The following is a 70,093-nucleotide window of genomic DNA, read 5'->3' on the forward strand; positions in this document are numbered from 1 at the left end:
TGCTAGGACATCCCAGAGACAGTTCCGTGGACAGACATGTCATCAGTCCCTCAGGCCTGAGGGACAGAGTAAACTCATGCCTAAGGAGCTCCATTAATGCTGGAAGCTGACGGGGATTTGCAAGTGGGGGCTAGACTTCAGGCCTGTAAAGGGCTCATCTCACTCTGCAACAAGCCAGCCAAGAGAAGATCCTGGGTGGCCAAGAGTCGGCTGTGACCTACCCAGAAGTGGCTGCCAGGAGCTGGGATGTTCAGAGGACTCTGAGGCCCCCACCCCAGGCTGGTGACATGACGGGACTCAGGGCTTAATATTTAAGTCTTACCTTTAAGCCAATGACTTGGCTTAAGACAGCCAAGTCAGTGATATTTATGCCATTTCTGGGCGGTGCTGAGACTCAAACCCAGGGTCTTCTGCATTGATATGTATTTTTATAGTACTAAGGTCTTCAGATTAATAAAAATGCTGAGCACTGGGCATGGTAACACATGCCTTTAATTCCAGCACTTGAGAGGCAGACACAAGTGGATCTCTGTGAGTTCTCTCTGGTTTACTTAGACAGTGTGAGGTTAGTCAGGAATACATGGTGAAACCCTGCATTAAAAAAACAGAGTAAAGTCCTGGGGAAAATTACAAAATATAAAACAGTATATAGAAAAGAAAGCTCATTTATTCAAATTATATTACAAGTTCATTATACAAATAGAATCTGTATAAATATTTAAAAATATAAGATGCTAAAAATTTCTCTTATAAAAATATAAAAATAAAATCTGTATTTTTATGTATACATATGACATTTAACAGGACGAAAATGTACAGCAGCTGATGTAAGGTGCACTGCCACACCGATGTACATCAGCTGGTCCCATACCCTAGGACCCAGGCTGCTGTGGAGACTTCCCCAAGCCATCTGCCCCTGGGACCAGCAGGGGGCTAGCAACTCCTGGGCCCATCCACGGAGTCCCCAGCAGCCACTGGGAGGGAAACCATCTAACCAGTCTCCAGAGCTGCAGGGGGCTGTCCTGGGCAGGGTGCCTCTCTCCAGTGTTATGAGACGGCACATCACTGCTCTAGCTCATGTTCATTCTGCAGGGTCTTCATTGCCAGCCCCCAGAGGGTCATACTAGAGAAAAACTGTCCCTCAGAGTTCCTGTAAGTCACTGAAGATGCCCGGCTGCCCAGTGGCTCAGTGCAGTGGTTGTCCAGCGTGGCCAAGGAAGGGCGGGTCACAGCCATGCCGTCAGCCTGTGACTGCTCAGCACCTGCTGAGGCGTCCACATCCGAGTAAGCATAGGCATGGGGCTGGTTCTGCAGCTCCTGGGGCTTGGCCAGCTTGGCAGGATCCAGGCCCAGTTTGTCTTGGTCACTCAGGCTAGGAGGGTGGAGCATGGAGCGTAACTTACAGTAGGAGCCAGTGCAGTGACCATCGAATGCTGCCACAGAACTTTCCACTGGGTGCCCAGGGAGTTTGACAGACACGGGCATCAGTGTGACGGACACGTCCTGGGAGAAGGAGTCGGAGCTCTGAGACCTCTCCAGGTCAGAGGTCTCGATGGCCTGGCTCAGCTCATCCAGCGCCGCTGGGCTCCTGGCATCGGCTCGGCCGTGCATCTTCTTGTGCCGACGCAGCACCGCGGAGCGCGTAAAGCACTTGCTGCAGATCTCACAGCTGTAGGGCTTTTCCCCGGTGTGAGTTCGGACGTGCCTGCGCAGGTCTCCTGAGCCCCCAAAGCACTTCCCTGAGGAGAGAACGGGGGACTTTAGAAATGGAAGGATGATCTCAGGGTGGTCCATGGCGCCCTCACTTTGGATGAGGTCCCTTGCAGCTGGAGACTCAGCACAAGTCGTCTAGGGTCTGTCTCAGTGCTAGCCAGCGGCTGCTCCCTCCTCTGCGGAAACCCAGCCCTCCTCAGCAGTGCTACTTCTGTGCTATGTGGCTGCCATCTGAGCCTGCAGTGTCCCTTAATGCCACCAACTGATGATGATGTCTGGGAGGACGTGGAGCTTTTGGAGATGGGGCCCAGCTGGGGAAAGTGAGTCATTAGGCCTGGACCTTTGAAGGAAACCTTCAGCCCACACTATCTTTCCTCCCTGGTTTCCATCAGGAACAGTGGTGGTGGCAGCCTGGTAGGAGTGACCATTACTACAGCATGCAACGTGGCCAGCCTAGGAACATCCCTCTCCTGATGTCGGTGCAGTCAGCGTGTTCCAAAGATGTGCACACACTTGTCCTTCAGCCTGTCTCCCGGGAGAAGCGGGAACTCAGCAGGTGAGTGCAAAGGCTCTATCTAATGTGTCGAGAACTCCCTCAAGGGAAACATCCTCATGCACACTGGACATATTGAGAACTTCCCACTGTACTTATGCCTTTGATTTCAGCTACCTAGGCCTCGTTAAGCAACACGTGCATGTGGGGTAGGGTGCAAGGAAGAATGCCTTTGAACAATCAAACCAGATCGGACTCTCCAAGCAAGAAAACTCTGACTTCCATGTAAACCCGAACCAGCACCCACTAATAGCTCACTGCCTGTGACCCACCCCCACGTCTTACCCAGGTTCAGAATTTTCACATTAATGTTATATCAGGCATCGTCACAGTTTTATGTGTTGTCCTGGTAGTGTGTTTGTGGTAGTCGATGGCTTGGCAGTTCCTGGCTCCTCCTTTACTACTGTTGTGTCCTAGCAGCTTCTGCTCCCGACCATCTCTGGCCAAAATGTAGACGCTTTGCCTTTATTGCACCATTAAGGTAACTCTCACCTGGGATTACTGGGAGGCTGGCACCACCACCTGTATCGTCCCTAGTATGTATAAACTAGTCATATGGAGTTACTATGAAGAGGAGTGAAACCTGACTTCAGTTAGCAGGACAGTGGCGTTCACTAGATCTGTCAAAATAGAGAAGGGAAAGAAATCCTGGCTGCATTCCCAAAATTCTGTGCTGCCAGATGCCAGCTGCAGTCCCAGGCCTCAGCAGAACCTAATCCAGGTGTGCTCTAAGCACCTCCTAAAGTGCTCGGGACAGAGCACTGTAAATTCCAGTCACCTGCTCATCACAGCTCCGTCAGCACTGTCAAGCCGACACACAGAACAGGTACATGCGCACACGCAGTCCTCAAGTGCCTTGGGGGTGCATGACTCTCGCTTCTACGCAGTGGTCGCAAACTACAGATACCATGCTCTTGGTCTTCATCTGTGTGGCAAGGCACCTGAGATAGAAAGCTACCTGCTCTCTACTTCCATCAATGCCCTCGCTGAGGCCTGGCCAGGCCCTTTGCTTTCTAATCGGTGACTCCAAGAAGCATGCCCTTTGCTCCCAAAGTGGGACTGCCAGCTCTTGGTGGTGGGACTTTGCATTGCTTTGTATTTGGAGCATTAAAGTCAGTTCCTGATACCTCAAAGACGCAGTGTCTGGTATGTGGGATCATTCCTGTGAGGAGGCAAAGGAAGGGCCGCTTTCCCTCAGTCTCTGAGAAAACAGTGGCTTTGTCAGACTCACCACAGGCAGGGCAGCTGTAGGGCCGCTCACCCGTGTGCCGCACACGGTGCTTCACCAGCTTCCTCTGCATGTTGAAGGACTTCCCACACTCATCGCAGGTGAACACCTTGTCAGCTGTGTGCGTCTTCTTGTGCTCCTTCAAATTGCTGAAATTGCTGAACCCTAGACAGACCACAGCAGGGGTTAGGCTGACAGCCAGGAGCCTGGAGCAGTGACCCTGCGAACATAGGGAGTCACTCGCTCACTCAGCAATACCTCGGCCGCATGTGTCACACAAGTGTGGCTTCTCTCCAGAGTGAATGATGATGTGGCGCTGAACATCACCAGAGGCCGCAAACCTGCAAGGAATGCAAAGTCCTCTTAGGAGACTGGCAACACTGATAAGACCCTGATAACTGGGACCATTCAGAGGAGACCACCCCACCTGCTTGGTGTGGCCTGCTTTGTGTGTAAAACTGTTTCTAGTGATGCCCGTGTTTTGATTCAAAGGCACTTCCTGCTGGCATCATCACACTCTTCCCAGTTTCCAACAGCACAAGACCAGAAGGCCAACCGGTGAGGCCGTCACAGTTCACTTCCTCTCCCCTTATGTATGTACACTGCAGCATGCGCGTGGAGGTCAGAGACAGCTGGGTGGAAGTTAGTTCTTCTACCATGTGGCTCCCAGGAACTAACTCAGGTCACCAGGCTTGGCTGCAAGCGCCTTTACTCTCTGAGCCAGCTCACTGGCCAGTCTCACAGTTCAGAGGAACGTGAAGCCCTGTGGTGCTAACATCCTGCTCCATGTGGTGTGCCAGCCCAAGGCTCACGTTGGAGAGCACAGGGTGACTCTGCATGGTCTTGGCAATGAAGCCAGCTCTGCTCACCCTAGTGTGAAATACAGACAGTCTGGCCCTCCTTCACCCATCCTAGAAAATGAGCTCGCTCGCTCGCCTCTAGCCCACACTGGAGACCCATACACACCCATCCTCAGACAGAGGGACAGAGATGGGGATAAAGGAGGGACTAGTGTTCATGGAGTCTGACAACTGGTACCTTCCATATGTGTCTCCACACGACAGGAGGCCCTTTCACCCCACCTTCTCATGGGAAACACAGTGAGTGCAGAGATGCTCATGAGCTTGGGCAGGCAACAAGGACCTCTTACCCATGATGTGGAGATCTACACTCTTTCCTGGCTGCCCCCTGTGAAGGTGGGTAGGCTGTTCCAAGGAAGGGAGCCACAGAAAAGATCTTACATGGAACTGCCAAGATCCTAATTTTCAACACTGCAAAAATACACTCAGGAGCCCATGGGGAGTGGAGGCATGTGAGGCAGTTCTGTCTGGGCTGCTGGGCACCTGCCATGACCAGAGAACACCACCCAGAACCCGGCTTTATGTCCAGGTAGTTCCAACAGAGGGAGCTGTGGTCAGCACAGCACTCTTTGCTTTGTTCCATTTTCCAAGGCAGAGGCAGGCATGCTTCCCAAACCCACTGAGGCTTGATTTCCCCTCTGCCACGCTCCTCGAATTTTTAACCTTCCAGCCACTGCAAGGAGGACTTGTGAAGGGCAGAGAATCTGAGCCCCTGACGTTTGTGTTCCCCTCACAGCACTGAGCAGATAGATGGTGGGAGTAACTACACGATGGAATCCAGGCCCGGAGCAATGGGGATGCCTAGGGCTTCTGAGGCTGCTGGGGGAGGCTGCAGTTCTAGCACAGTGGCAGGATGGTGCAGTAAGATGCTCCGGGACTGTTACGGAGCAAGGGGATGGAGGGCTGAGGCTGTGGCCTGTGCACACAGGAGGGATGGACAAGCTCCTCGCTTACCCATGCCCTGTGAAGGAATCACTGCACAGGCGTCAACCCACCAACATGGGCTGATTCCCTGTTGCCATGCCAACACTCAGTTTTCAGGTCAAAGCTCACCTGCCAGTGCTGAGTGTCACTGATTCTGTCCTGAAGCCAGCAGCCCGGCTTGATAACACAGCTTAGGTACGCCCTGTCGCCTTCTCTCTGGATGTCTAGTCACTCAGGCTGCGGGCACTGTTTCCCCTGACTAGACAGTCTCCTCCTTGGGGATGTTTTTAGAATGAACATTTTGACGTAAACTAATCTGTTTCCTGTAAAGCCGACTTCCTTCCTGGGGACCCAACCTAGATTTTCCTGCTCTCCATGAACTTTTCTTCTTCTTCTCTCATGTGCCGCAGAGTGAATGTACTGGTGCTCTGCCATGGTTGTGTGAGCCCTGGTGGCCAGTGACGCGACACTACAAAGACTTGGGCCACCCACAGTCCCTCACTCAAGCCCAGCACTGACCTCTTTCCACAGATTTCACAGATGTATGGCTTCTCCCCAGAGTGCCGGCGTAAGTGAGTCTGGAGGTTGCCTGCCTACAAGAGGACAAGAAACACACCAATAATGAAGAACCAAAGAGTCACCGAAGTTCAAAGGGGAACTGACAGATTTAGCTGATCCCACCACATCCAGTACCGGGCAGACAGGAAGCTGTGTAGAAAGTGAAGGGCAGCCCCCCCCCCCCAAGGAGCCCGCTGTGGCCTCACACTGGTGTCCACTCTGTGATGCCTCCCTTGTAAAAGGCTGGGCTACCCTGGGGAGGAATTTGGGTCCCCAGGCCTAATTTTAAGCAGACCTTGATACAGTTCATTTGGAGCACCCACATGCAGGGTCATATGGAGAATTAAGCAATTGTGGGGCTTATTTCAGTGCTCATGACTTCTTTCTAAAACGAACGAATTTGTTCAAAGGAGCAAAAGATGTTTCCAGAAAGTGTGTCCTCTGGCAGGAAGGTTGGCTCTGCCTGGCCAGCTTTTCATTTCCACCTCTGTGCGTGAGTGCATCTCAGGAGAAGCAGGGCAGCACTGCAGGATCTTTGCATCCCTACCTTGTGAAGCTAGCGGGGCTTTGCGCCTAGACTTCCATACCCTCAATCAGTATGAAATCAGAGAATTACCTAATCAGTGAAAGCAGAGCTGCAGATGCTTCCCATGTTACGAATGTCCCCTGGAAATGTTCTAAATTAGGGCTGAGAGGCAAAGCCTTCCCTCACGACACCCGAACAGCTCAAGCTGTTAGTGTCCTCCTGCCAAAAAAGGCCACAGTGACAAACAAAGATGCCGATGGGCCACACTGCAGTGCACAACAGAGCCAGAAGGGAGAATAAGCGACAGCCAGCCGACAAACTACTCTACCTCTGCGAGCTGCCTTCGACAAAATGTGAAGACAGTTTGGGCTGCAGCCATCTGTGCGTCAAAGCTCAGACACGGAAAGATGCTGTCTGTGGAATCTGATCGGGGAAGCCTCAGTTAGGCACTACATTCAAGACTGAGATCAACACAGCTGAGGGAAAACTGCAACTTTCAACAACCAGAGGGATCTTGGCAGAACGCTGGTAAACAGCCTGCTTTATAGTGACTACTAATAACAAGACCATAGTGAATGTCAACAGCAAAATCCACACGATGAAATTCTAACTAGGTTTTTATATCCACTGGCAATTGGTATTCCTTTTTCTAACTAAAACACTGAGGTTTTGGTGATCAGAACAGTTGCCCAGGGCCATGATTGGGCTGGTTAGTACTGGTCATGTGGGGTGCAAGTCTTCTCTGCTTTTGCAAATCACAAGAAACTGACATGTCCTGAACAGCCAACAAGACAGCCACACTGCCACCTGGGATACCTGTCCTCAGAGAGCTGGATCTCAAATACTAATTGCTTTAGTCAGCAACACCCACATTTCAGAAAACCAATGCCACACACCCACACAACAATCTGAACGGTACCACCTGCTCTACTGCCAGACAGAACCCTCTGTACACTCAAGGTACAGTAAATACGCATTGTGATGAAACCCTGTTGGAGCCATTTACAGCAAGGATAGCATTCCCCCACTCGTAGCAGTATTACTTATTTCAAAGCAAATGTAACCCAATGCTCTTCCAATGTACAGTATGACAAGCAGTAGTTGATGAATGTGGTAATACACGCCTGTAATTCCAGCACTCAGAAGACTACCATGAGTTTGAGGTAAACCAGGGATACTACCAAGTACCAGGGCAGCCAGGACTACATAGGGAGACTGTCTCAAAAAAACCAAAGTAAAACAAACAACAAAGAAAGCAACAGCAACAAAAACCTTAATGTGTCTTTACCATTTCACATGGAAATACATAATAAAAATCAGTATCTTTCCCACACACAGTAGCACATACCAGGGTGACAAACCGTACAAACAGATAAAATAGAACTGATGGAATGCTTTCCACAAAAACCCCACAACCAAGCTGTGGTGCATGTAGGCAGTCTGTACAGATGAGCCAGGAGTCCTGGCCCTGCTGTTTTGGGCATCAATCCATACCTTCTATTTTTAGTAGACTGTAACCATGCTATGGTATCTGAAGTGCACAGAGCACGTCTCAAAAACATCTGCACTTGTGTTTGCAGAAACTGTGCCAAGCAGTGATGATAATGCTATGAACAGAGATCAGAGCTCTGCTCCGAGGCTGCACACAGTTCTGAACTCAAGGCTTATAGAGCTGCACTGCATTTCACAGAGAGTCAGCTGATGAGGCCTTGGGTCACAGACTAGGAGAGCTAATTCACCTGGGTTTTGATGTTGTTCTTCGTTTCCTGAGTCCTGGTCTTACTACGTAGCCCTGGCTAGCTTGGAATTCACTATGTAGACCAGGCTGTCCTTGAACTCACAGAGATATGCCTACCTCTGCCTCCTGAGTGCTGGGATCAAAGGCATGCATGACCACATTTGGCCTAATTCAGGTTTATCTGCTGATTTCAAAGCCTGTGCTAATAAAACTCTGCTGAAGATATTAGAAAAAAAAATCATGTTTCCAGTAACTTTTAAGTTAAGATAAAGTATTTAAGAGAAAAATCACATCAGAAAAAAGAAGTAACATCTGGTCCTATGAGGTGGCTCAGCAGCTAAAGGCACTTGCCTCCAAGCCTGATGTACTGAATTTAACCCCCAGGACCCACATTCATGGTGCGAGGAGAGAACTGACTCCTGAGAGCTGTCTTCTGACCTCCATACACTGTGGTACAAGTGCCCCCAGTAAATAAATACATAAATACGAAGTACTTGTAAAAGTACCATCTGAGTTGAATCACTCTTATAATAAACTTTCTGATGTGGACTCAAACCTCAGTATTCACTCATAAAGAAACTTGGCCTCCCTTTCCTGTAGATGGTAGCTGAGTAAGAAGGGGGGGGAGGTCTCCCAATCTCAAAGGCAGAAGGCATCACAGACATTAGTCATCTAGTTGAGTTCCAAGTCTTTAGGATTTCAGAGAATAGTAAAATTTAAGACACTAAGGATAAACACAGACTTCCCCTGTTAATGTTATGAAATGATGTGACTAGTTCCACCGAAGCCTGGCAATCAATCAACTGAGGCCCAGGTTAGCACTCGGGGACATGGTCAAGGTGTCCTTGCTTCTTGCACTTTCACCAAGGATGAGGTGTGTGGTTGGCCTGCTGTTAGCTCAGCACCCAGGACCCTGCCTCTGAACTTCCCCAGGGGGCTTCCTTGGTGTACTGCATGCAACAAGGAAAGCCACCTCCATCTAGACAGCCCTACCAGAAAACATGGTCTCTCCCCCAAGACTGCCCTCTGCCTCTCAGAATGTGGTACCAGCTGACCAAAGCCTCTCTTCCTGCCTCCCTGGGGGAGAAAGGACAGTAAAAGTAATATAAAAAATAAGCCATGTAAAGATGGAAATCACACAGAGTCTAGATTTTATTGTCTCTGGGATTTTTAATTGCAGAAAGACATTTGATTGTAAAGGCTGCTGAGTTAAGCCAATATGTATATTTTAAAGGTATCCTAACTTCAAAATTTATGTCTAAGGATACATTGCTTTGGAAAAGAGGTTCTGCTTTTGTTTCCACAGAAGATGAGAACTTATGGATTGCTTCCAAGTTAATATGGTTTGATCAAGGAAGATCCCCGAGAGGTATCCAGATGTTCCAACATCCAGAACAGCTTCAAGGCAACTGGCTGGGACAATGCAGCCACACAGACTACTCCAGTTAGGACCTGACCATAATTCTTAATTTTCTCAGGATCCCTATAAGATTGCCAGTACCCCCGACCAGCATGAAGTAGTATGAGAAGCTATGCTCAAATTCCCAAAATTTGTTATAAATGTTTATTTTTATTTAAAGAGGGTTGATTATAAATACAATCTTTTTCTTAAAAAAAAGAGGGGATAATATAGATATGATAGGATAAAAGGGCAGATTATTGAATCTACTTTTAAAGAGCAACAACCTGTTTAAAATGTTTTACATTGCTATGGATTTTAGTTTATTGATACAAATTTAAAGTTAATTTTGTTATACTATATGTATATTTCTACTCTTGTTTAAGGTATTATATTTGTACAGCTCATTTGAAAATGTAATATATAATTAAGAAATATGGATTAATAGTCATCCATAATCACAAACTTATAGTCATGTTAATTAAGTTTTCTAGGTATACATAGATATATTTCAATTAGGTAGGTAATCTTCAAACACTTCAAAGACCTACAGAATACTGCATTTAAAATATTTTAATAAAGCCAGGTGGAAGTGGCGCACGCCTTTAATCCCAGCTCAGGAGGCAGAGCCAGGTGGATCTCTGTGAGTTTTAAGCCAGACTGTTTAATCTCAGACTACAGCGTGAGATCCAGGACAGGCATCAAAACAACACAGAGAAACCCTGTCTCAAACAAACAAACAAAAAAAAAGTTTTAATAACATACGTTTCTTTTTTTTTTTTATGATAATGAGACATGTCTGCTCCTGGCAGCACCAATCTACTTCAGAGAAGATGATGGGCATTGAAGAAACTCCTTATGGAGTTTACTTTCTTTGTGGCAAAAGTTAGCCATTGAGCAAGAAAATGCCCTTGCCTCAACTGCTGACAGTATGCTGTCTAAAATGGACAAGCAGGACACAAAAGAAACGACTGCTGATCCTTGCCAAGACAAGGTAGGAAAGCTCTTTAGAAGATCCTGTTTCACAGATGAGTCTGTCAGATATGCTGGCCTGTGGGCCAAGGATAGATGCTCCAACGTTGCAGAGAAACTTGCAGGGCCGGTCAGACTGCCAGCTGTCTCTGTCATTCTAGATTTTGGAAGTTGCTTTCAATGCTCTTCCTGTTTACTTAGGTAATATTATATCTTTCTGAGGTCTCTGATGTAGTTGAAGACTAAATAGTTATAATTATAATTTTCCTTGATTGTGATAAAAGATAAATATAAAACCTTAGACTCACAAATATAGAATAGATAAAATATTTTCTTTAATTTTGCCAAATACAAATAGACTAGATAGTGTAACTGTAATTCTTACTTGTTTGTTATATATAATCATCCTACTACATTAAAGCTAACACCTTCCTTTTTGATTAGATAGAAAAGGAGAAATGCTGGGGGATGTCTTTCTATATGCTGTGAATATATGATGTTCCCATTGGTTAATAAATAAGCTGATTTGGCCTATGACAAGGCAGCTTAGAGACAGGCAGGAAATCTGAGAGAGAAAAGAAGGAGAAAGGTGGAGTCTGGGGAGAAGGTGGGGGCTGCTGCCAGGAGAAGCAAGAAGTAAAAGTACCAGTAAGCCACGAAGCCACATGGCAATGCATAGGTTAATAGAAATGGGTTAAGATCTAAGAGCTAGCTAGCAAGAAGCCTGAGCCATAGGCCATCCAGTTTGTAAATAATAAGCCTCTGTGTGTTTACTTGGGACCAAGTGGCTGCAGGACACGGGAGGGAGAGATTTGTCCTGACCACAGGGCCGGGCAAAACCAGAGAAACCCTCTGGCTACAACTGTTCACTCCAGTTATTCCCAGATGAATGTATAGCAGAAATGGGGGGTAGAGTGTCATCTCCTAGGTATCTCCATGCAACAGCACCCTGCCCTCCACCCCCAGAGTCCTAGTTGTCTCCAAGTCTCGTCCAAGGGCAGTCAAGTGTTGTCCTTAGGTTGCTCCAAATGCCATGCCTGTTGGGTGGCCATGACTGCTCTCTTCTCTGTCTGCACTGTTCCTGTATGTAGTCTAGCATAGCATGTCCCAAGTCTCCTTGTCCTTGACCATCCACAGTTATTTCTCCCTCTGAAGAATAAGTTCCTCAGAGCCTTACTCATGTCTGTTCCATCCCAGCATGTGGCAGAGCTAAGGGCAGCTTAGAAACATACAACTCTTGCTGAATTAGGTTTTACAACAGTCTTTTCTCAAAATAACTTCTTCACTTCACTATGAAAATAAAATAGCAAGATCCATCTGAAAACCACAGCTACAGACAGCTCTGCATTCATAAAAACCTAACAGATGGATACACCAACCCAGAAGAAAGGGGTATTCCAGACAGCCACCCTGGGTATAATGCAGAGGGAGGGCACAAATCAAGGTCTAAAGCATGGTTCTTAAGCTTGGCTACACAACAAAATCACTATTCAAAAAGATAAGAGACCCACTCAAAGCAGGAACTGGGCATTTCTGAGGGACGGCATAGCAGGAGTGCGGGGTAGGTGGGGGAAGGGAGGCTGATAGAGATCCTGAATGTGCAGCTGTATTCTAGTTACCAAGTGGAGCCCCAGAAGGGCTCTGAACAGGAAGAGGAACTCAGACACTACACATGAAAGGTTCTTAATCCTCCCAACAGCTCCACAAGATAGTGCTGAAAGAATGAGAGCGAGGCCCAGAGAAGTATGGTGACTACTCATTATCAATGGTCATGAACAGTTTTACCTTTACTTTTCTTCATTTTTACTTATCTTGCTGGGTGGGGAGGAGCAGGAAAAAGCCACATGTGAGGACTAGAGGACAATTTGCAGTGGCTGGTTCTTTCCTTTCACTGTGTGGCCCCCGAGCATTGGAATCAGTTTGTCAGGCTGGGCAGCAACACCCTTATTTTCTAAGTATCTTACTGGCCCCAGTGCTAGGCAGCTAGGATGAAAAACAGATCAAGACACTATCTCATCCAAGATCACAGGACGGTAAGTCTGACAGAGGCAGGTTCAAATCCAGACCCTTAAGCTTCAGAGGTCAAGCTTTGCACTCTAGGTACCCAGGTGAAAGGCAGTGAAAGTCTCCCCAGGAATGGTGATAGAGGATGCACACTCAACACCTGTCCAGAGCTAAGGGCTCCTGATGACACTGAGACATGATGCTGTCCCACAGTCATCATTCTGGGAGGACAGGGCCAACCGTGGGAAGACGCAGGGAGTCACCGAGAGTAAGAGTGAACTGAGCAGACTAGCTGGCGCCAGTGCATGGCACGATGGAACTGACGCGCTCAATGGGCTCTGAGTAAACCACGGAGCGTGCGTAACAAAATGGCACTCACTATTCCCATGGACCGTGGGGCTGCTTTCCCAATCCCTGCTGCCACGGTCTCTAGCTCCATGGTAGGACCAGCCCAAAGCAATTCCCTGCCTGAGCAAAATGTCACACAGCACCACTACGGAGCTACTGCACTGAGTAGGGCAGCAATGCTGGCTGTTGCCCCTGCGCAGTCCTGCTCTGGATGCCTGGGACTCTGAACGTGACCATGAACAGAGGGACACTCTATTTCAGAGGGAACAGCAGCTGCTTAGAGCCAGGCTATGATACTGGGCACTTTATGTAGAGGTGTTTGAGTCTGAGCCCAACACAGTACTTGCCACAGCAAGGCACAATAACTGTGAGACAACTCCACCATGTCCAAATGACCTTCCTGGAGGTCAGATCAAAGGCCGCAGTCAAAGCAGGGGATGAAAATGCCTTGGTCTATTCTTGTCCAATATCCTGCCTACAGTCACAGTGAGAGCAACTACTGGTCTTGGACCCGTCCCAGCATGCAGTGCGGCTCCAGGGAAGCTCGGTGTCGGCCGCTGGGAACTTCAAGAGACACCAGGGCAGGACCCATCCTCAGTGCAGAAAAGGAAGAGGTGCTTCGACGGCTCTCACTCACAACAGCAGACCTTCTAATGTGCTAGAAATGTGTGTTCTGACCCAGCCCTAAGTCTTGTGCAACTACCACCACAGGTTTCTCTCCCACGGACAAAAGGGAGTCTCATTGGTAATAAAATAAGCAATGGAGTTCAGGCTTCCAATTATCAACATTAAAAAGAGTATTCCCACCTGAGAGAAGTGTTTCCCACAAATGTTACACTCAAAAGGTTTCTCACCTAAAACAAAGCAAAACACAACAATTTGTCATCAGTACAAGAATTTTCACATTTATTTTTGTTAAAATATTTGATCCCCTGCATCTTTCCTTTCCAAGCTGCCCATTCCATTCTTCTGTGTTTTGTTTTGGAACCAAGTCTCCCTCTGCAGCCCAGGCTGACCTGAAACTCTCAACTATTCCTGCTTCAGCCTCCTGAATGCTGGAATAGCATATGAGAGGCACCACACCAGCCCATGACAGTCTTTATCCCCAAGTGGGCACAGGGCATCTACTTCCAAATACTTATCTCTTACCCCAGGACTCTCCAGAAAGATGATAAAATCAAATCTATTTACCTTCATCTAAAAGTCAAACTGTTCTCCAAATACAAACCTATGGTGAAATAAAAAGACCGCCTAGTTTTTCTTCAGCACAAAACCAAATGGGACATTTCTCTACTTGACCTCTGACTCCAAACAGAGTGGACAGTCTCTTCACACCATGGGGGCTGTGGACCCTGGGGCCCACATGGGTGAGGCACAGGTGGCCTGAGGAGCAGCCCTCTGCACTGGCTCCCTGCCTTAGCTGAGCCTGGGCCTTCACAGCACAGAGAGGTGTGGTCTGCGGTCTTCTCCACGGAGCACAGTAACTAAAGCGCTGCAGTCTGGGGCAGAATAGACTGGAGCCAGAGCTGTCCTGCATGGAGGTCTGCTGGAAGGTATACTTTAAGGTGCTGGCTTTAGTCTGCATGGGCCTTTGAAACCCCCAAGAAATGCCACTTCCCCACTCCCCTCAATTCAAGTGGTTACATTAAGACGCTCTTAAAAGTAACACCACTGTTCTTCTACACACAGGGCCTGTGGCCTTGGCAATTCCAGCTGCAGCTTTCTGGGTCTGCACTAAGCTAGTCTTCAGCCCTGGATGACTGTCACCATGTAAACCTGTGTTTTGCCTTCTTTCTGTAACAGATGGTGGTAAGTTCAGCCCCCAAAAGAGAGATGAGCTGTTTTTATTTTTTAAAAAAGATAGATAACTCATGGATCATAAAAGACCAAGGTTTTAACAATCATACTCCAATAGGTCTTGGAAGCTCTTTTCACTGTTAAAATTAGAGGCTTTACAGAGCTTTTGGTCCTATGGGCTGTGATATCAACATATACACATAAGAAATAAAACAGAAGGCATTCTGAAGACAGAGAAACACAAGTTTCACTGGCTACCAGTAGGACATCATCACACACCATGTGGCCTTCGGCAGCTTCCACAGCACACCTCGAGGAAGGAAGTAGCATCTGCACCATTCTGAAACAGCTCTGGCCTCATAGATCCCTGGCATCCGGGTCACGCTCTGCTACCACCTCAATGCAGCACTTATGTCCAAGGAAGTGTCTCTGCCCTATGACTATCTATCATTCACAGATGTTCTCCAGAATTAGCAATTTAATTTTTCTCCTTAAAGCTCTAACAGTTAAGTTTTTAAAAGAAAAATGAAATAAAACCGATAGCATTCCTCAGGCTGTAGAAAATTAAGCTAACAAAATGATTTAAGTCAAGTTGTTTTCATAGCAAGACTGAGAGTTGTCTTTACCTGGTCTCATTTTGAACCACTAGTAATGAAATAATGACAGTCTTTACATTTTAATACACTAACATCTATAAAGGACTTTTACAAATAGTGAAGGTGTCTCCACTGATGCATTGAAGTGGAAATCACCTGAGCAAACCAGAAGTCCGAAGTGCCAAGAGAAGAGCATGCCAAGGAAGACGGCCGGCAGCATGCCAACAGGGCAATCTGGAAGCATGCTGCTGTGTGTCACTGCTCATGGCTATGCCTTATTTTGGGGGATGGAGGGAGGTGGTTCGAGATAGGGTCGCACTCTGTAGCTCTAGCTTTCCTGGAACTATGTAGACCAGGCTGGCCCCAAACTCACAACAGATCTGCCTGCCTCTGCCTCCTGAGTGCTGGGATTAAAGGTGTGCACCATTACACTCAGCTCACGGTTATACCTTAACTGTTACTAACTCATGATGCACTAATAATTCTATCACAGTTAACCAGGGGAGAGAGAGGTACAAGTATTACACAGTGTATTATACAGATGTGTATAATAACTTTAGAAATTTTTGGGAAGGCAATGCTATGAATTAAGATAATAAACCATTAGAAGTTCAATGTCTAAGGTGGAAGAATTTTCATTTGAAATTATCAGATGCAGAGTGGGGCTGGTGGGGGACACAGCTCAGTGGTAGAGCAGTTGTCCAGCATGTGCAAGGTCAATCCTTGTACCACTAAAACAAAAACAAACAAACAAACAAACAAAATCAAATTGTTAAAGTTGATTCTTATTTAAGAGTTTACCTCCTGCCTCCAAAACCCTAACTTTTCAAATTAAAATTACTTCTGAGAGAAGTTTAAGAATGATTCAGTACAATTTGTTACAGTTCACTATCAGTCTACATTCCACTGAGAAAATAAGCAGAAAACCCTAGAGACAACTAAACACCGTGTGTCTGAGTTAGCGTTGGAAATGTGAGTGCGTCAGAGCACCTGACTGTTGAGCTAGACAGTCGGAACTGCTCATGAAAGGATGCTATCTCTTCACAGCAGCTTGACGACACCTGCACAGAACATACACACAGATCACCAAGAAGCGCAGCGGAGGGCAGCTAGCACCCCGTTACAAACATCAGTGGCTCCACTGAGGAGTCAAGTGTCTTACAGACAAGGCCAGCAGGGGGTGGGGCAGCGCAGCTTCCTTCTCCTGCCTGGGTTCAGGGCAGTGTACCTGTATGGGACCGTTTGTGCAGCTCCAGATTGCTCGGGTGTTTAAAAGGCTTCCCACACAATTCACATGCGTACTGCTTCTGGGACTGGAGGCCCTGGGACGGGTCTTCCCATGTGGCCGGGGCTCCCGGAATCTCCACCTCGTGGCTGCTCTCTGGGCCCAGTTCTTCCCTCCCCTTTTCTGCAGGAGTCGGGCTTCTGGCTCTCTCGGCCCCATCTTCCTTAGCAGCATTTTCCTCCCTCCTGACCAAGCTAGTATCTGGTTCGGGATGTGAAGTGCGCTCAGCCGACTGCTGTGACTTGAGGAAGTTTAGTTTCTTCAGGTGCATGGCCTTCTTCAGCCTCATCTGCTTGGCAGGTGGCTGAGAAAGGGGGTCTGCCTCCGACTCCATGCCAGAGTTCCTGAGGGGTGGAGCCAGGAAGGTGGAAGGCAATTGCTCTGAAGACTCCAGGACACCTGCACGGCCCTCCACGGAAGGCTGTGAGTCTGTTGCAGCAACATCTGTGGGGGTCCCCAGAGTGAGTGGCTCTTCTGTGGCAGGCACCCGGCTGGGGCAGGCGGTCTGCTTGTAGTACTGCTTGCTGTACAAAGTTCTGAGTTTGTAATAGTAGTTGGGCTGTTTGCAGGGCAGCTCTGGGCAGCTGCCACCTGCGGCATCCGGGGCTGGTTTGGAGACTTCTCCTGTGGGACCACTGAAACCTGCTGGTGGAGCATGAGGACTCAGTTCGGGCAGAACTTTAGCAGGCGGGCCTTCCGCAGGGCACTCCTGCAGTGGGTGGGGAGGGCAGTGCTCACTTACCGCACAGGGGCCATCCAGAGTCACACTCTGCAGGGAGAAGGCACCAGCACAGGACAAGCCTGGCAGCTGTGCTGCAGAGGCCGACTTCAGAAACGTGTGGCACAGATTCAGAACGTTCTGTACTTGCAAACACTGCGCTGTGTCCAGCATCACTTGAATGTTGTCCTGATTGAGGTCAAGGTGCGACGTGTACATGAAGTCCAGGATCTGCCCTATGCCACTCACGTTTTTAACATCCAGGTGAAAAACGTCATTCTTCTGGCTGGAAGAATTCTGAAAAAGGCTCCTGACAAAAGAAAGAAGGTCAGTTATTTTCACATTCTGCTAACATTTTCTTTTAAAGTTCATACATATACAAAATATCTATGAATGCTAAGATGTTGTCACAATATTTTTTTTTCTTTGTTGTTTTGTTTTTAGAGACAGGGTTTCTCTGTGTAGACCAGGCTAGTCTTGAACTCAAAGATCTGCCTGCCTCTACCTCCTGAGTGCTGGTATTAGAGGTGTATGCCACCACCACCTGGCTATCACAAGTTTAATATTTTTATTTTTAAAGTTTTTTCACTTTTATTCCTTTTTTTTTTTTAGTTTTTTGGGTTAGTGTGTATGTTCAAGTGTATACACATGTGTGTGTATGCACATGTGGAGGCCAGAGGTCAACCTTGGATGCTGTTCCTCAGGCACCATCACTCTGTTTTAAGAGAATGGAGTCTCTAACTGGCCCAGAGCTTGCAAAGAAGGCTATGCTGGCTGTCCAGTGAACCTCAGGGATTCACCTGTCTCTGTCTCCCTAGCTCTGAAATTATAAGAATACACCACCATGCCTGGACTTTTCATGTGGGTTCTGGGATCAAATTCAGATCCTCATGCAAACACTCTATGGAACATGATCTACACTGCTTGAAATATAATTAACCACATGCACCAATTAGACAGAGTACAGAAAAAAAAAAAAAAAGGACATTACGTATTTCTGTTTTATATCTTTAGTCTGACACATACATTCCACACCATATAACATACAAATAAGCATTTATACACCTATATGCCTGAAACACTTCTAAAGATAAAGATAAAGGTAATAACCAACCCTCAGTATGTACTCACTATGTAACCTATAATTTGGCTGCTAAGGTATTTTGTTTTGGTTAGGTTTTTGCTTTGTTGAAACAGGTTCTTACTATGTAGACTAGGCTGGCCTAGAACTCAGAGACTCACCTGCCTCTACTTCCCCAGTGCTTGGTGTGCCACCATGCCCTTCTGGCTGCTAACTTTTGCAGAGACTCAATGGTCCATAAACCAACAGAAAGAAATGCACCTTGACTTAGAGAAGAAAAAGGCCCATGAGGCCCGGGCTCATGGTTCCAGCTGGGTGGAGTGCATAAGGGAGGGAATGGTGTGGACCACAACTTCAGAAGATGACTCAGGTAAACTGTCTCACAAACCCGCTGCAGACCCTTTGTCCAGTCACCTGTTTCCCCAACAGCCTTTGCTTTTTATGCTAGCTACAACAGCTGACATAGGACACCTGCAAGAGCTAAGTGTCCTGGAAGACAGAAGACACCCAGGATAGCAGAGCCCGGGGGTCTGGGACTCAATTACCTTCCCGAACGGAGTCCTTAGAGTGTGTCACAGTAACACAGTCCTGACAGTGCACACAAGAGCCAAGGCTTAATGCCACGATGCAGGGTTATCAGGGCAAGAGGAGGTCCCTTTCCACACACTGCTGACCCGAGCAGGTAAATGTGCACCAAAGAGGAGCATGGTGTCTAAAGAGAGACTTGCTAACCAGAATTGACATCTAAAGAACAGGTACGAAGGTTAGTGACATGGAACACAACTGCTTGGTGTTAGTCAGTATATATAAGTAAATCACACAAGGCCAAAATAATGGCGGGGAAAACTAAGTTGAAGCTGAACTAAGGATTTTCTTACAACGTTCAAATGAGAGACAAAAACTGAACCGCTTTAATTTAGGGAGGAATTTAATTTAGGGAGGTAGAGAGGTAGGAAGGGGCCCACGGAGGGGGAACGCATGCAGAACTCTTTCCCTCTGCTGATTTCCCTCTCTCTCCAGACAGAAGCATCCCTGAGCCCTGGCTGGGCTGGAACTCTCTGTCCTCTTGCTATGGCCTCCATGGGCTGGGACGGCAGATGTGCACAAGACAGCCAGTATTCTCCACTCTAATTCCTTATCGCAGCAAAATTCCTACCGCAGATTCAATTCCTCTATCAGTTTATTCAGAAAAAGTGAAAAAAAAAAAAAGAGTGAATACTGAAATTAATTCTCTTCAGTCATCCCCAATATACTCTAGAGTCTCTTCCTTTCAGGTTACTCTAAACACAAAGTGATAGTATTTAAAGAAATAAGAAAACCCATAAATTCTTATTTTGTTTAGACTCCAAAGAGAAAGACAGAAAAATCCCCGAGGAAAGTGAACTGTGGCCACAGTACTTTCCTGACAGGTTCCCCAGTGTGAGGTACTCACCTGAAGTACTGGCTGAAGGCTGCCAGTACGTTCTTGTGTGCTTTGAAGCAGACTCCTCTCACCACCAGCATGCAGTCACAAAGCAGGCCTTGGATCCGCTGCTCTCGCAGTTGCTGGAGGAGGTGGCAGCTGTGAATAGCAACAGGGTCCATACTAGACCATGAGACCTACAGCAGAGAATGTAGGTAAGAGCCTCTCAAGAACACCATTGGGACAAAAGGGGTCCCAAAAGCACAAACTGCTCTTGGCTTTCATCGTGGCGCATCAAAGTCACAGCTTAAAGCACACACCTACCCACTGAACTTCAGCACCTAGCTCAGAGCTGTTCAGCCCACCTCTCTGCAATATGGAAATGTCTGTCTCCTCTTACTGATCCATTATGGAAGCCATTAGCTATGTGAAACCCAAAGCACATGAGTCTGCTAACCTAGAAGGCGGCTGTGATAAGAGTGTATGCATTTCTTTTATGGCCAGCTATGAATATGCCAAATTAAAAATAAAAAAATACATAGACACAAACAAGAATAAAGGGGGAAAAAGCCAACCAGCTAAGATCAAACCCATACTTATTAAACACTTTGTGATACTTAATCTTGACCTTCAACTTGATGGGACTGAGAATCTTGGAGATGCAGCCCTGTTGGTGTCTAGGGCACTTCCAGAAAGGCTTAAATAAGCAGAGAAGACCCATCCTGAATGTGGGTGACACCAACCTATAGGCTGGGGTCCCAGGCTGAATAAAAGAGAGAAAGCAGCCAAGCAGTAGCATGCATCTCCCTGCTCCCTGACTACAGAGGTAATGTGACCAACTGCTTCTCGCTCCTGCCACCAAGCCTTCCCTCCATGACGGACTGCATCCTCAGACTATGAGCCAAAATAAACCCTTCCTTAAGTGGCTAGTGTCAGCTATTTTGTTATAGCAACAATACACGCCTATACATAGGTCAGTGAATTCAAAGATCGAGGAGATCAGGAACCTATCTGGGGAGGTAAGATACAAGTTAAAGTAACTACCATCACCAGACAGAGAGCAAAGCAGTATCACAGAGCACCACATCCGTTTAGATGTGCCTCTGTGCCTCTCACAGACATAGAGGAAGCAAGAGAATGGGATATGCCGGTTACTGGGGTCTGTGACCAGCTGGTGTGGGGACCTCCAGGGCAGGAACTTGCCGGGCTTCAGAGTATGGCTGCATAGTAGATGGCATGCCAGAGAGGCAGAGGACAGACGACACTGAGCTTCATGCCTTTTGACAACTGACTCTGATTGGAAAGGAGACAGAAAATCTGGTATTCCCCATCTACCTACTGAGTGACTACTATGTACTATATTCTAGGGCAATAACAGTGAGTAGAGCACAGCAGGTGTCCTGGAAGCTTCAGTTCTAGTGAGGGCAGTATACAGCTAATGGAACAATTACAGCTAGACATGGGGGCACACAGCTGAAATCAGGTGCAGCCTCTGGCATCCAGACACAGTGGGAGGAACAGGAGGACACTGAGGATCCAAATGGCAATCTGGTACACTAAACTGTAGAGGACAAAATGGCCTTGTGCCCACAGTTAAGCACTGGAGAAGCCAGGAAAGTTAAACACACAGCTTACCTCTTCAATGAAATGAGGTGCTTAGTTGTTTTCCTGGAATTCTAGGGGGAAATGTTGTTTACAACCTAGTAACCCGTTGCTGCCTGTTGAACCAGGCCCTGACCATATCTTCCAGAATTTATGTTTTACTTATCCCAGACCCTTTCCCTTAAAACTTTGAGCATTACTTCTATTCGGGGGAGCAACCTAGCTGGCAGAAGCAATGGTCTTTGTGAGATAAAGACCTGGCCCACATCCGCTTCACTGGTCACCGTAGCTCTGACACCTGTAAGTATCTGGGGCTTTATAGGTGCTCAGCCTGTGGTTTGGGGATGGAGTGACCGCATGAAACTAGAGGACTGTAGGGTTCCTTCTAATTCAGCAAGCTAAAATCTAAGAATATGACAGTAGAAAGATCAATGTGAAAGACATCAAACAATAAAAATACTAGGGGGAAAAAGGCAAGGAGAAACAGAAGAAAAAGCTTGGATGATGTGAATGAAGAGGGACTTCTCAAGGGAAAAGGAGCCTTAATGGAATTTAACCCAGAGGCTCCCACAGCAAGAGTCCTTCTGCTTAGTGAGGTGATTCTGCCAAGTAGTTAACACCAGCAGATGATTTGTGGGACATTTTCTGTGGGGCTGTTTATATCAAGCTTTAGAAGAGGTCTTCAGGAGTTGCTAACTATTGTGCTTATCTTTATTTCTTTTTCTGTATGTATGTGCACATATGCATGCATGTTTTGTGTATACATGGGTGCATATGTGTGGAGGCCAGAAGCCAACCTGAGGCATTGTTCCTCAGGGCCGGCTGTCCACTTTCATTTTTTTTTTTTTTAAAGATTTAGTCATTTATTTTATGAATGAGTGCTCAATCTGCATGTACATCTTTATGCCATAAGAGAGCATCAGATCCCACTAGAGATGGCTGTGAGCCACCATGTGGTTGCTGGGAATTGAGCTCAGGACCTCTAGAAGAGCAGCCTGTGCTCTTAACTAATGAGTCATCTCTCCAGCCCCCACTTTCGTTTTTGAGACACGGTCTCTTACTCAGAAGAGAGGTTCACTGATCCCAGGGACCCACCTATTTCCACCTCCCCAATACTGGGATTACAAGTGCATGTCACCAAAATGGCCTCTTTATGTATTCCATCGCATTCTCCAGATCCTCAGAACTTGATTACCTGTAGAGATCAGACCTTCAATAAGGCAAGTGGGTTAAAAAGAGCCCATTAAGATGAGCCCTGTTCCAACCTGAAAGATGTCCTGACATAAGCAGATGTGAGTACAAGCAGAAATGCTAGTGGTGTAGTGGCACAGAGGAAAGATCATGTGAGGCTACAGCAAGAGGGTGACCACCTGTAAGCCAGGCCGGCCCTCTACAGCAAGCAGACTTGATGACACCACATCCGTGACCCTGCATCCTCCATAACTGTGAGAAAGTAAATCTCTCCCGCCTGAACTACCTCAGCTGCTGTATCCTGCTTTGGCAGCCACAATAAACAGAGGGAAACCTCCCTGTCACCGACAAATGCCCACCCGAGGGTTGTCTCTCAGAATACTGTTCATAGCCTGTCTGACTTTCGTTCGCTCTTTTAAGCAACAAACAGTGAGCACCATCATATACCAGATGCTGTCTTAGGGGCTGCGAACAGCTAATGTTTAGTGAGCGCTCACGCAACTGCAGATACCGGCTCAGCACCTGACCTGCACCGAGTCATCATTAATCCTACACGGTCCCGTGGAGCAGGCGCTGCAGTAACAGCATTCTACAGATAAGACGCCAAGGCACAGATGGCCCCGTGGTGAAGGAGGCGGCGCGCGGCTATGAGGCCAGCTCATGCGCGCCTCTCCTCTCTTGGGGCGACGCAGGCACCAAGAGCCGCGCAGACCGCAGCAAGGGTGACAGCAAGAAGGAGGCCCGGCTCCCAAGTCCGGAGCCTAGCTTTGTGCTCGGCCAGGCGCGCCACACCGCGCTGTCAAGCAGGCCCGCGCGCATCCCAACCGCGCTGACTCGCAGCCCGCGCGAGGCCAGAGTCCCGGGTCGCCTTACCACCGGAGGCCGCTCCCGCCGGGCAGCCTTCTCGTCACTTGTCCCTGTCAAGAGCCTCGGCATCAAGTGCAAGACTGCAACTACCACGGAACCATTCCGACAACGCCCCCTTTGCAGCTCATCGGCGGCTTCCGGCGCCGTCACTTCCGTCCGGGGCGTGGCCGCGACGCGCATGCGCATTGGCGCGCGCCGGCCGGGCGTGAGTTCGACGCGGGCGAGCTGGGAGAGCCAGTGGCCGCGCTGCGCTGGGCTGCGGCGGCTCCACGTGCTCCCGGCAGCCGGTTGAGACCGTTGGCAGAGTCTGCTGAGAGGTAAGGGCGGCGGCTTGGAGCCCGGGGCCTGGAAGGAGGGCAATGGCGGCGTGGCCGCCTTCCTTGCGGACCCGCTCGCGGGCAAAGGCTGGAGTCCTGAGCTCCGAGAGAAATTGCGTCCCGGTTTTTAGTCCGAGAGGCTGTCGGGGCCGGCCAGATGGCATGGTTGGTCCCCACAGCACAGGGCTGCAGATCTGCTGCCTGATGGGGAGAAGGTTCTTCTTCCTGAGGAGGGCCCTGAGGGCTCCGATAGCACAGAGGACCAAAGACCTAAGAAGGGCGCGCGAATCCCCAAATCTCCAACTAGCTACAAGCTACTTAACTCTGTTGTGCTTGGCTCCACGTCTGTACAGAAGGGATGCTAGAGAACCTGACTTGGGGTGTGTGTGACGATTACAGGGGTAGAGAGCTTGACATATAGTAGTTGCTCAGAAAATGTCAGGATTTTCCTGCAGCAACTAACGCCTAGGAGAGAGAGGTGAGAGGGGTGTGTGTTGCCTGCAAGCCTAACTTCTAGCCATTGAGGGCCTAGGACACGGGTTTGCTCAAATTGTGCCAGACTCCTGGTGTGTCTACCATAGTACCTGACACATGTAGTTATTCAGGTGAGGCTGTAGTGGGGAGGCTCGAACCGCAAGGCAGAAGCATAGCTTGGATTCTTTGAGCTTCGGTGGAAACAGGTACCTGACTCATGGTCTTCCCCCAGGTCCCAGGAAGGTAGAGAGATGTATGTTTGTCTTTTTTGGTCTTGCACTGGACTTGTGATTTCTGGGAGTTCTCCTGGAAGGGGCTTATGTCTAGTATAGTGCGTTGAGTTCCTATTCTTTTTGTTTGTTTGTTTTTTGAGACAGGGTTTCTCTGTGTAACAGCCCTGGATGTCTTGGAACTTGCTTTGTAGCCCAGGCTGGTCTCGAACTCACAGAGATCCTCCTCCCTCTGCCTCCCAAGTGCTGGGATTAAAGACGTGCACCACCACCGCCCGGCTGAGTCCCTATTTCATAGATAGGGAGAATTTGAAGTTTAAAGGGAGCAGTGTCTTGCTCACTGGATCTTGTGCTACACGGATTTGCCAGCCTGGCCTTTAAGATGTGCTGTTTTTAGGGCAAATCTAGTCAGTGTGTGGGCATAAGTTTAAAAGTATGCTAAGAATGGGGAGGTAATCCGGTCTGTAAAATGCTTGCCACGCAAGCATGAGGAACTGAATCCTCTTGCCCAGAACCCAGGTTAAAAAGCAAGGCATGGGCCGGGCAGTGGTGGCGCACGCCTTTAATCCCAGCACTTAGGAGGCAGAGGCAGGGAGATCTCTGTGAGTTCAAGGCCAGCCTGGTCTACAGAGCAAGTTCCAGGACAGGCTCCAAAGCTACACAGAGAAACCCTGTCTCAGAAAAAAGAGGGGGGTGTGGTGGGGTGGGCAACTCCTGAAGTTGACCTCTGGCTTTGCCAGGTACCTCTTGGTCACAGCATTTATTTAGCACAGCACTGGAAACCTCACAGGACATTGCTGGCTTCACTTACCCAGGGTTCCGTTGGTAGTTTGTAGCCTCCACACTTGTGATGCTGTTAGGCCTGGACTAAGACTAATATCCTGCTGGACGGTCAGTTGAGCTGGCTTTTGTGATGTGAGCCTTAGCATTCCTTGTAGTATGTGCTGCATACGCCTCATAAACGGAAGATATTTTCCCCAGATTGGATGTGCTGCACAGCCAAGGTGACCCTTGGGGCTGGGTTGTCCTCCCTGGATCATGAATAAGCTCCTTACAGATCTTATCTCATTAGCCTAGCAGGTGGACACACTGTTTCCCCTTTCATATCAGGTGGATAGAAAAGCAGTCGAGTGTGGCTCCAGACTGATGTTTCAGTTGGACATATGACCTGATTCCAGCCTTCCCCAGAGTTGGTGTTCACGCTGTGCCCTGACCGTAGGGACCTGTTCTGTATAGGTGCTGTAAGCATACTTTTTGGCACACCACTTTTGTCACTTCCTCTATCTTGTTTCCAGTGCTCTTTGGGGCCTTTCATTCTGGTCTTTCCCAACCAACAGACCCATGGCTCTCAGGGTTTGCTGCTCGATCCTCCCTTGGCCAGAAACAGCAGTCCTCGGTGGCGGAGGTTGGAGGGGTGTTTTCTTCGTCAGCCTCATTGTGGAAGTGCTTTCTGGTGTGTGTGTGTGTGTGTGTGTGTGTGTGTGTGTGTGTGTGTGTGTGTGTCCTTTAGCTAATTGCAGCAGCTGCTCCCTGTGCTGTGGTGGCAGTCCATCTCTTAGTATCTAATCAGCGACTTTTGTCTTGTTCTTACATAAATGTGTAAGAGTGTCCAGTCTAGGTGACACCTGAGGTCGGCTCTTGTTCCCGAGTTTTCTCACCTATGCAGCAGAACTGCTGCCTTTGCTGTCTGGCAAACAAACAAACAAAAACAACAAAAAAAAACCCTCCATCTATCTGCCTTGTGCACAGTGATGGTAAGCATCTCAGAAGCCAGGCTGTGGGAAACATTAAACATGGTCCCAGCTCCCTGAGCAGTGACTGTCACATGTCTTTACAAAAACCAGGCCAGACAACATTACTTGCGTGGCCTAGAGTGGTCCTGTCTGGTTCATTTGACCGTTGGTGCCAGGCTGTAGCTGTCCACATGCCTTCCCTTGCTGATCAGCTCTGTTGGAAAGCCAAGGAGGGAGGCACATTGGTGTCCAGGACCTGCAGTTTGTACCTAGTGAATAAGATGCACCAGTGTCTCAACAGTGCCCCACAAGGCAGGGGGACTTTGTTCACCTGGGTGTACATTTCCATTCAGGGCTCAATGGAAGAAAATAGTCCTTCCTGTTCTTGCTTTGGCATGACCTCACTAGCACTGGTGTGGGTGGGGGTTGGAATGGGTGGTTCATGCTTGAGAATTCACTGTAAACCAAGTGCAGCTTGTTGGTGCTGAGGAGTTCTTACAAGAAACCGAGAAGCAAGTCCTGTGTGTTCACTTGCTCCTCAGCTTCATTTTACACTGAGGGAGGAGGGTTCTGGGTTCAGCAGCTCTCAGTATTTGGACTTAACAAAGCCCATTTTAGTAAGAACAGCACTGTTCTCTTCGAGTCCAGTGATTAAAAGGCTATGTAAGCATGGAAAGTTACCGTGGCATTTGTAGCACTTTAAAAGCCTGTTTGCAGAGTACAGTAGCATGCATGCAGCATGAACTGGCTCTGTGTGTGTGTGTGTGTGTGTGTGTGTGTGTGTGTGTGTGTGTGTGTGTGCGCGCAGATGCCCTCTGTGCTGGGTGCACTTAGGGAGGCTGGCACACCTGGGTTTGGGAGGACTTTTCTTCCTGCCTGATGCGCATAAGCCCTAATGGAAAGTGTTCGTTTGTCCCTGTCCACTGAGGCCAAGAGGATGTCTTCAGTTTATTTGTGACTCCATCACCGTGCATGTGGGAATCATTTTTAGTCTTCATTGGAATTGTTCTTTAGCTTCTCCGCCTGCTGAGCTCCAATGCTTACTGCCTTGCTTTGTTGCTGCTGCAGTCGCAGTAACAATCTGCACTGCACACCTGCACTGTGGCGCTCGTCACCTCTTTGATTTTGTACATTTTATGTAGGGGGAGGGGTGCTTAAGATCATTAGTGAAAGCTTTATCTGTGCTGCCAATGCCAATCTGTCAGGTTTAAATCCTTTTACGGTGTCCTGGGCAAGTTCCTTACTCCCTGTGTCTCTGAGTAAGCTTGTTGCGAAGGCTCAGTACATTAGCTCCTGAGCATAGTTCCTGGCCTGTGCTGAACACTGAGGGTTTTTCTGACACTGGTAATAGGGTACTTCTCCAAGATTATGGGTAAGCTCTGAGCCTGCTCTTTTTACTGTGGAATTCATGTATTGGGAGGAGTTTCAGCTTATTATAATTACCTTTATCTTGTTTTGGTTTTTAGGGCAAGAGTTCAAACCTGTCTCAGATAGAATATTTAACCATTTAACCAAAAATGGTATTTTTTACATGCAATGCATGCGGTGAATCAGTGAAGAAAGTACAGGTGGAAAAGCACGTATCTGTCTGCAGAAACTGTGAATGTCTTTCCTGCATCGACTGTGGGAAAGATTTCTGGTAAGTTCTGATCATTCCTGAAGATCCGAGTATAGAAGTCCAGACCCCACCAGACTTGGGAAAATAGAGGGGTGAAATGAGGACAGAGACCAAGAAAGAGGCCTCTGGTCTGCTGACTAAACTTGGCGTGACTCTTCAGGGAGCGCCATTTCATTTTCAGGACTTGTTGAAGTGAAGACCAAAGGGCTGACAGGGTCCTCTTGGTTAGAGAATCTGGGGCAAGCAAGGTGGCTCAGTGGGGTTTAAAGTGCCCGCCCTACAAGCTTGACCACCTGAGTTCCATTCTCAGGACCCAAGGTGGAAGAGATAAATGACTCCCCCGTATTGTCCTCTGGGTACTCGGTGTCACTTAGTATGCATACAGTTTTGGGAGCACATAGTTTATAGCTCAATGGCAGATATCTTGTCTGGTATGTATGAGGCCCTAGATTCAGTTCCCAGCACCATCAAGTTTAAAAAAAAAAAGTCTTTAGAGAAAATGTGATCACTCAGCTTCCTGGCTGGCATTTTGCTTCCACTAGCCAATGCAAGGAAGTGAGCACTCAGAATAAGGGACTTAGTGGGCGTGTATGGGGGAGGGGGTGGTACTTTGTTATGGTTCTGTCAGCTCCCATTGCTTTGAAGAAGGCATCAAATAAGCAGAATAATGAGGGTAAGAATTAGGCTGTGTGCGCAGATGGCCGGGTGTGGAAAGTCACAAACGGTAAGCAGTGTGCTGTCTTTGGGTGCCACTTGCACATTGTCAGCCTAGTGATGAGACTTGGGTCTCTCTGCAGGGGCGATGACTACAAAAGCCACGTGAAGTGCATCAGTGAAGGTCAGAAGTACGGAGGCAAAGACTACGAAGCCAAGACGCACAAAGGTGACGCAAAGCAGCAGGCGTGGATTCAGGTAAGGGTCTCTCTCCAGCCTGTCACTTCCCACGCCTGCTTCCTTCTGGGGGTTCGGTGAGAGGTGTCACTTGTGCAGACAAGCCCCAGTGACAGCATGCCTTCGGGTGGAGCAGAAGTGTCAGAACACTTGAGAAAGATAAAACTGTGCTCTGTTTATCTTTGGCTGATGTGTGTACAGATGGCGCTCACAGTATCCGAGGGTTCCTGCTAACTTTCTTTTGGCTGTAAACTGAGACTGAAGCGTGTAGAGGTGCCCTCCCTGTGGTAGAGACCTTACAGTTTAAGCTGTGTCAGCCTGTCACTTCTGAACAAAGTAAACGATTTAACAAGTGTAAGGAATTTTCTAGTTAAATAAAGTGAAAATATGTACCCAAGTGCTGAGCTCCAACTTGAAAGAAGGCGAGATCGCTGGACAGATGTCACCTTTGTGGAGACTGCATTTTCTTGAAAATCAAATTACTAGTTCCCCTATTGAATGGCAGAGTGTGAGTGTGAACTTGGGGTGTTGGCTTCTCTGAAGGTGCGTCTCCTAACATGACCTCATGAAGGGCTTAGAGCAGCTGCAGAAACCTTTAAGATGTGTATAGTGCCGTCAGGATGGCTCAGCCAGGATACAGGTGCTGGCCACCAAGTCCGCTAGCCTGAATTTAATCCTCAGGACTCACATAGTAGGAGAGAAGTGATGGATACAAGTTGTCCTCTGACCTCCACACAGCCCCTTTCCCCATTGAGCCATCCTGCTGACCCTTAATGCTGTCTATCTGGTGTCATGTGTAAGAAATCATTACCAGATTAGTTATCTAGAAAGTTTTTTTCCTAAGATTTTATAAGTTTAGATCTTTGATCCATTTGGGGTTATGTTTATGTAACATAGGTAAGAGTCCAATTTCCGTGTGAGGATCCACTATTTCTAGAAGGGGGTCCATTCTTCCATGGACTGGTCTTGACATCCTTGTCAAAAACCCTTTGACTATATCCTCGGGGGCTTATTCCTGCTTTTTCCAGCGGTCTTTGTGGCAGTACCACACTCTTTGGATCATTGTGTTTTTGTAGTGAGTTTTGAATTAAAAAAAAAAAAAACAAAAAAACCTTTTATTTTTCAAGATTATTTTTGTCCTTTGGAGTCCCTCGGGGTTCCATGTGAATTAGAGCACACATACAGCTGGACTTTGCCAGGACTTTCAGGTTGGCATCTTAATGTGGTCTCAGTCCATGAGATTAATGCCCTCTTTGGTTCTTGTAACAGTGTGTTTAGTTCATAATTCTCTTTGGTTGTGGCTTTTCTAATTAGTCTGTTCCTTATGTTATATTGGAAATGGAATCTCCTACTGTTCACAGTTGAGTTGTTTTTGTTGGTGTATAAAAATGCAGCTTGCCTTTTAAGAACTGATTGTGTATTCTGCAGCTCTGCTGAACGAGGTGTTAGTTCTGACTGGTTGCCTCCTTCAAATACTGCCTGTGGATATTTGACCTGATTTTGTCCCTTCTGTTAGAAAGGCTTTGGCTTCTTTTTCTTGCCCAATAACATTGGCCAGGATTTCAGTGCTGTGTGGAACTGGGGAATTTTTGTCATTACACATAGATGTAAATACAGAATCTTGGTTTCGAAGGTAAGAGCCCCTTGGCCATGCCAATATGTCAGTTGTTTATTTTCTTCTTTTTCTAATAGAAAATTAATGAATTAATAAAGAAACCCAATGTCAGCCCTAAGGTTCGAGAACTTTTGCAGCAAATCAGTGCTTTTGACAATGTTCCCAGAAAAAAGGCAAAGTTTCAGGTATGGATTTAAATGATGTTCCCAAACCCGGGTGTGGCCCATCAGTGACCTGTCAGAGGGGACAGTGGCTTTCTCTTTGTGTCTGCAGAACTGGATGAGGAACAGCCTGAAAGTGCACAGCGACTCTGTTCTGGAGCAGGTGTGGAACATCTTCTCCGAAGCGTCCAGCAGTGTGAGTCCACTCCACTTTGCAGTTGCGGTATGACAGGCAGCTGGGAATAACGGAATGGTGTGCTGTGTTGGAGGTTGAGAGGGCATTTCCACAGAGCCTCTGCTCTCTCCTTGATGGGCAGCAATGAGCTGGGAGCACCTGGTGTGCAGAGGCAGCCATTCGGCCTGTATGCGTTGCAGTGGACCAATCTTTGGAATGATTGGCACAGCCCAGGGCTGTGTGAATGGGAGTGGTCTGGGATTTGATGTCTGGCTGATCTGATTCTGGACTCAGCTGTGCTCTGTGTGTTTGATCATGGTCACATTATTTAGCCTCAGATCCTCAGTTTCCTAATCTAAAACATCCGTGCTGTCATACACTTTTTATTTATTCCTTACTTATTGCAGACCTCAAATGTCTAGGAGTGACTTGGTTCTGTGAAAGAAATTTATAAACAGGCTAAGGGCATCCCATCTTGCAGCCAGAGTGTGGGGCCCCAGACTCTGCATGTTAATGGTGTTCCTGTGGGTATTTATAAATAGTGGATGGTCAGTCAGCCTGAGCCTGCTTCTGCTACAGGGAGAGCATTTGCACCATTAACCACCTATTGGTGAAAGTGATTGGGCAGAGAGCCCCCGGGTGTGGACCATGGGAATGGGACTTGGCTTGCTATTCTTCACCGAAGTTGTTGGTTCCATTGTCCATTTCCAGCTACCCACGTACATCCTGTTTGGGCGCTTTGCTTGGTGGTTTGTAAACAGGAGGATGCTCTGACGAGTCAGTGCTTGCTGCACAGGCATGACGACCTGACTTTGGGTCCCCGGTGTTCACGTACAAGCTTGGCATGGCGGTACTTGTCTGTAATCCTGGCGATGAGGAGGCAGAGAGGTGGATCCCAAGGACTTGTTAGCCAATCTGTCTAGCCTAAAGAAACAGCTTCAGGCTCTGTGAGAGACCCTGACTCAAAACATAGGGTGGAAAGTGGCTTTAAAAGATACCTGATGTTGACTTCTGGCTTCCACACATACACACACAAGCCAGTGTTCCTGTATCTGTGCACACACAAAAAGGGAAAGTTAGTTTGAGCGGCAAAGTGAGATCAAAAGGAAACTCACCATTATGGTATATCTTGCACTTGTCTCACAAGCACACAGAATGGACCATTGAAATCTTAAAACCGTTTATCATTTAATGGACATGAATGTGACATATAATTTTAAAAGGTTGTTTGTTATTTTCACAACAAATTCAAAGATTTGAAATTGCTTAGTTCAGATGTGGGATTTTGACTTTTTTCTAGTTCTCTGGAATTCATAAACTTTTGAAAAAATTGAAGAAAATGAGCAGTCAACTCCTGCTGTGTTCCGATAGCTAAGCAGTGGCTGGTTCCAGCAGCCACCCCCCTCTGCCCAGTGACTGTCTACAGAACCAAAGGGCCTCTGGCTTGCTGTAGCCGTGGCTTAGGCATGTCCTCTCACTGCAGGTGTAGCAGGAGTGGGGGTTTCTATTTCTGGTGTACAGCTTCTCCCGTGAGTTAGCAGCGGTGCCATGGCCACAGCCATCATCAGGTGATGCCCTGCCTCAGTGGAGCTAGTGTGGTGGAAACAGCAGTGGATGAGGGGTTACATAGAAGCCAAGTCTTAGCGCTGTGAAGGGCAAAAAGCATGGGCAGAGAGGAAAGGGGGTGAAGAAAAGGCGAAAGAGTTGGGCAAGGCATCGCTCCGGAGCAGGAACTTCTGTGTGTTCCATCCTGCGGCCGTGCGCTGGTTTGACCCCAGCTGGAGACTGGGGCTAAGCTCAGTGGAAGGGGAGTGGAAGGCGCTGGCACTCTGGTCCCGTGTTCCAGTTTGAGTATTGAATGTCCCCAAAGGCCCACGTGTTAAAGGCTCATCCTCAGCTTCTGGCACTATTGGGAGGTGTGGAGCTTTTAGCAAGGACCCAAGTGGGTCCTGGTCAGAGGAAGTTAGGACATTGAGGACATGCCTTTGAAGGGGGTGTTGAGATCTCAGCCTCTTCCTTGTTCTCGTTGCTTTCTGATTCATGACATGAGTGGTTTACACTGCCGTGCCCTTGCCTGAGACCCAAAGCTTTTCAGTCTTGGATAGGAACCTTCAGAATCATCAGCTGAGATAAATGTTTTCTAAGCTAGTCACCTCAGATGTTCATTATCTCAGTGGGGAGCTGGCTAATACATTTTAATAACTTAGCAGAAGAAGACAGTCATAGGAAAAGGGTGAAGGATGTCTCCCATTCCTCCTCCTGGGTCTGTTTCTGTATTCTCGTTAAGTCTCTTTTCCCCAGGAGCCTTGTCAGCTTCTGAGAAATCCTCAGCAGTTAGTTGGTCTGCTTCCCGGTGCAGTCCTCCCAGGCACTGAGTTAGTGCAGCAAGTGAAGGCCGGTTTGCCTTCAGTTTGGCATTGCAGAGAGGACTGACTGGGTAACTTATCCCATGTCATTTGAAAGTGGCTGAGGAGTGGAACTTGCTGTCATGCTTGTGGGTGCCTCAGCCCAGGCTTCAGCACCTGAGGCAGCCACATCCCTCCCTCTGCAGAGGCCCACAGCTCACAGCCGTTCAGTGCCTGTCCTCATACATCTTGAGAGATCAAGGTAGGAATGTAGCAGAAAGGGGACCTGTTCGCAAGGGCCCTGCTGCCCATTCTTCCTGAGTACAGAAGGAGGCAGGAAGTCTGTTTCAGCACAGTGCATGCAATGCCTTGGATTTCTGGGCTACAGTGACTCAGGCCGGGCTCTTTGTGAAGGAAAGAGGCTTGGTTGGCTCACACTTTTGGAGGTTGGAAGTCTAAAATGAGGTGGTTCCATCTGTTCAGCTTCTGGCAGACACAGGTAGTGTGTGATGGGAGCATTTTGGGAAGTGGTGACATGGTTGGCAGGAAGCTAACAAGGTTCAGGGTAGGTTTGGTCTTGACTCACTGAGGGCAGCATCCCTGATAACCCAACCTTCAGTGCCTGCCCCATGAGAGGCACTCAGACCCTAGCAGATTTTACTGCCTATTCTTCCCGCTGGCAGCTGTCCATGTCCATGCTGAGGGTGGCCATCTCATCTGGAGAAGGGTGATGTGCAGTGCCTTTGTTTGTACTCATTCACAGAACGCTTACCTGCATTGTGTCTGCTGCACTACACACAGCCATACTCTGTCTCACAGTGACTCAGCCACAAACGGCAGTTACACGTGCTTTGTCCTACAGATGAAGCAGTAGCTCCTGGGTACCTGCTACCTACAGCTCCCTGACACTGTAGTTGGCTTTTTGGTGTTTGGGTTTTTTGTTGTTGTTGTTGTTTTTTCCACTCTTTTACCCTTTGTTCTTTGGGGGCCTGCCACCCAGCTCCCAAATAAAACACATGGGCATTTATTATTACTTATAAATGCCTGGCCTTAGCTTGGCTTGTTTCTAGTGAGCTTTTCTTAACTTAAATTATCCCATCTACCTTTTGCTTCTGGGCTTTTACCTTTTCTATTTCTGTATATCTCTTCTTTCTTATTCCGTGGCGGACTGTGTGGCTGGCCCCTCATCCCTCCTCCTTTTCTTGCTCCTCTCTTCTCTCTTTCTCCTATTTATTCTCTCTGCCTGCCTGCCCTGCCTATCCTTTCTCCTGCCTTGCTATTGACTGTTCAGCTCTTTATTAGACCATCAGGTGTTTTAGACAGACAAAGTAACACAGCTTTACAGAGTTAAACAAATGTAACGTAAAAGAATGCAACACATCTTTGCATCATTAAACAAATATTCCATAGCATAAGCAAATGTAACACATCTTCAACTAATATTCCACAACATGACACCCCACACCTGGCTGTTGTGTCCTCCTCTAGATGAAGGGCGACAGTGAGCCAGAATCACAGTCTGGCTTCCTTTCACCTTTAATATCATGAGAACAGGTTCCAGAGTGGGCTGGGAGCTGGGGGTGTTGGCTGCTGTTGTTCCTTTTGTACTTGCATTGCTAAATCTTAGCTGTTGGTGTCCCAGTCATAAGCAGTATAGTTTGGACAGTAGGCGTGGCCAGACCACATCCTTAGATAATTCTTGTTTTTGCTTCATCAGGAGCAAGATCAGCAGCCACCCAGCCACGTGGCCAAGCCACCTGCAGAGATCCCCACGAAGATTCCGTCTGTGAAAACAAATGGCACCACGGAAGAACAAGGAGAGGCAAAGAAGAATAAAAGAGAAAGGAAGGAGGAGCGACAGAAGAACAGGAAGAAAGAGAAGAAGGAGCTGAAGTCAGAAAACCACCAGGAAAACCTCAAGGGCCAGAAGCCGAAGAAGCGCAAGAAGGGCCAGGAGGCTGGACATGAGGCTGGTGGGGAGGAGACCACTGAGGCCAACGGCCCACCAGAAAAGAAGAGGGCCCGGGGTGGGCAGGCCTCAGAAGAGGATGCAGATGGAAACGGGGGCCCTGGGGAAGATGCTGATGAGGGGCAGGCCAAGATGGGGGCAGGAAAACAGAAGCGGCGAAAACACTCAGAAGGTGTGTGCTCAGCCCGCCGCACACTGAGTTCTCGGTGGGGCTGTGAGTTGGGGTACAGGGAAATGTGTTAGGCCTCACATTCTGGACCAGGCAGGGAGAAGGGCAGAAGCTGTAGGGGTCCAGCTGACCTCACCTGTCAGCCTTCTCTTGCTCATCTTCAGCAAGCATATAACAGAACCTGCAGACTGAGGTCCGGGGAGGGAACTGGCATGCTGGTGCTGAGCTTTTGTACCCGGAAGCAGCTGAACCTTTTTGCTTCTCTCACAGTTGAGTCCAATTACAAGAAGAAAAAGATGAAGTCTCCAGGACAGCCTGAGGAGGGAGAGGCCGAGGAGGACCATGAGGTTCCAACGAAAGGTACCACTCCCCGCGTTTATCCTATGTGGGTAGGGAAAAGATGATCCTGCCAGAGGCAGGCAGGCACTTCCCTTCAGGGTCACGCCCGTCAGAAGCACAGCTAAGAATTTTAAAGCGAACCCAGTGCTCCAGGCCTACGGGTTGGTACCACGGTGCCTCTGTCCTCTCTTAAGGAAAAAGGAGAGTCTGAGTAGAAAACAGAAATGTTGGCCAGTGTTTCGTTACTGTAACAAACAAATATCTGAGATGATCAAACTATAAAATCAGTAATTTTGACTCATGGTCACTAGTCCTATGATTTAGGGTCTGTGGTAGGGCCTTGCTGCTCAAAAGGCCGAAAAGGGAAAAAAAAGAGACTCAGATCCCACAGCCTCTTGAAGGTCAGTTCTGCAATGACCCAAAGACTCACTAGGGTCCCACATAGTCAGGGTTCCAAGCTGGGCTCCAGTCTTTAGGGGGCACTCCGGATCCAAACCACAGCGATATATTGTCTTTAGTTGGCAGGGAGCCCAGTGTGGGTTTCCCAGGCTTGTTCCCTTCCCGCCTTCCCTGTCTGCCCCGTCTGCCTTGTCTAGCTTCTCCTCCTGTAGAGATGTCTTGAGGTCTAGGCAGTTGTTAGCCGTCCCCTCTCTGCCTCTGGGTCTGTTCCTAGTATTTCCTTGCGTGAAGCTCCATGGCCACCTCCCAACCCCATTAAGCTCTCCATATATGTACTGTCAGAATCCAAGACCACGGGCTCCTCTTAAAAGTTCTGTGAAGTGGCAAACCCGTACCCTCTGTATAGACTCCCACCCTCTCCTGCCAGCAGAAATGAGCCAGATGGGAGATGGAGCCATGGGAGGAGCTTAACCAGATCTCTCGAAGCCTTTCTCTGACTGTAGACTGAAGGCTTTTACGGATTAAGTTGTTTCTTTTCTTACTGGCCTTTTGTCCCTTTTCTGGTTGGATTTGGGGTTTTTGTTCTCTCACTATTATAATTTTGAGACTTCTTTATATATCGTATATGTATGTATTATATCTATATATTTGTTTTGTTTTATTTTTGAGACAGTTTCTCTGTGTAGCCCTGGCTGTCCTGGAACTCATTCTGTAGACCAGGCTGGCCTTGAACTCACAGGGATCTGCCTGCTTCTGCCTCTTAAAGGCGTGTGCCACCATACCCAGCTCCCCCTGCCCTGCCCCCACCTCCAATTAAGGCTTGAAAGGAATGGGACCTTGTCTGTGCTAAGCAAACAGTCCATCACTGAGCTTCATCCATGACCTCTCCTATTATTTTGGGACAAAAGTATCACCAAAGTTGTCCAGGCAGGCCTTGACCTTACTCTGTACCCCAGGCTAGCTGGCCTTGAATTTGTGATCCTCCTGCCTAGCCCCCCTAGTTGGGATTACAGGCCTGTGTCCACAGCCTACTTCCTACTTACCTGGCTTTCTCTCCAGACCTTAAGGTGGTGGGTATTCCTGCTGCCAGGTAGAGCAAGGAAGTCAAAGTCCCCTCCTTCTTTTCACTGCCAAAGCGGGTTCCCCCTTGTGGCCTCTCCCACCACCATGGATAAAAGTTCAGATTTTTTTGTTCATTTATGACACTGTCTCTGTCCCTGCCACGGCCTTCAGAAGGCAGGATTCTGGCCCCCAACTCAACCTTGGCCAGCAGTGGTCAATGGTTAAACACAGGCTGTGGCACTAGCCTAGGGTTAATGATTGTGCTGTCAGTGTTGGTGATAGGCCAGGCCTCCCCTTTCTCTGCTCCTTTGCTGAATCTGTGGGTGTGGACTGGACTGGCTTGTACCTGATGGCCTTCTAGGTCACTGGCTTTCTTGACTCCACATCTAGACTATGGAGCAGACAGAGCCTGCCCCATGGCAGGCCCTGAGACAATGCCAGTCTGTCTCTCACCACCTTTCCATGTTGTCTTAGGTTTGCTGAGTCTGGCATTCAGCTATGGGCCTAGCAGGAAAAGCAAGAGCAGGCTTAGGTGCTTAGCTGTATCTAATGCACCCCACTGTCTCTGTGGATGCCCAGCTCAATGTTGCTGTTGATCCTTTCTCCCAGGAGGTTGTCCCTACCATGATGCTTGAGGGACCATCTCTCCACACTGAGTACATAGTTGGTCCCTAGAGGTCCCCATTACTGGTGAAGAGTTTGGGTGTCTTGTTCATTGGAGAGTCATGTTATTTCCCAGGAAGCACACAACTGTGAAAACATTTTTTTCTTTGCCCTTCGGGTGACAAGACAAAAAAGGCCTTATGCATCATTCTTTGCATTGCAGGTAAATTCAACTGGAAGGGGACCATTAAAGCCGTTCTGAAGCAGGCTCCAGACAATGAGATCTCAGTCAAAAAGTTAAAGAAAAAGGTACATCCTGAAACAAAAATAAGGCATGGAACAGCTGGGGAGGGGTTATTTCTAAAAGTATATGTGTGTTGTTTAACCTGAAACACTGAGACAGACAGACAGACATTCAGAGCTGCTCACGTGTGCAACTAGAACAAGCCCATCCATCCTGCAGCCACGCCATGGTGGCTCTCTGACTGTCTAAAGACTGCATGCAGTGGCCTACAGTTGACTGTACTGGAAATGACAAGAAGTGATTTTTCCAGGCACTTTGCTCTCTCTGATGTAAATGATTGCTGGTGCTTTTTCCAAAAAAAGTTTTATTGTGTTATTTACTAGTTTGTGTGTGTGTGTGTGTGTTATTTGTGTGTGTGCGCATAAATGTGGAGGTCAGAGTACAGCTTGTAGGAATATGTTTTCTCCTTTCACCATTTTGGGCCCTGGGGATTGAACTAAGTCATCAGGCTTGCAAGGCAAGTCCCTTCCATTGAGCCATCTTGCCAGCCCCTCCTTCTTTTTGATTCTGTAGTGCTGTGTGACATGCAGTTGTGTATGCACCTGGGCAGCTGCTGGGTCTCCACAAGCAGGGCAGGCTTGTGTGACCAGCTTCTGGGTTTCTTTTATCTTGTAATGTTGACCTACATCTGGACCTTTTTCCATATACTTCATGCCCAAAGAAGCCTTGATAGGTAGATTTGCCAAGCACATCTACGACATGGCCTCCCCACCTGACATCTGTTTCTTTTTGTAAAGGTTATAGCTCAGTACCATGCAGTGACGAGCGACCATCACATGTCAGAGGAAGAGCTTCTGGCCATCTTCAACAAGAAAATTAGCAAGAACCCCACTTTTAAGGTGCTGAAGGACAGAGTCAAGCTTCTGAAGTGAGCGCTCCATTGCTTCACACACTACTGACTGCTTCCCTCTACTGTTTGTAAAATGTGTAATGAACTGTAACAGCCTGAATTTTGCTTTCTGAAACTGTATTTTTAAGTTAAGGAAAAAATATATTTTTGTTAAAACTTTTATGAAAAATAAAATATATTCTTCTCGAATTCTGTATCAATAGTAAAAAATTCATGTACTTGAAGAAAATTGCCAGAGTCCAGCTCCGGATGAGGGCAGGGTCTGAAGATGGGTGGATGCAAGAGCCTCGACAGGAGGAATCAGACACGGGACATTTCTTAGTTTCGTTTTAGGAGAGATGGTCAGAGGAAGCACATCTCAGTGTGGCTTGTCCTACTCTGACAACCTGTATCTCTCACAGGCTTTATTTATACAGAATTTAGTGAGCAGGGATACATTATGATGTTTCAAAACAGATCTTAACATTTTTGGTTTTGGACATGTATTTCACTTCCTTTTGCTCATCTTTTTGTCATCATTAATAAACTATGACAGAACAGAGTTATCATTTCCAGTCATTTTCCCCTCAAGTTTTGACATCATTAATAAACAGTTATCATTCTTATTCATTAACTTCATAACCCAATTTTAAGAATCTAGAAGCATATGACAGCTGGTTCTTTGGCTGGTAGCTTTGGTTGCTTCAAGGATACTAGACCAAAACAAAATCTTCAAGTCACCCTGGGCCTATTGCCATGTCCCAAGTAGTGTATTATTAACTCTTAGTGATCAGAGTGCCCAGGAAAAGTCCTCAGGCCAAAGCTACTGCAGTTATTATTCAAATTCTGGCACAATATAATGTTCACATATCTTTACAGAATTTGCCTATATGTCTGATCCTGCTATTCTGTTGTTCTTTAGTCATATGACATTACCATGACTCTGTATATACTAACTTTTCTAAGAAAAGGAGGTCTTGACATCTCATTCTTTTTATCATCTTTCCACTCCATACTTTGCTCATCATTATGTCTCTGTGTAGGGCAGAGGTATATGCCATGTAATTGTCTGAGTATACAGTGGGAAGAGGCTTGTAATCTGAACTGTGGCCAACTCCTCTAGCCCACCAAATCTTTTTTTAAGTTTACTTTGTTTTGAATATCTTGTTCCTGTGTAAGTACAGGGACAGATGTTTCAAGAATGTCTCATAGCTTCATGAGGAGACTTGGCTTCTTTATGTGTCACAACCTCCAAGGCATAAGGAAGACCTTCAAGTAGATAAGGATATCTCCCTAAAAGAACGGGGAATAGGATGTTCAGGACTGTCTTGGGAAAGCTTAGAAGCAACATTCCTGGGAGAAGGCATAAATGATTCATAAGGAATTTTCCATCAATCCAGTATCCCCAAATTGTACAAATATTAAAGTCTCTCAAGTATGCAACAGGTGGAGATGAAAACCAAAGGTGGCATGGCAGCCATCATGCAGCTCAGCTCTGCTGGATCTTGGTCGTTCCTTTTTTTTTTTTTTTTTTTTTTTTTTTTTTTTTGGTTTTTTTGAGACAGGGTTTCTCTGTGAAGCTTTGCACCTTTCCTGGAACTCACTTTGAAGACCAGACTGGCCTCGAACTCAGAGATCTGCCTGGCTCTGCCTCCCGAGTGCTAGGAGTGCTGGGATTAAAGGTGTGCACCACAACTGCCCAGCAACAAAGAACTGCTCTGTTTTTTTGTTTTTTGTTTTTGTTGTTGTTGTTGTTGTTTTTGGAGCTGAGGACCGAACCCAGGGCCTTGTGCTTGGTAAGCAAGCGCTCTACCACTGAGCTAAATCTTCAACCCTGGATCTTTGTCAAGCAGCTGTGTTGGCTTTATGACTTCTGCCATTCCATTTAGATATGGCTGTGCCAGAAAATACTGCTAGAAACTTTAGAACAAAATGTGATGACAAGTAAAGATGGATTTCTCCATTTGATGAGGTGGGGAGATGTTGGTTGGGCACGTCCATCTGTTTGCCTCCAGCCAGAAACACTGCCTGATAGAGCTGCGTTGTGGATCCCTAAATGGTGGTGATGAGCCTTGCTTAGCCAGAGATGACAATCTGTAGAGGAGGCATCTCTGTGACAGGCTAACCCAGGCAGCCCCCTTGTCAGGAAGGCATTGGGAAGTGTGGCCTGTAAACACAAGAACGCCTGTCTACATCTCATGCTCTTCGGCAGTGCCTGCTCCAGTCCTGGCACTGTGTCCTGGTGACTATGCTGGTGGAGCCCTGTGCCACCTCCTACTGAGAGCTGGCGCTTTGCCCACCAATCCCTTAAGCCTTCAGCGAGAATTACCCCTCTGGCCAGTGTCATTATCCACTCATCCTTGGGGTGAACGCAAGATGGAGACAGACAAGGGCTGTCAGGATCAGGTGTGTGTCCAAAGGAGATGCTAAAGCAGAGGGACGACATGGGCTTGTGGTTGGGGACATGCCACTGTGTGGGGATGAATCAAATGGCTTTGTGTCCTGGCTTGCCCCTTACCAGTAACTCTTGCTGGACCTCACCCCTCTCATCTGGACAGTGTAGAGTTTTCCTGTGTCCTGCCTGGCCCGCGGTCAGGACAAATCTCTCTCACCTGCCAGTCCCAAGCAAACACACAGAGGCTTATATTAATTAAAACTGCTCGGCCATTAGCTAAGGCCTACCACTGACTAGCTCCTACACTTAAACTCAGCCCATTTCTGTTAATCTATATGTTGCCATGTGTTCAGTGGCTTTACCTATGTGCCATTACATGCTGCTCCCTGGATGGAGGGCCGGCATCTCCTCACTCAGCCTCCTTCTTCCCAGAATTCTCCTTGTCTGCTTATCCTGCCTATACTTCTTGCCTGGCTACTGGCCAATCAGTGTTTAAATCAGTGTACAAATGCATTATTCCACAGCAGGACAGTTTAGATGTAAAGGTCCCTTTAGGGTTGGAATGAATGTGCTAAGTTAGTTGCTTGACCTACAGCGCATTTGATGTCTATTTGATTGTTCTTGGGAACTAACCATTGAGCTGAGAGAATCCTTAGACATTCTAGAAAGCAAAGCATACCTAATGAGGGACAAAAGCCTTATTTATCTATGTCTGTCGAGGTCAGCCTGAGACACCTTCTGTTCCAATACCCAGGGAGCAGAAGTGTACCCCAGTGTCCACATGAGACGGGCGTATGCAAAGCAGCTCTAGGGGAGTCAAATAAATAAATAACTAGATGCTACGGTGTTTGACAATGTGCAGTCTCATTCTATCAGCTGTCCACTGTGATGTCTAATGTGACAAAATTAAACTTTATGTTGTGCTCTAGTGGACTTACAGGCAGAACAGCTATCCCAGGGCCCAGAGGAGGTGGAACTCCACAGGGAGGAAGACTCAAGGTTGTTGATGTCAGTTCTGGCAGTTGGCATCATCATGGTCTCAGGCCTACCACTGACCAGCTCTTACACTTAAACTCAGCCCATTTCTGTTATGTCTCTGCTGGTCCTTGCAGCCAATGGAGAAGGGCTAGCCAATGGGGAAGGGCTGGCCATGCAGGTGCCCCTGGGGTCTGGCATTACAGCACATCATCCTGTGGTCCTTGCACAGAAGCTGTCCCAGTTGCCTGCCTGACTTAACACATGCCCCACCTTGCAGCGCAGGGGCTTTACAAACTGGAGCAGCCTTCCTGTCAGGGCTCAAGCCCGCTGTCCCAGTTTAATGAAATGTCAAGTCCAATGCTGCCACCTGCTGTCTGTGCTCAGGCTCATCTTCAGGGCCTGGCACTCAGGTGTCCCCTATCCTAATAAAAATCCGTCTATTTTGACACACTGGACTCAGCTTGATGCCTTGCAATTTGTTGTTTATTTATGTGCATGGGTGTTTTGCCTGCATGCAGATCTGCACCACATGCATGCTTGGTTCCCATGGAAGCTAGAGAAAGGCTTTGGATCCTCTGGAACTGGAACTAGAGATGGTTGTGAGCTGCCAAAGTGTGTGGGTGCTGGGAATTAAACCTGGGTTCTCTGGAGGAGCAGCCAAGTGCTTGATTGTTTTTTTTTTTTCCAAGTCAGGGTTTCTCTGTGTAGCCCAGGCTATCCTAGACTTTCTCTGTAGACTGGGCTGGCCCTAACTCAGAGATCTGCCTGCCTCTGCCTCCCGAGTGCTGGGAGTAGCAGTGCTCTTAACCACTGAGCTGTCTTTCCATTCTGCCTCATGATCTTTATATTCACAGAATCAATCAACTGCATACTGATAATTTTCCATGATGCCGCTTAAGGATTTGATGGCAAATGGGCTTTATCAGCCCCAAGAGATGAATATGTGCGGCTGTTTCATGCTAGTTCATTCTGGGAGCTCTACAGTGTTGAGTACATTGTGAACTCTGGTGAAAAATAGGCTCAAAATGGTGAGTGGGGACCACTGAGGGTCAAGCTGCCTTCGCCTCCACAGCTGGACTGCAATATCCAGGCTCAGGCTAACGCAGAAGGTGAACAGTGGACAGCAGAGGGGCATTTATACGGGGAAAGCTAAGAATTTTTAGATACCTTGCTTTTCTTAACAAGGTTGGTTGAAACCGGAGGAGGCAGCTTTCCCAGAGCCCTGCTTCTCACTCCATTTAAACTCAGCCCCCAGGGTAGTGATTAGAACAAGTTACTGTCTGGATGAAGAGCAACTTCTCAGATTTATATACTTTATCAATTTTTTTGTAAAATATCGGGGACTAAGGAGGGGTCCAGCCCCTCAATACTCCCCTCCCAGGGCCCGGGAAGAATCTACAACCAGCTGATAATTTAATCTTTGATGATAGGGAATGAATCTATGTACACGAAACTCCTTAGTCCATACACTTTATTCTTCTGAGTCAGTTCTCTCTCTACACAGCTTCTATTCTGCTCTCATGCCTAGCTCCTTTCTTGCCTGACTTCTCTCTACATTTATCTGCTGTCTCCTCTAAGTTCTAACTTAATTCTCTCATCTTAGCTCTGCCCCATCTCGGTTCTCATCTATCTAGTTCCTTCCCATCTTAGCTCCTCTCCCGTCTCCTTCTCTCTCATCTTGTTCTTCCCCATCTGGCTCTTCCTCATTTTCCATCTCATTCCTCTAGACCTCTCTTCTAGCCCTTCAATCTAGTTCTTCCCATCTAAGTTCATTCCTCTTCAGTTCTTACCCATCTACTTCTTCCATTCTCTTTTCTCTTCTCTGTCTCATCTTCAAGTTCTCTAGTCAAAATCCTCCTTCTCCCTCTCAGTTCTCTGTCCCCTTAGTTCTCTAGGATATTCAGTTATAAACTGAAGCCATAATGATCCTCTGACAGAGCAAGGTCACCAGGCTTGAATTCTTATGGGGTAATAAAGGCAGGTAAGATTTTTCCTCAGGCAGTGGCCATCAGATGTCTTTCTATTACAACCCAATTGAGTGCTAATGATCGGTTAGTCAAGAAGGGAATTTATGTGCTCAATCTACATTCCTAGAAGTGATTAGGTAAGGAATCAGGAGTCTATTAGTAAGTCTGGAAGGAAGGAGGGTCTCACCCTAAATAGCACAAGAAATAAAGCTATCCTCCTGACCTAGGAGATAGGTGTTGTTTCTCTTGGCCTTGGATGTTTGATAGGTATTTTAGATAAATACAGTTAGGAGTTCTTGGAAGCATACATAGCCTTACAAGAAAATCACTATAGGAACCAGTTAATATGTATACAAAAGCTAAAGTATCACCAAGACTTCTTAATCCATGGCTTGACCTTTGGAGAAGTCCTTGATTTTTCCAAGTAGTAGCTTTTGTGATAGTAGCTGAATTCCATTCCATTCCATTCCTGCAGCTTGCAGCAGTAAAGCTCCTTCATTGTCTTGTAAGCATCTCATCTTTCTTTCAAAACCAAAACGTGGGTTGACCTGGTCCTAAATGCTTTCCTTTGATAATTTCCTAGCCTGGGATTGCCTCTTGGCCAAAATAGATATCCTGGAACACATAATTTTTTTCAAGATATAAATACAAATTCTGTTCAAGATAGTATATGTTAATACATGTTGTTAAGACAATTTTTAAACATTTTTGACACTGGGGGTCAAACCCAGAACCTTCTGCATTCCCCCCCCCTTTCTTTTTTACTATTTCTAAAAATATTTATTCATTTTATGTGTTGAGTGTTTTGAGGTAGTTGTGAGCTGCCCAATGTGAGTACTGAGAATTGAACTCAGGTTCTCTGGAAGAGCATCCAGGGATCCTAACCACTGAGCCATCTCTTCAGCCCCTATATATCTTTTTTTTTAAATGTATTTTATTGTTAATGTGTGAGTGTCTTTCCTACATATACGTCTGTACACCACCTACATGCAATGTCCATTGGAGACCAGAAGAGGGCATCAGATACCCTGGAACTGGAGTTACAGATAGATGGTTGTGAACAGTCATGTGGGTGCTGGGAATTGAACCTTGGTCCTCTAGAAGAGCAGCCAATGCTATTAACGACTGAGCCATCTCTCTAGCCCCATCTTTCTACGGTTTTTTAATTATGTGTATGTGCATGGATACTGTACAGGGATACAGGTGCCTGCTGAGGCCAGATGAGCGTGTCAGACCCTGGAGCTGAGTCACAGGCAGTTGTGAGGCACTGAACATGGGTTCTGAAACATGCTGGGGACTGAATTTCGGTCTCCTGCAGGAGCAGCAGGCACTCTTAAGGACTGAGCCATCTCTCCTACACACACACACACACACACACACACACACACACACACACACAAATATTTTAACAGCTGAATAAAGAGAGTTATAGGAGACCAGTATTGTATTCATTTCCACAGTGACCATGATGAATAGTATCTTGGTAAGCCCATCCTCACTGGTCTTAATGCGTCTTTGTCTCCGAGATGAACATGGACTCCAGCATAGATAATTACATGGTGTTGACTTTTACCTGGACATAGCTGTAACAATAGCAGAACCCATTGTAGCGCCTTCCCTTGCAGACGGAAACTGGAAAGAAATTACTGGCTTCATTAAGCTAAGAGGAAAGGCATGTTCTGAGTGTCTACTATTGCCTTGTGGTTACCGGACCTGAGACTTCAGCCTTTGTCCCTTCTTCCAATTTGCTTTCAAGAAATGGCTGGAATAAGCCTTCTACGGAAGTGCTTGCTGCACCAAGGAGAGCATATTCTACTTCACACTCCTTAGAAAGAGTAGAAAGTGTTACTTTGTAGTGATTTCTGAATTATATATGTCAAGGGGTTGGTGGTGTAGTCAGTCTTTGGAGTTTGGCAAAAGACTTGGTCTGTATGAGAATACTCATTTTCTCCATTTTAGAGCTACTGACTGCTGCATGTGGGGGTCATGACCAAGCCTGCTATCATGTGCCCTGAGCTTCACTTTTCCTAAGTTTAATGCCAAGTCCTTGGATACCCTTTGGAGAAGCCTCTTGTTGTTGAGACCACCCTAAGTCACATGGCAGACTGCAGCATTCCAGATTGCTTACTCTGGGCAGAGCTGGGTGCTAGGTGCTCGGGCATGGAGGTTTCAGGAATGGGAGAAAAGTATCAAGTCTAACTCAGGGAAAAGTCATGTGTGTTATGATGCAGGCCTGCCAGGTCAGGATGGACGGCGCTAGTTTAGTAGACCTCCTGGGATTTCCCCCTTCCCCCTGCTGCCCCCATTAGGCCTTGGCCCAGGGCACAGTCTCAGATCCCTTGCTTCTCCCTGCATGAAGCCCTGCTAATGATAGGTCTGTAGCAGACAGGGACCACACAGCAGTGTGGCCATTGTGTTTGAATGAGCATGTCTGCAGTTTGAAATGACACTCCCGTTTATAGACAAGGGAGAGCCATATCTCAGGACAAGCAGCTTCCAGGCAAATCTACCCAGCCTACCGTTTTATACAAGCCTCCTTTTGAGGTATTTGCATTAAACAGAGCAGCTGCTGGGATCACATGTTGCCCAGCGAGTTTTGCACAGTGCACACACCTGAGTCACGAGCTGTCAAAGGATTTATTTGGCCCTGTCTCCCGAAGTGCACCCTCAGCCTTGTGTACATCCACCTGGATTGGTTTTGCCTGGCCTTGAATTTGATGTGAATGGAATGAGTCAGCAGGCATGCACTGTGTCTGTCTTCTTTCACCCAGCGCTGCATGTGCTCGCTCCCTCCCTGCAGCTCTCTAGCCAGCGGTCCCACTTGCTCTGCTGCCGTCCATCATGAATCCCCTCCGCTGGAGATGAAACTTCTCTTCCCATGCTGTCTCTTTGCGGCCGAGTATGACCAAGAGTTGAGTCCATTCCAGCTCTACCCACTACTGGGCTGTCAGAGCAGCTTTCCTGCTTACGCTCCCACTTCCGGCACAGGAGGGGACTTTGTCCCCAATCTAACATTCCCCAAATTTCTGTCTCTGCCTCTTTCATCAGCATAGTTCTCTCTGAGCTTGAATGTGCGGTCATTAGGGAGGGGAGTCACCAGCACACTGTAAAACCGAGGAAAGGGCATCCATGAGGTTTCAGAGCACAGTAGTCTCGAGGGATGTTCCTAAAGACCACAAGGGGCTGGGGTTGAGAAAGCGCTTGCCTTGCAAGCATGAGGGGCCAAGTTCCACCCCCAGAATCCATTGTTCCTGTCTGCAGGCTATAGACTGGATTTGTTTTCTCTGCCAGCTAAAGATTTAAAAAGCAGGAAAACTCTTTAGCGCCAGGGGATAGAATCAGCCAGTAAAGAAAGGCTGTATTAGAGCTGAGGAAGCACGCAGACACACACACACACACACACACACACACACACACACACACACACACACACACGGCAAGCACACAGAGAAAGACCCTTTGAACTTGAGAAACTGAAGCTGGGACTTTTAAGAATCTTTGAGGGGTCCTCGTTCCCTAAATTGGGGTTAGTCAGTTTGAACAAAAACAGGGAGGATGATAGGCCCACAGCTTTGGCATAAAGTTGTCCTGAGCCTCTGTCTCTGGTCAGGAATATGAAGAAGTCAGCCATCTTGGAAGTTCGCTATCTTTATTTACCTAATCATAATCCTGTACCTATCTGTCTTGCCTATCGAGGATCTGCCTAAATGCCTAGTCCCTCACCATGTTAATGAAAAACAAAAGCTGAACATGGTGATACAGCTTGTAATCTCAGTGCTGGAGAGGCAGAGAGGCAGATCCCCAAGTTCCAGGCCAGTGAAAGCCCTTGTCTCGGAAGGAAGGAAGGAAGGAAGGAAGGAAGGAAGGAAGGAAGGAAGGAAGGAAGGAAGGAAGAAGGGAAGTGGATGGTGACTAGTTAACAACACTCAAGTTTGCCCTTTGGCCTCCAAATATGTGCGTGTGCACCCGACACCCATGCACCGACATGTACACGCCACCACACGAAGGCGTAAGTGACTCCCTTGCCCAAAGAATGGCATTAGCCATGTCGACTCAGTCTTCTTCATTAAAGAACTTCCCATCTCACCCAGGCCCCTTAGCAGGCAGAGTTTCAGCTTCTATTATTGGGGATTGAGCCTGACGTTTGTCATCCCAGTCACAAAACAGGATTTCTGAGGGAACGTGTTCACTGGGGAAGAGAGCCCTGTTTTCTTAGGAGCGCCCGTGTTGTTCTGCTTTCCTTTGTCATGGGAGCCTTGCGAGCTTTAATTTATTCCTTTGATACAAGGGTTTACACAGCCCCTTTGGTGGTTTAAATTGTAATTGCTGAGCAAATACATATGTTTGTGGGAGTTTAAAGGTCAGACATCACTCAGGAGGGCAGGCCTTTGTTGGACCACAGAGTGGCCATTGTGAGCTGCTGAAACTGCTTCCTGCTCCTCTTTACCCTTCCCAGTGACCTCAGGCTGACTTCTGTCTGAGGCCCCCAGTCACCCACAGATTAGATTTCTCCACTGCAGATCAAAGGGAGGTAGGATACAGTTTTAACAGTGTTGCTCTGGGGATTTGCTGGTGAACTTGAATCGGGAGACTGATAGTCCTGTCAGAGGACTGACCGCCCCTCACAGACTCCTTGCATGGGGCAGTGTTAGGCAGCTGAGCCTGAATCCACAGTCTCTTGAAGGATTCAGAAAGCTACTAAGGTCATAAGATTTTTACAGTCTCTCTCTCTCCCCCCCCCCCCCCCGTGTGTGTATGTGTGTGTTTGTGTGTGTACCTGGAAGGAGGCATGTTCATGTTGCACAGTGTGTATACATGTAGACCTGTGTGTGCACACAGAGGTCAGACATCAACCTCACATGTTCCTTAGGAACCACCTGTCTTGTTTTATGAGACAAGGACTCACACTTGAGTGTGGGGCTTACCCCAGCAGTTAGGGTGACCTAGTTGGCCAGCAAGCCTGGGCATCCTTCCTCTGCCTCCCCAGGGCTGAGATCAGTGCATCACTACATCTAGCCTCTTTACAGGGATTCTAGGGATTGAACTTGGGTCCTCACACTTATGCAGAAAGCACTTAGCTGGGCCATCTCCCCAGTCCAGTAGTTCTTATTTTATTCCTTTTAAAGGTTAGAGCATGTGGTGATTTAAATGCAATGTCTCCCATGTTCTCAGACATTGGACTCTTTGGTCCCCAGTTCATGGCACTTGGGGAAGTCTAGGGGGTGTGTGACCTTTCTAGAAGAAGTACACCCCTGGGGACAGGCTTTAGAGTTTAAAGACTTTTGCCCTTCTGAGTTTGCGTCCTCTACTTCCTGTTGAGGGTTTATGATGTGAGCTCTCTGCTTTGGGTTCCAGCCACCGTGTCCACTGCTGGCGTGCTTTTCCACTGTGATGATGCGGAACTCTAGTCCCTGTAGAACCGGAAGCCCAAAATAAACCCTCCCTTCTGAGAGTTGCCCTGGTCATGGTGTTCTATCACAGTAATAGAAAAGCAAACTAAGACAGAATGCAAACTTGTTTTTCTTTAACTGAGACCAAGGGATCTCCTCAAGAGTATGACACTGGCCGTGGGGTGAGGCCCAAAGGGAATGTATTAACCAATTACATATTTACGTTGTTGTGGTGATAAACACCTGAGCAAAACTTATACAAGGAAGGTGGTGGGCAGGACTCATCGTGGTTGCGGAGGGTTTTAGTCCATCATGGCCAGGAAAGCACAGCTAAGCTATTCTCTTCAAAGGCCCTGCCCTAGTGCTCTACTTCTGAACTACTTCCCTGAGCCACCTATTGGGGAGCAAGTGCTTAAACATGCACTTTGTGGGGGACACTCTGGATTCAACCTGTAACAGGGAGGCCCAGAACCCAGTTGACTTCTGTGCCTGGGGACTCATCTCCCAATGTCAACTTGGACCACTTGAGTTTCCTAAACTCGGCGGGAGATTTCCTTTTCAAAACACATTTATGTATTCAACCCTTGTGGGTTTGGGTACACATTAAAAGCAGGTGTCAAGTGTCTCAGGGAATGACACACAGATTCTCACTGCTGTAGAAGCAATCTTGTGTGCATCTCTATTCAGTTATCTGGGGTATCTTGAACCCTTGAGTTAGTGAAACAAATTAATTCCCTCTGACTTACTGATTCTTAACAGTTTGGAGTGATGCTCACTGCTTTTCAGGACTCTAAGGCCCCGACTGGGTTCCAGAAAAGAAATGTTGTGACTGGTATGTAGCACCCACAATAGGCATGAGAAGGCAGTGACCTGTCTGTCACAGTCAGCCCTCAGTATCTGCCATTTCAAAATGAGACTGTGATAGTTTAAATGTAACTGGCCCCCTTATCTCATGGGGAGTGGCACTATTAGGAGATTTGGCTTTGTTGGAGTGGGTATGGCTTTGTTGGAAGAAGTGTGTCACTATGGGGGGTGGGCTTTGAGGTTTCCTATGCTCAGGATACTGCCAGTGTCTCAGTCAACTTCCTATTGCCTGCAAGATGTGGGACTTTCAGCTGTCCCTCCAGCACCACATCTACCTGCATACCGCTATGCTCCCCCACTTTGATGATAATGGATTGAACCTCTGAAACGGTAAGAGAGCCATCTCAATTAAATATTTTCTTTATAAAAGTTGCTGTGGTCATGGTGTCTCTTCACAGTAATAAAAACCCAAAATAAGAGAGAAGTTGGTATCAGGAGTAGAGTGTTGCTGTGATAGGCCTGACCATGTTTTTGGAGGAATTTGGACTTTGGTACTTTGGTTTAGGGGAGCAGTAAAATGCTTTGAGCACTGCTTAATGGGCCATACTAGTAGGAGCATGGATGACAGTGGTGCTGAGTGTGACTTGATGAACTGTCCAGGCTGGATTAAGAGGTTTCAGGGGAGGATTTTAGTATGCTGCCTATAGATCATTCTAACTTGAGCATTCCAAGATTGTGGCATTCATGGGGCCCTTGGAACCAGTGCCCAGTGGATCTCAGTTGTATTCCCATTGTGTCTTCTAATCTGCTGGCCCAGCCCCTGGTGACATGGGGCCGACATTCCACAAGGAAGCATCCAGCCTCTCCATATTTCTTGAAACTTGTGTCCTGAGACACTTTGAGTCCTATAAAGCAGTGTAACCTGGCAGCTGAGAGCTTGAATTCGGGTTTTAGTTGCACCTCTTCACCAGCATGGTGGCTGTGGTACAAAGACCTTTAGGCTCTGACCTACCCTGTGCTCAGTCAGTTGTTACAACCAGATCCCAAAGAAAGCGTTCCCTCAGGTCAGGGGAATGAGTGAAAACTTCTTCACATCTCATGACAGATCACACTGTGCCTCAGTTTCCTCACACGGACAATGAGAATTATAATAGTAGAGACATCACAGGGCTGCTGGAAGGATTCAAAGGTTGATGCATGGGAAATGCATCAGGAGCTACAATGATTGCCATCACCATCCCGTCTCCACGGTTTTCTGCCTCAGCCTTCCAGCACATGCAGCAGCTTCAGCCCTCTAAGGCTGCCCAACTGTCTTCCCACTGCACATTAAATCGACAATGTGCATTCCCTGGCTGCCTTTTCCTGTGGTCTGGATTTTACCTTAGTTACATTCATTGCTGCTCCCTATTATGGAGTATCTTCTGCATGCCAGGCACAGAACCAAGCCCTGTATGTGTATCTAGAAGGTTTTGTATGCCATATCCTAAGAAGGGCAATGCATCCCATGCAACAGATGGGGGGCTGCAGAGAGCTTGAGAGACCTGTCAAGGGGTCATATAACAAGTAGCCGAATCAGAACTGATCAGGACTTTACCCTGCCTCAAATTTTCCTTAGACCTCCCCATCACAGACCTTATTTTCCCTGGTCTTTTCTCAGCACAGAGAGTTTAATTTTTTATCATAAAGATTTTCTAGGTAGATATTCTATGTAGCTCTGGGTGTCCTGGAGCTCTCTATGTAGACCAGGAAAATGGCTTCAAATTTAGAGATCTGCTTGCCTCTCCCTCCTGAATGCTGGGATTAAAGGTGAGTGCCACCCTGTCCTACATGAGTCGCTTTTGCTTGAAAAAAAAAAAAAAAGACCAACCCAGGGATTTCTGGATCACATGACCAGAAAGATCTTTTGATTTTGTTCTTGCCGGGAACTCACGGCCTTGAACATATATCCATTCCCTACCACTTAAAAGTACTTTCATGGGGCCGGGTGGTGGTGGCACACACCTTTAATCCCAGCACTCAGGAGGCAGAGGCAGGTGAATCTCTGTGAGTTCCAGGAAAGGCACAAAGCTACACAGAGAAACCCTGTCTTGAAAAACAAAAACAACAACAAAATACTTTCATGGATGGTAGTCATTCAAAAATACGGAGGTGTGTGTTGCAGTGTGTGTGTGTGTGGTGTATGTACTTGTTAGTGTATTAGTGTGGATATGTGTGTATGTGCTTGTGGGTGGGCATGCAAGAGAGCTGAGTCTAGAGTTAGGTAGCTTTCTTCAATGGCTTTCCACCTTTGCTTAATTAAGTTTCCTTTTAAGTTACATTTTAAAATTACCTTACCAAGTAGTTGCAATCCATAAGAAGTTTTCGTGCCTGCTTAATTTTGTTCACTTTTTATTGTTTGAGACAGGGTTGCTCACTGAACTGGAAGCTCCCTGATTTGGCAAGGCTAGCCAGCCAATGAGCTTCAGGCATCTATCAGCCTCCACACACACCTTGCCCTCACTGCTGGGTTTATAGGCACATACTCCACATCTAGCTTCATGCATGGGTTCAGGATCTGAATACAGGTCTCACCCCTGCATGGCAGGAACTTTATCAATGGAGTCATTTACTCAGCCCCAGGGACTTTTCTTTTACTGAAAGGAAAAATGAGTTCATTCTGTTTGGCCCCATGTATATTAGTGACCAAAACTGGCATCAACAGTCTAATTCGAGGTATATGGGGCACAAACAGTTTCGCCAGGGTATACCTCCATCTCCTCTAGCTTTGCCAGCAGGATGGTGGCTTACGATTCCAATGGGGGAATTTCACCATAGAAACTGTCCTTTCACAGAACCAACACTCCCAGATTAGCCAGAAATCTCCAGGAGCACCTGGAGACACATACAGTTAAAGTTGCCTGCCCAACAGGTGTCTCGGTCCCCTGCCAGGACCCTTGGTCCCCAACCAGGTCCCTGCTTCCTGATGCCTCTTTTCTTGCAGTCTCAGGAATGGTATTCTTCCTGGCCAGGTTAGTCAGCTGAGACCAACACCTGTCACCTACCTGAAACAGACAGCCAGGGGTCGCCCTGTTCTTCTCCACTGGCTGCCTGGCCTTGGGAGTTAATGGGGCTATCATTGAGTTTATTAGTCAAAAAATTTTTTCCAGGGTAGTTAAGTGACTAACTGTTTGGAAGTAATAACCAAGCTCATGGGTGTGCTCAAGTGATATTTACAATGTAGACTGTCTTCTGGGTGTTAGAGTCACGGGCTCTCTGATCTGTGGTGATGGTCTAAGAACCCAGCTATGCCTGAAGCTGCAGTGGCATTGAAGCCCATATACATTCTGTCTTCCTATAAATATGTGAGTATGTTATATTCAATTTATATGTTAGGAAGAGTAAGGTACTAACAATAACTATGAATATAACAGAACAATCATAATGAATGTATTGGAATGAAAGATGTATAAATCTCTCTGTCTCTCTGTGTGCCCCTGTCTGTCTGTCTGCCCCCCCCCTACAGGGTGGCTAATGCATACAACGCAGATATTCCAAACAAAGGGGTGATTCATGTGTCCCGAGCAGGAGAAAGTGGGATGATGCAAAGTCACGCTACTCAGAAGGACAATTTCAAACTTATGAATTATTTAGTCTTGGAACTGTCCATTAATACGGTTGGATTGCTGTTGGCAATGGTAAGTGACATCTCAAAAAGTATGGCCCATGAACTGGCCTTTTCCACTTGGACCCTTCTAGTGAGTAAAGCCCTTCAGAAGCTGTTTGTCACAGCTATACGAATGTGAAACACAGGACAAAAATGCAAGGTATGAAGATGATCGAACTGAAATGTTAAAATAAATCAGCAAAGTAGATCTGATATTCACAAACATCCATGGTGAAAGTAAGCAAGGAGAAAATGCTCCCAAAAGTTACACATTTATGTATAAACAATTAACATGTGAAATATATGTAGACAAAGAAAAGTGTATTAAAATCACAATTTTCTCTAACAATCTACTGGGAAACCCATCAAACTGATCCAGTTTATTGTTGGAGGGAATGCTGAAGATGGTCGGCTTCTTCTGCCCCCTGCTGGTGAGAATGTTTTTTATTGATATCAGAAGATATTGCATGATGTTAATATTTGATCTTTCTATGCCTTGGTAACGCTATAGATTTTGTTGTGAAAAAGGACACGCGTGTGAAGAGATACACATTTCACTCATTTTAAAAATTATTTATTTTTATTTTTTTCTGTGCATTGTTTGTTGTGTCTGTGTGAGGGTGTCAGATCCCCTGGAACTGGAGTTAGAGACAGCTGTGAGCTGCCATGTTGCTGCTGGGAATTGAACCTGGGTCCTCTGGAACAGGAGCCAGTGCTCTTAACCACTGAGCCATCTCTCCAGCCCCTTCATTATTTTATTTATGAGTGAGGGCATTATTTTTCACCATGCTTTCTTCTTAGAAGGAAAGGCTTTGAAATGATATATATTAACACTTCTTGGGCACTTCCCAGGTGACAGGCATCCACTCAGAGCTGTGCATGTGTCAGTTTTCCTGGAGGTTCTCACAGCCTGCTTGTCCATCTACAGGGCAGCTACAGGGCACAACGAAAGAAGAGGGCTTCACCAGTCTGGCCACAGGGTTGTAGGAACAGGAAACCACTTGTGTTAGTTATTCTTTCCCTTGCTGGGGCAGAATGGCTAATAGAAACTTAGGAGAAGGCTATTTTTTGGCTGGTGGTTGCAGTCCATCCTTGCAGGGAAGGCCTGGGGAAGGCCCCAACAGTGAGACTATGCAGCAGGGTTCCATACATCAGGGCAGCAGAAGGAAGCAGGGAATGGGACCAGACCTGAAGTAGGGCAGGGCCACAATCCTCAAAGGTTCTGCCTCCCAGTGATACCATCAGTTACACCTCTCCTCAGCATGGCTGCACAACCTCCCCAGGAACCCAGTGTCCAGACTAATGAGCCTGTAGGGGGAACACTTTTTATCCAAATCACAACACCACTCAAAACAGCATTTGGCAGGAGCTGGCTTGTCTCTCAAGTGTGAGGAGCTGAGTTTGATCACCAGAATTCATGGGAAATACCAGGGTCAGTGGTGAATGGCTGTAATCCCAGCACCAGGGAAAGGGAGACAATGTGATCTATGGGATTCACTGGCCAACTAGCCTAGCTTACTTGGTGAGTTCCAAGCCAATGACAGACCCTGTCTCAAAGAAGTGGCCAGCCTTCCTAAGGATGATATATGAGGTTCCCCTCTGCCCTCCATGAGCACCTGTACATGGATGTGCACCCACCAACATACAAACACATGAACTCATAGAATTAAAATGTGTGTGGTGGGGAATTTAAGAGAAAATGTATAAACTCTCAGCAATGGATAATAACAGTCACACCTACTCCAATAAAGCCACACCCCCTAATCCTTCTAATCCTTCTCAAATAGTGCCACTCCCTGGTGACTAAGCATTCAAATATACAACTCTACAGGACCATTCTTACTCAAACCACCACAGCCAGAAATGATGGCCAGGGAGGTCACCTGCTCCAGAGCTCATACTGAGATTAGCTGTGTGCGTGTGTGTGTGTGTGTGTGTGTGTGTGTGTGTGTGTGTGTGTGGTGTTGTTCACATGTGTGCTGGTGCCTTTGGAGGCACCCAGTAGTTAGAGTTACAGGTGGTTGGTAGTGAGCTGCATGATGTGGGTGCTGGGAATGGAACTTGGGTCTCTGGCAAGAACAGCAAGTACTCTTAACCACTGAACCATCTCCACAGTCTTCTGGGGTTCATATTATTATCTAGGCTAACTGGGACTCAGGAGGATCCACGAGTGGGAATAATGATCTCAGTTAGCCTTTCAGGGCTCCTTTCCTAGATGGGCTCCCCCGTGTTTCCAGTCCACACTGACCTCACAGGTGACCAAAGTAACAGAGAAGATCTTCTCAATAGTTCAGCATCAATTCCCAGGACCGAGAGGTTAGGTCTTGGTCATGCTCCTCTGAGACAGGGCAAGCCTCTTGAAAACTGAGTAGGACCACAGCAGAAAGGAGGAAAGGTGGGGGAGTTGTCTGTTATTAGGCCCAAACTGAAAGCAGGTGATGGAGTCCCTGCTTTGTGTTCAGTATTCACCAGACAATGAGGACATGACTACTACTCCAGCCTAACTGAGAATTTGTCAAGTGAGGAATGAAAATCAAGCTTCATAGTTCTTGGAAGGATGACATGAACAGTGAGGATCTAGAGTTCAACAACAAGGAAATTGATGAAGAAATGAGCAAGTGGCAAGTCAGATCTGGGTGTAGAGAGTAGTAGCCATCACTGTTTGGATGCATAGGCCACAATAGGCATAGAGTAATGCTATCAGAATGGCATTATCTCCACTTGAGTGTATGCAGCTTTATGGATGAATAGACTGGTACATTATCACACTGAAATCACTTAACCAAGAACCCACAGAAATGGAGCAGGATTCAGTGGTCTGTAAACATGTGGACTTAACTAGATGGCTAATGGGGCAAAGGTCAGAGTCAAATTCATTTTCTCCCACAGGTAATCAACATTGAAAATGAAAATTTCTTTGTTGGTTGCAGCCTGTATCACATATCTATAATTAAGGTGTCACAGTGAATACACTGAAGAACTTACTCAGTAAAGAAGATGTCATTAAATACTGGACTGGTTCCAATCAGCTTTTAAGTATCATCAATATGGTGTAAAAGCAGTGCTGTTAAAAAATACCACGGGGGGGGGGGGGACATCCTGGAAGGATTTCAGATCTAAATACAAAGTCTCTGAAAACACCAGAGGGGAAACTTGACCTGACCCAAATATACCACATATGGGAACTTCAGAATGGCTGTGATTCTCCTGGGAATATCCAGTTTCAAGGGAGGCCCAGCAGTGACCCTTCTTCTAGGAGACAAACAGAAGTCTGTAGTTGATGGGACAAACTGACTTTTCTGTTAACAAGACTTCTAACCTTGTACAAGAGAAAGAAAGGGAGAGCAAAGAGGAGCTGAATCTAGTTCTTTAGGATCCTGGAAAGAAAAGAAAACCAGGAAAGAGGACTTATTGTTTAGGAAGGCCATATGATCTGCTCAGCTGTTGCTCTTGGCCTCAAAGGATGCAGAAAGGCTAAAGTCACAACAAAAACAAATCCAGAGAAACTCAACTCTTCTCTTTCTCTTTCTTCACCAATCCCTACAGCATAGAGACAATACTAAAGAGTGCTCACTGACTAATGCAGATTTTCCTTCTGGGGAGCTAGCACTTCTGGTAGTCAGCCCACTTCTCTGGCTTCCTCACACACCCTGGCAGAGCACATCACCTTTCTTCCATACCCCCATAACCCCACATACAGCATTTCTGTAATGGCACCATACTGATACCGTCTCCACCACTACATTCCTACCTCTGTCTTCATCATTTACTACAAGTAGCTGGTCAGAAAAAGATGGCTGCATTTATGAAACACTTCTGGACATTTCTAATAGCACTGTTCTATCTTCTATGTCTCAGGTCACTTTTGAACCAGGGGCACCTCTAGAGCAAGGTCATTTTTTTTTTTTTTCAAGACATGGTTCTTTGTGTAGTTTTGGTGCCTGTCTGGATCTTGCTCTGTAGACCAGGCTGACCTCAAACTCACAGAGATCTGCCTGGCTTTGCCTCCCGAGTACTTGGATTAAAGGCGTGCACCACCACCGCCCGCCCCGGCACAAAGTCAATTCTTACTCATCTCCGTCTCCATAGCCTAACCCCTGCATGACAGTCTTAGTAAACAGCAGGTGCAATAAACGCTTGAATGGTTAAGCACAAAATTTCTCAGCTCATGACTCACTAGGGAAAGAGTTGGAGAATAAACAATAGGATTATTGATAGAGGAAAAAGTCGTGAACCAATGAAATGCAGATCATGGGCACTGGGTGGTAGGGGCAATCGACTGGAAAAGCAGTCTGGTTCCCACAGTCTAGCTAGGGCCATTTTTCACAAGCAGGGAGAAGAGGGCTCACAGGAGCCACAAACCAGTGATCTTCTCTTAAAGCCCGACAAGTCAGATATTGAGGTGGATATAATGACTATTAGGCAGAAAATCAAACAGTCTCAGAGAGGTTCTTTTCTTGCCCAAAGTCACGCAGTTTGTCAGTGTCACCAGACTCAATGGGTCCACCTCTTGGTGAGAGTCAAAAGGAACAGAACACCAAAGTAGTGATGGCAGCGAAATGTATTTGCAACAAACAGGAACATGGGCTTTGCTTCCCAAACTGACTCCCAGAAAGCAGAGCAAGCTGAAGTTTATTTATATGGGGAAATGTAGACTCTGGAGGCAAAAGGTGTCATCACATGCCTGGGTGGGGAGCACCCTCAAGAGTCACAGTCTGACTGCACGCTCTTTCATACTTGCACACTATGCAAATGGAACTTAGGCATCTGTCTCTGAGTTACCAGTGTGCGCTACTCCAAGGAAGCCTGTGAAACGTTATACTTCTGTAAAACAACCTAAGGCATTTGTTAGGAAAAACAAAAAAACAAAAAAAACCCACCTTATCTTTGGGGTTCAGAATGCTGAATGAAACCCTGTCATCATTCTGCTTTCTTCTGGTAAACTGGGGGACAAATTCATTTTAACCTCAGTGGTCGTTTCTCCCTGATCTGGTGGTTCTTTGCTCTTCCTAGAACTGCCCACAACCCATCCTAGACTAGGAAGGCAAATCCTACAGAACAGGAGTAGCCGGGAGACTGAGGTTTGGAAATTCAGGCTTGGACAGAAGGTTATTTTCTGCGTTTAGATGCTGGGAACTGGATGTTCTCCGACCGCTTAGCCAGAGGCAAGGCTAATCTTGGTCGTCCAGAGTTTCCATAGATCGGAATAACCCCGGGATTCGCTGCGCCTGAGACCAAAGATCAGTATTTTAAAGTTCTGGGTCAACTAAAATCGCAAGGGGAATACAGCTCCAATCACGACGCCGGGAGGTTCCGCCCAAGGAGCTGGCGCCGGAAGTGCTGCGTGCCGTCACTTCCGTCGCACTGGCGGGCGCCAAGATGGACGCCCCGTGGGCTCGGGAGCAGCTCCGGAGGCGTTACCTATTTCCTTCCGAAGTGGGGCTGGACTGTGAGGACGACGCCAGACCCGGTGAGGCTCCACGGGCTCCGCGTCCCAGGGCTTACCAAGTAGGGCTGCGAATCTGTGTCCAGGGTCTCCACGGGTCTTGCAACTCTTGCATCCTCCTCTGAGCCGCGCTTCCGCATTCTGTGGCGAGCTGACTTAACACGGGTTTGGCAACACCCTTTAAAACTAAAACCAACCGTAGTTTCGTAGTCTGAAGAATTAACCCAACAACCTACACAGGGACGTGCGCAGAGTGTTTCATTTCAGCTTTGCTTGTAATACAGTACGGATTGCAGTGCCTAGGAGATGCCTAGCTGCTGCCTGTCAGCAGAAAGCTAGCTAAATACGTTTAGATCGGATGTATCTCTGCCATCAGATAGGCTTATAAAACTTATTTATTTTTATTTTTTACTGATTGATTGGTTATTTGAGACAGGGTTTCTCTGTGTAACAGCTCTGGCCGTCCTGGGACTCGCTTTGTAGACCAGGCTGGCCTCGGACTCACTGAGATCCGTCTGCCTCTACCTCCCGAATTGCTGGGATTACAGGCATGCGCCACCATGCCTAGCCAGATAAGCCTTTATATATCCCTGTGGGAGGTTTTCAGAGGGAATCGCAGAACAATGTATGGCATGCCACCATTTGGGTACAAACTACAACTCATGATGTATTTTTCCTTGTAAGGAAGAATTCCAAAGGATGAGAGACCGTTCATTTTAGAGATATTTGACCTGGATGTTGTAAAAAAAAAAAAAACTTTGCTTATCTATTAGCTTTTCAAAATACTGACAACATCGGGCCAAGACATCACAACATATGCATTTTCAAAATACCTTCAAGAACTAACCTCTCTCAGAATAGGTAGTACTATCAGAATCCAGATCTGACGCTAGCTCACTTGGAGACCAGTGGTCCTCATGTGACAATACAGAGAGGGCATGTCAGGATCCCCTCATTTTGATTTGCAGGGAGAGAAATGAATTGCCTATCATCTGTGCAGCAGACCATGCTTTGTTCGGGGGCTAGAGCTCTGGCGTGCCGTTCTGTGTTTGAGCTACCTCAAAAGCTGATGTCTTTAAAACATTTTGGTATAACTTTTATTGTATGTGGCATTCCTTCTTTTTTTTTAAGTGCATGCTCTTGCACTTAATGGTACATGTACTTTTAGAGGCCAGAGATTGACACTGGGCATCTTCCTCTGTCAGTCTCCACTTTTTTTTTTTTTTCAGACCCAGTCTCCCTTGCCCCAGGATCTACCTGTCTCTGGCCCAGCAGTGGGGTGACAGGCATCTATTGCCATGTTCAGTTTTATGTGGGTGCTAGGGATGAACTCAGGTTCTCATGTTTGTGCAGCAAGCACTTTACCCCGTGAACCTTCTCATCCCCATACATTTGACATTTTTCGTAGTTAACATGACTAATTACTTTCCTAGAGGAAATGTGAAATAAATTCCCATACTTCTGGGTGGCATTGTGATATCCAAAAGGTTATGAAGGTGTAAATGTGATTCCAAAGTCATTTAGAAGAAGTAATTAATATATTGGGCATATTTTCTAGTGAGCTCATATTAACTATTTCAGCAAATGTAAATCTACCATTACTGTGCTACTGTTGTTTGCTTGTTTGGTTCTTGACATAGAACTTAGGGACCTCAAGCATGCTAAACATGTATTCTACCACCAGGCCGCATCTCTGCCCCTACATATAAACTTACCTTGATGGTCTTGCTGAAGGAGCTGGCACTATAGTGGGAGGGATTCTAGTTACTGGGAAGTTCTAGGAAATGACTTTATATGGCCTAAAAAACTGGTTAAGTTCATAACTCAAAAATCTCCCCTATTTTGCAGAAACCTCCACAGCTGATGAGATAAAGGAGAAACCTCTTCCAAGACTTAACATTCATTCTGGATTCTGGATTCTGGCATCCATCGTTGTAACCTATTACGTTGATTTCTTTAAAACCTTTAAAGAAAATTTTCACACTAATAGGTAAGAAAATCTTGTTTCGACAGGCATAGGGTGTATACCTTTAATAGCAGCATTTGGGAGGCAGAGGCAGGTTGAGTTCAAGGCTAGCCTGGTCTACAGAGTGAGTTCCCAGACAGCCAGAATAAAAGACAACAAAATGCCGTTTTGCTTCTTGTTTTGCAGGTAACAGTTTGTCAGTTGAATACTCAGAATAGTTAAGAGATGGCTCAGTTGGAAGTGCTTGCTGTTACAAGCAGGTCAACCTGAGTTTGAGCCCTGGAACGTATATGTAAAAAAAAGAAAAAAGCCAGTTTGGTGGTGTCTGCCTGTCATTCCAGTTCTGGGTAGGTGGAGAGAGGATCCCTGGACTTGTTGGTCACTCAGTCCAGCTGAATCAGTGAACTCCAAGTTTGGCGAGAGACTTAAAAACAATGTAGAGAGTGACTGAGAAAGACACCCATTGTTGACCTCTGGCACACACACACACACACACACACACACACACACACCCCAAAATCCATTTAATTGTTAGTCTCTGTCAGGCATGATATTGGAGTCAACTACTGATGATATAGAGAAGACTAGGACAAGTTAGCCAAAGGATGCAGCTTTTCACTTACAGTCAGTTCTGGGGATTGAGTGTATGTAACATCTTAATTGTCTTCTTCCTATCTCACATGATCTTCTCATGTATCCCCGCTTCCCATAACCCCCATAAGTACAATGTTAGCTGATTCTATGTAATTTAAAATTGTCACTTATGCCTCCAGACGACTGGAGAAAAAAGGCCTGAGAACTAGAGGAGGAGTGAGAACTGTGGCCTGAGAAAGGTGTGTTTCAGAGTAGTTAAGAAGGGGGTGATTAGAGGATGTGACTCAGAGTTGCCTTGAAGGTCAGTGGGAGGAGTCTTTGGTCAGAGTCCTGGTGTCAAAAACCTTTCATACCCAGGGGCACAGAGCCCTATCCTTCATCTTAGGAGTTGACTGTGGTGCAGAAGTTGTGGATCCTGTGTGAATAGTTTGGAGCCCATCAGATATGTCAGAAAACTGGGTGATGTTGGTGATGTCACAGCTGGCACATGAAGGCTGTGTTTAGTGCCGAGAGCGGTGACTGGACCTAACAGTAGGGCCATAAAATGGAGACAGGAGTTCAGTCTTGCTGAATTATGGGAAATACAGTCCTCAAAGAAGTCTTGAGGTCATAGACTGCTTGTGGAGGAAACCAAGCAGACAGAAGGAACGAGCTGTTAAGGGTGTGGGGCATGAGGGAGTTCATTTAAATCCTGGGGAAAGGACCACTTGCTCTTCTATGAGGAGGCATTTCTTTAAATACCAGTCCCCTCCCCACCCTCCCATCCTATTCACCATTCCCTGGTGGGTCTTGTGTCTTGCCTAAGTGAGTTGTAGATGAAGAACTGGAACCCAGCACCACTCTTGGGCATCTACTTCCTTCAGGCTTCCTTCAGACTCTTCTGGCTTTCCGTGCTTTCATTTTGCAGAGGTCACACTAACAGGGTGGAGGTTTTCATTGTTGTCTGGAACCTAGAAATAAGTCTGTCTGTGGGATTTAGTGTCAACACAGGCTTTGTCACCACTATCCAAAGCCATGCTCTTCTCTCAGCTCTGTCAGTGACGACATAGCTGACACATTTTAGTCAGCCAGCAAACTTCATCTCTCAGCTGGTTTAGAACCTGCTGGGAGAGAGGAGAGTACCTGAAATGCCACTTTAGCGAGTGCTTTTTCCTTCATTAGAACTGGGGACAAGTCCAGGATGGGTCTGGCATGGAGGCAGGGACGGACGTGTCTGATTCCAGCAGCTCATTTTCTGCTGTAGCAGACCAGGCTGCACTGCTGCTGGGTAGGCGTGTGTGCGGGATGTCGGGAACCACCTGGGAGTGTTGCCTAGGGAGCCTGTGCTGGGAAGGTAGACTTTCCAGGGCTTTAGGTGTGTCCCTTTTTATTAGGCTTTCCTAGAAGTGACTGTTAAAACTGATTGCATACAGATGATGTGTTGGATCAACCACAGCGATAGGTGGGGTTTGGGACCACATGCCCTCCTGTGGCAGAGACAGTATAGACATCAAACACTGAGGCAGGGCTCTGGGGATGAGAGAAAGTTGAAACCATAGGCCTGGCCTCAACACAGTGTGCTCTTAGAGGCAGAAGACATGACCTCAGACCCAAAGACGGAGGCCACAGAAATCTCTGCTGCTTCTCCCAGGGCTGGCAGCACTCTGTTCTTCTTTGTCTCCACAGCTGGTTTCTCTTCGGCGGGGCCCTGCTGTTTGTCAGCCTGTCCATCGCCTTTTACTGCATAGTCTATCTGGAATGGTACCGGGGGATTGAAGAGTACGATGTCAAGTACCCCATGCTGGTGCCCATCACAACCGCAACTTTCATCGCGGCGGGGATTTGGTGAGTGGCTGATGAAAGGTTGAATGCGAATGAAAAGCAGTCCTTCTGTGGTCAGTAATGAGGAATGTAACCCAGAACCTAAATGAAGCAGCAGGGTAAGGGGTTCCCAGGTACTCTGTCCTTTGGGATCTCCTCTCTTCATTTCTTTCTCTCTTAATTGGCCTTAGTTATTTGAGAAGGTGATTTGTCCAGTCGCCATTCTTTACATTATTTTAACTCATGTGAAGTGTGTGCTGTTGACTTGGTGTTTTCTCCCAGCACTTGTTCATTGCCATTTGTCATCCACCATGTGGCTGAGTCCTAGTGTATCTGTTATGCTGCCACAGTCAGGCTGTTCGTTGTTGGTGTTGTTTTGAAGGATGCCATTCAGAACACTCCTGTTCTCTGTTGGCCTTACATGAGTGTGCATATACCCAGAAGGGTGAAGTCAGTGCATCACCCAAGTGTACATACCTCCAGCTTCATCAGATAGCATCAGACTCTTCTCAAGTGGTTGAGCTGTCTCTGTCTTTATCTGTGGGTTCCATATTCATGGATTCAACCAGCCACTGTCCCCCAAAGTGAATGCCATCTGTGTTGAGCATGTGTAGACTTTTTCTCTCTCTTGCTCTCTAACCAACATAGAAATGGTGCCTTGTGTAGCAGCTCACAGTATGTGGTCCTGTCAGGATCCTAGAGGTATGACATAAGGATGTGGGGGAAGGTACGGGTCATCTGCAGATTCAGTATTCTTTCAGCATTTGGAGATTTGTGTCTCTGCAAGATCTTGGAGCTAATGATCCCCAGGTCTGAAGGGACACCTGTCCTCTTTTCCCTGAGTGTCTAGTGGCACAGTGTAGGAGTAGCTGTGCCTTTTCAAGGTTACACGTCTTTTACAGCGTGCACACGCCACGACTGCTCAACCCATTCATTCCCTGTTGCCCACCCAGCTAATTTCATGTTCACACAGTGCCAAGTGAATTCACCTTTGTAAGTTCACAGATACTCAGTGAAGAAGAGAAGCTAGGAAAAAAAAGTAATACTTGCTCACTGAAGAAAAGCCTTTAAGTTACAGAAAAATATCTTTCATTCAGAGAAAACAAAGCTTCAGCTCTTTGGCTTTTCTTTATGTAAAGTAGATCCTTACTTTTGTACAAAAGTCCTAAAGGTATGTGTATATTCTGCATAAATGCACTTTCTTTGTATTTCGGCTGTAGTTGGGCTGCTTGCCAGTTTGAGGTCAGTGTTACCCTTTCTGTGGTGAGGGTGGACCAGTGAGGTTGTTTTACTTTGTCTCCTGTAGTGGGAGCATCCCAAGAAATGCCAGATTAGTTTTAGACCCATGGCTTGTGGTTATTTGACATCTATATTTATCCAGGATTATCTATTAAAACCCATAGCTGACTGGAGAGCTTATTCATTTGTTTTATGGTTTCCCCTGGTAGCTTCTCCTCCTGTCAGTTCAGTTACTGAAAATCTTGCTTTTAGATTTCATTTGGTGACAAGAATACTGTTTTTCCACAATGAAGATTTTATAGCATCGCATACACCATTGCTTTTCTATTCTGTTTTAAGAGTCATTTCATCTTTTTCTTATAATGATGCCTGAGATGATAAAGCAGAATGCAGCCATTTGAGTTTGTGGTCCATCCCACATGGTAAATTGTAGTTGAAATTTTCTTTGGGCCACCATCCAGCTTCCCAAATAAAGACACTTACTCTCCCTGCCCACAAGTCCCACCTATACCTCTTCCCTTGCTATTGACCATTCAGCTTTTTATTAGATCAATCAGTTGCCTTAATCAGGCAAGGTAAAACAGCAACACATCTTTACATAATTAAACAAATGCAGTACAATAACTATGCAATGCATAGTTAAACAAATATTCTGCAGCATTTTCTCCTTTTTGTCCAACTAAAAAGAAAGGTTTTAGCTTTAACATGTAAGAGTATATACAGTAAGAACAGTTATCAAGTAAGAATTACATTTACAATAGCTATTTCATTTGTATTTGGCAAATTCAGAGAAAACACTCCATTGTCTGTCTCATCTTGGTGAGTCTGAAGTTGTGAGCCTAATTTGCTTTCTATCCTAACTTGTATCACCAACCCAAAATTATCTTTTTAGACCTCAAAACATTTTCTTAGATAAACAATTTAAGCTTTTATGTTTCTCAACCATATAATATACATATATATATAAACAAAAATAACCTTAAATTTGTTATCAGTGTGTAAAATCCATACCAATGTAAAATATTTGAGATGAATAGTTTTGAAGGATAGTTTTTTTTTTTGTTTGTTTGTTTGTTTTTGTTTTTCGAGACGGTTTCTCTGTGTAGCTTTGCGCCTTTCTTGGAACTCACTTTGTAGACCAGGCTGGCCTCGAACTCACAGAGATCCTCCTGCCTCTGCCTCCCAAGTGCTGGGATTAAAGGCTTGCACCACCACCGCCTGGCTGATAGTTGTCTTTTTATCCTATATTCCCACTAAATGATGACAAACATCCATAAACCACAGAAAGACCAAAACCCCATCTCTTGGGAATGTGGGCATTGTGTTTTCTAGACTGCTTCCTCTTGTCTGGGGGTGACGGTGTCCTCCAGGGACCCTGAGAAATTGAAATAATGGTCAAGTCCTAAGAAAACTAGCTGTAGCATTTGTTGTCCAGTCTCTGTGTAATGGGAAAGTGCAGGGCTTGTCTGAAGTCCTGGCTAGAATAATGTGTGAGGCTGGACCACCTCAGCTAACTGCCTTGAAGTTGTTCTGAAAGCAGAACTCTGAGGAAACTGTTAGAAGCACTCCAAAGGCTGCTGCTCAGGTTCCCTGCTGCACAGCAGCGCCTCCTAAAGGAGCCGTAGCCTTTTTTTTTTTTTTTTCTTTTTTCCAGTTTTCTCAGGCCCTATGTGGAAATTTGGGCCCTATGTTGGGTGCTGTTTATAGTTGGAGTTTCTCTTTGGGTTACCGACCAGCTTTCCAAAGAAAGATAAGGAGACTTATTAATTATGAATTTTTGGTCTTAGCTGAGGCCTGTCCCACTAGCTCTTTTAACTTAATTTAACCTGTTTCTATTCATCTACATTCTGCTCAGGGCTTTTTACCTTGCTTTCATTCTATATGCCCTGCTTTCCTGTTTCCTCTGTGTCTGTCTGTCTGGCTGGCTCCTGGCATCTACCTGTCCTGTCGTCTCCTTTTCTTTCTTTCCCGACCATAAATTCCTCCTCCTACTTATTCTTCCTGCCTACCAGTCTTGCCTATACCTCCTCCCTTACTGCTGGCCATTCAGCTTTTTATTAGACCTTAGGCAGCCAAGGTAAAAACACATCTTTACACAGTTAAACAAATGCAACAGGTCTTTGCATAGTTAAACAAATACTCTACAACACTCACCGAGAGACTTAACATCTACTGAGCCACGCCCCCTCAGTGGCCGTGGGATCCCAGGTCCAGGTACTATTTGAAGCTGTGCTGCTTCTGTCGGTACAGGCATCATCATGTCATGGGGCCGTGTCTAAAGATGGTACGTGGATAGGTGTCCTCAAATGGAGCTCCTTAGCCCCAGACTCTGGCGTGGGACATATTTGTGTCATCTCAGTTGCTGTTGTCAGCTGTTTGCTTTGGGTTCTTTCCAGCTTCAACCTGGCTCTGTGGAATGTGTGGTCATTCTTCACTCCCTTACTGCTCTTCACTCAGTTCATGGGGGTCGTGATGTTCATCTCGCTCCTCGGATGAGTTCCAGGTAAGATCCCTGGCGTGCTGTCCGGAACAGGGAACTGAAAATGCCTTGCAGTCACTTCCTGAGAGTACGCCCACACACTGCCTGGGAATCACTTCCTGTTGTGTCTGCACCAAAGCAATTCACCACTGAGCACAGCTGCAAGGACTGAGGCCACCTCCACAAGGTGTAGTTCTAAGTGCCTGGTTTTTAGAGACGGCACCCTGCCTTTCAAAGAATTCATAAAGACAGCATGTGTGTCTTAATGTGGATAAGTTCACATGAGGCCATTTTATAGTGTGTGGAGATGACTGTTGGCTGGATGGTTCTGAGAGAGAAGTATGGGAATAATGGGTGATCTTACCCAAGTTGGCACAAATTCTACCATTTTCTGTAGATATTGGATAGATGGGTATATCAGCCCTTTTAAAAAAAATTCCTTTCAGGAGCTGGAGAGGTAGCTCACTGGTGAAGATCACTGGTTGCTCTTCCAGAGGACCTGGGTTCAATTCCTAACATCCATGTTATGGCTCACAACCATCTATAACTCTGATTCCAGGAGATCTAACACCTTGGCCTCCACAGACATCAGACATACATGTGACACGCATACATACATATAGGCAAAACATTCATGCACATAAAAATAAATCTTTTAAAAAATTCTGTTTTTTTTATTTTTTTAATACTATTTAGAGAATTTATGTGTCTCTGTGAACGCCCACCCCCTCCCTGGTTGGGAGTGTTGATAACATGTATTAAATAAGTGTACAGTATTGAGAATGGTCATGCTGTGATTAGGGTGAAAAAGACAGATCGTCCCTCCCTTCATTCCACTCACATCTGAATTTGGAGAAAGTCAACTTGACAGGACACTTTGCAGACAGGGGAAATGGGGCCCAGGGAAGTGGAGGTCATCTTCTGAGTGATGGGTGGGTGGTATTAGGACCAGGACTCCCAGCTGATGGAGTGTGTGCCCCGCAGCCCTCATGGGAGAATGTGATCAGAAGGAGGAGATGCACTTGATCCTGTTGTTGCTAGTTGGATAGGAGTTGCTGGCTGTCACCACAGCTTTGGCTGACCCTGATTTCACCCACCCTCCCCCGTAAATACTCCCCCCCCCCACACACACACAGTGGCTGAGATCTTGGACTCTGGCTGGTTGGTTGAGTTTCCAGATGTTTGGGTGCTTTTGACTTCCATGTTCCTGGGTGTCTGGTTAGCGGTGAGAACTGTGTGGTGGTGGCAGGCATGCAGATTGTCCTCTTTTCTTTTTTAAATATTTACATTTGTTTGTATGAGTGTTTGCTTGTATGTATGTATGTGCATCATGTATGTACATCACATGTATATCTGGTGCCCACAGAGGCCAGACAGCATAGGACCCCTTAGGATTGGAGTTAAAGAGGTTGTGCGCTTTCATGTGGGCGCTGGGAATTGAGTCCCAGTCTTCTGCAAGTGCTTTCAACCACTGCACCATCTCTCCAGTCACATATCCTTGGTCTCTAAATGGAAATTCATGAGCTTCAGATGTTTCACTTGGTGTGTAAATGCTGTTTTCTTCCAGACTTAAGAACGTGAGCATTTAAAGTGAACAAAGCATCCAGCTTGTGCCATTGACCTGAAGGAGAAGCCTAGTGTGCACTGGTATCTGAAGTGAGTGGTTTCCATGGCATCTGTGACTTTCTAAACCTGCTGTTGAAATCTGAATAAACGATCTTTCTCTTGGGTGTTCGCAAACAAGTGATTGTCAGCAGTTTGTGTTAGACGGAACTGAGGAGTGTTAATCTGCCCAAGTTTGGAGACAGTGGTTGTCCATTATAGGAGCACAGTGTGCCCACAGTTTCCCGAAGCTGAGGGTTAGCTGCCCTTGTGTAAGTGACTGGACGCAAGTATGAAGGGACTGTGTTGTCACCTTTAGTAGTCACTGGATAGCTCATATTTGTCATAGCTTTTTAGGGAGAGGACCAAATGGAAGCATTTACTTTTTCCTGCTACTTTGGATTTTATCACTATGTAAGTTATTGGGCTGTTAGCATTTTTTAACATAGGCACTTTTAATAATGTTTAAGTATCTATGATTTTTTTCTGTAACATCAATAAAATATTTTTATAACTAACTTTCTTGTGCATTTTGTTAATATAAATTTGGGGTTAGCTTCTATGTTTAGCTGTTCCCAGTTATGAAGCCTCCTTTTAGAGCAGGTTACTCTGTTCTTAAGTGACTCCATGGCAACCAGTGTATGTGCTTTGTAGGGCAGATGTGCTCCCATGATGCCTCTCACAAGCACTGTGACAGAGATGCTTGTGGATTTGTTTCCTTGTGAAGTGATTGATGCCGTCACCACAGGGATTTGGGCACACCACACACCAACTGGAGGACTTCCAATTCTGAAACTGTAAACTGGAAATAATACTTGTCTTTGGGGTTAGGGAAATAGAAGTAATGTTTGTAAGGCACCCATGCTAGTCTCCAGGACATAGGGCACAGGCAGAACAAGAGTGAGGAGGGGAAGAGAAACAGCGAGGTTTATGGTGGGTCACACATGATCAGTAGAGTCAAGCCACCGTGGACCTCGTGTATGAGGAGGTGTGTGGAGACTCTTAGAATAGAGAATGATCAGGCAGAGGTCAGAGTCAGCTAGCCAGGGGTGTCAGCAGTGAGGACCCAGGGCAGGCTGGAGACTGCTGACCTACCAGGTAGAGTGGTTGTCCGACCTTAGGGAACATGGCTCTGATAGTTGCTCACACAGATTTTATAGACTATCTTGGTTTGACTTTTCAAAATTCAATGTAT

The 70,093-nt window shown here is 46.7% G+C and overlaps 3 protein-coding genes across 7 annotated transcripts; 2 read left to right on the top strand and 1 right to left on the bottom strand.

Moving 5' to 3' along the window:
* Positions 1-647: 647 nt before the first annotated feature.
* Positions 648-23,479, bottom strand: Zbtb49 (zinc finger and BTB domain containing 49). 3 transcript variants are annotated; one of them, XM_028882364.2, is made up of 8 exons: positions 23,369-23,479; positions 19,733-19,899; positions 16,445-17,529; positions 13,631-13,677; positions 5,798-5,871; positions 3,753-3,835; positions 3,498-3,659; positions 648-1,739 (listed from the first exon to the last, which is right to left on the bottom strand). In XM_028882364.2, the coding sequence occupies exons 1-8, from the start codon at positions 23,429-23,431 to the stop codon at positions 1,063-1,065; spliced, it is 2,358 nt and encodes a 785-aa protein (XP_028738197.1). In that variant the 5' UTR covers positions 23,432-23,479; the 3' UTR covers positions 648-1,062. The 3 variants fall into 3 exon arrangements, 2 of the variants coding, with proteins under 2 accessions (XP_028738197.1, XP_028738199.1); XM_028882366.1 differs by having other exon boundaries at positions 19,733-19,861; positions 23,369-23,453; XR_005092271.1 differs by having other exon boundaries at positions 1,655-1,739; positions 3,045-3,659.
* A 45-nt stretch (positions 23,480-23,524) lies between these two features.
* Lyar (Ly1 antibody reactive) lies at positions 23,525-38,812 on the top strand. 3 transcript variants are annotated; one of them, XM_028882367.1, is made up of 9 exons: positions 23,525-23,679; positions 27,583-27,755; positions 28,532-28,646; positions 30,318-30,425; positions 30,514-30,597; positions 34,639-35,062; positions 35,330-35,419; positions 37,686-37,771; positions 38,504-38,812. In XM_028882367.1, exons 2-9 carry the CDS (start codon positions 27,634-27,636, stop codon positions 38,636-38,638), a joined length of 1,164 nt encoding a protein of 387 aa, XP_028738200.1. In that variant the 5' UTR covers positions 23,525-23,679; positions 27,583-27,633; the 3' UTR covers positions 38,639-38,812. The 3 variants fall into 3 exon arrangements, with proteins under 3 accessions (XP_028738200.1, XP_037064790.1, XP_028738201.1); XM_037208895.1 differs by having other exon boundaries at positions 23,540-23,679; positions 30,514-30,624; positions 38,504-38,805; XM_028882368.2 differs by lacking the exons at positions 30,318-30,425; positions 30,514-30,597 and having other exon boundaries at positions 23,540-23,679; positions 38,504-38,805.
* Positions 38,813-59,108: 20,296 nt separating this feature from the next.
* Positions 59,109-69,039, top strand: Tmem128 (transmembrane protein 128). The gene is made up of 5 exons (XM_028882369.2): positions 59,109-59,242; positions 61,067-61,208; positions 63,444-63,602; positions 67,214-67,320; positions 68,864-69,039. The coding sequence occupies exons 1-4, from the start codon at positions 59,152-59,154 to the stop codon at positions 67,311-67,313; spliced, it is 492 nt and encodes a 163-aa protein (XP_028738202.1). The 5' UTR covers positions 59,109-59,151; the 3' UTR covers positions 67,314-67,320; positions 68,864-69,039.
* The last annotated feature ends 1,054 nt before the right edge of the window (positions 69,040-70,093 follow it).

The sequence above is a fragment of the Peromyscus leucopus genome, chromosome 10 (assembly GCF_004664715.2).
Source record: "Peromyscus leucopus breed LL Stock chromosome 10, UCI_PerLeu_2.1, whole genome shotgun sequence".
NCBI lineage: Eukaryota > Metazoa > Chordata > Mammalia > Rodentia > Cricetidae > Peromyscus > Peromyscus leucopus.

Coding starts and splice junctions, on each gene's coding strand:
- Tmem128 (XM_028882369.2), top strand. CDS start 59,152: ATGGACGCCCCGTGGGCTCGGGAGCAGCTCCGGAGGCGTTACCTATTT. Junction 59,243..61,066: donor TGAGGACGACGCCAGACCCG/GTGAGGCTCCAC, acceptor CCTATTTTGCAG/AAACCTCCACAGCTGATGAG. Junction 61,209..63,443: donor GAAAATTTTCACACTAATAG/GTAAGAAAATCT, acceptor TTGTCTCCACAG/CTGGTTTCTCTTCGGCGGGG.
- Zbtb49 (XM_028882364.2), bottom strand. CDS start 23,431: ATGCCGAGGCTCTTGACAGGGACAAGTGACGAGAAGGCTGCCCGGCGG. Junction 13,678..16,444: donor GCACAAACGGTCCCATACAG/GTACACTGCCCT, acceptor GCTTTGTTTTAG/GTGAGAAACCTTTTGAGTGT. Junction 5,872..13,630: donor GTGGGAAACACTTCTCTCAG/GTGGGAATACTC, acceptor GTCCTCTTGTAG/GCAGGCAACCTCCAGACTCA.
- Lyar (XM_037208895.1), top strand. CDS start 27,634: ATGGTATTTTTTACATGCAATGCATGCGGTGAATCAGTGAAGAAAGTA. Junction 30,426..30,513: donor GAAAAAAGGCAAAGTTTCAG/GTATGGATTTAA, acceptor TTGTGTCTGCAG/AACTGGATGAGGAACAGCCT. Junction 30,625..34,638: donor CACTCCACTTTGCAGTTGCG/GTATGACAGGCA, acceptor TTGCTTCATCAG/GAGCAAGATCAGCAGCCACC.